Source organism: Squalius cephalus (assembly GCF_949319135.1).
Source record: "Squalius cephalus genome assembly, chromosome: 14".
NCBI lineage: Eukaryota > Metazoa > Chordata > Actinopteri > Cypriniformes > Leuciscidae > Squalius > Squalius cephalus.
The window spans coordinates 9,052,959-9,125,047 of NC_137135.1; positions in this window are offsets into that span (position 1 = coordinate 9,052,959).

Genomic DNA, 72,089 nt, shown 5'->3' on the forward strand with positions numbered 1-72,089 from the left:
TCAACTTCTGCCGCGAGCAACGCCAGTGAAGCGCCGCAGACGGAAGCGTCAGCCAATCAGGATCGCTCTATGCAAATACAGTAGCCAGGCGGCAGCCAATCACGTTCATCCTGTTCAAGAGCAGCAAACTGAGGATAAATTTGAGTTCCTGTCTAATTTCATTGGCTGACGCTGCTATGACCATGGCGTCAGTGCCAAACTTCAGCCACGCCTTCCGTCAAGCGTTGACGCTGACGCCCCGTGTGAAGCCAGCAAACGCGGAAGTTCGCGTCATTTAAGGTGGAACGGATAGCGTCAATAAGAAGCTGCGAATAAGAAGCTGGGGCACGTTCAAGTTCAAAACGGTGCGCAACGTTTTGATACGGTTTCCGGGTTGAACGTCATGTTTCCAGGAAACGGCGTGCACCGGTGTGCAACGGGGTTTGAGATACGTTTTCTCTTGTTTGGTGGGTGTGTCAGAACTGCAGTCCAATCAGCAGCAACATGTAGCCTATATAAAGCATGCGGTATTAAAGTGAACTCGCACAATGGTTTCATGGAAAGTAGTTTACAAATGTGTTCGATGCAACAACTGGGGATATTAGAAGACATGTTTGTCGTAAGTTTTATTGTAAAAATATAGGATATCAACATAATGATGTAGTTGTTATATTATTTTGCATATTTTGCCCGCATGCTTATTTATACCGACTTCATCAGGCTCAGAAAATTCTTCACAAAGAACACAAAGAATGGCCTTCTCAGCTGCCATAGTTGCAACCAAGCGGCAACCTCCCCGTCTCTCTCTTGAAACCAACACGGAAGTGAGTTAAACTGCAATTCGTTGACTGGCCGCTTGAGGCTGTTGTCAGAAGTGAGTCAAATCTGTATCTCCTCCATGTTAAAATGCCAAATTTTACAGCAGAAAAAAACGTGTTTAAAGCCTGGTGTCTGTATGTGGATTTGGTCTATACAGCTCATTTTGCCCTTCATAACAACTGTGAGGGGGGTGAATTATTTTATAACTCGTCCGTTTAGTTGATTAATATTTAAATTTAAGGGTGTGGCGCTACTTGAGTGACAGATGGATTGCCGCTGTCAGTGCTAGCTGTTTGTCTGCTGTTAGCCGTCACTTCACCTCAGCAATGTTAGCTGCTGAACTTGCCATCTCTGCAGTGTTTGTGCTTTTTTTCGGGATTATTATTTCATACAATTTAATACTTGGGTAACGTTACAAAGCCCACGTCTTTGGATTCCGTCGTTATCGTTCGAGAGAAAAACCAGAGCTGTATTTCAGTTGTTTTCCTTTGTGAACATGCACTAATGGATGTCTGGCAATTTTGTGCTTTTTGGGGTTTTCAAATTTAAAACGTCAATAAATGCTCGTTCGTTCTGCTCCCATGGAACAGATGGATTATAATATGCTTATGTAAGTTACCGTCAGATGAAATCATGCAGGCGTCGGCGCTTTCTCCGTCCGTGCAATAAATGCACATGAATGAGCGCGGATTTTCTAGCACATTTACTTGCACTTCAAAGGCAATGTATCTATGGTTTAACGGTTAAACCATAACCCATTTGAGAGACGGCCAACATCAGAATTTAAAATGGACTGAATTAGCTCTCTACGAACTTGAGCGATGCCGCGCTGACGGACCATGAAAGAGTGACTGACATGTATGCACATAAATCACCTTCATACACAAACACTCTCGAAGTAATACACAGTCTCACTTGTAGCCATGTCTTTTAACTATTATAATATTTCGAAGGGCAAAAATAGGAACGTTTAATTGGCTTTACATCATCAGCTAACTCGATCACGTCGAGCTAGGTGATTTCAGATAGCCAGGCTTCAGCTCCACTCACGCCCCGCCTGTTTGTCTATTTTCTGTTATCCGGGAGTGACGCAAAGCCAAGATGGCGACGGCCGGCTCCGCCCACTTTAGGCTTCAAAAATGCTCTTCAGAAACCTACGGGTGACGTCACGGACACTACGTCCATATTTTTTTACAGTCTATGGTTGCAACTCTTGCGTCATCAGAACAGTGTGTTCAACGCATCACCGTTTCTGTTTAACAAACGTTGTGCAACGTTTTGTCGGGGCTGAACGCAGCCCCGGATTCAGCCTCGTAGCGCAGCTTCACCACACAGATTTAACTCTGCACAGCTAAATAAAACAGGCTGGTGGCAGACTAATAATTAATATTTCTGATGTAAAGATTTATGTGAAACGTTCATTGCACAGAAGAAAGCCCAATAGGACCTGCCCTGTACAGTTTAAGAATCTGTAGCCATAGTAGAGGACTATTATTTTGTTGAACAGACCTGGGGCACGTTCAAGTTCAAAACGGTGCGCAACGTTTTGCTACGGTTTCCGGGTTGAACGTCATGTTTCCTGGAAACGGCGTGCACCGGTGTGCAACGGGGTTTGAGATACGTTTTCTCTTGTTTGGTGGGTGTGTCAGAACTGCAGTCCAATCAGCAGCAACATGTATATAAAGCACGCGGTATTAAAGTGAACTCGCACAATGGGTTCAAGGAAAGTAATTTACAAATGTGTTCGATGCAGCAACAACTGAGGGTATTAGAAGACATGTTTGTCGTAAGTTTTATTGTAAAAATATAGGATATCAACATAATGATGTAGTTGTTTATATTTTTTGCTTCATTGCAAGTGTATGACATTTGGTATAGAAATAAACAATGGTAATTAAGTGCTTTTCCTAAAAATGAGAAAGAAAATACAGGGTATTAAAACAGTATGAACTACAAATAAAGTCAGTAGCCTATGTGAGGCTAAATAGATGTGTTTTACTCTGAATTAGGTAAGATGTGTGCTTCCATTTCAGTTTCCACAAATCCCTTCACTCAATTGGGATGTTCTCTTTTGTTCTGGGCGGCAAGTGCAGTAACTGTAACATCGGGCATATTTTGTAGTATTAAACATATTTATACCGACTTCATCAGGCTCAAAAAATTCTTCACAAAGAACACAGGGCTGCGTTCAGCCCCGACAAAACGTTGCACAACGTTTTTTAAACAGAAACGGTGATGCGTTGAACACACTGTTCTGATGACGCAAGAGTTGCAACTATGGCAGCTGAGAAGGCCATTCTTTGTGAAGAATTTTTTGAGCTGTGTTGCTCAAAAAATGTTGCTGCTGATTGGACTGCAGTTCTGACACATACGGAGCCCGGGAAGTCACCTGTGGGGAAAAAAAAAACAATCCGTGGCGACGGTTTTGCAATCCGTCCGCTCAGTTTATAAACCGTACTCACGAATTCTCAAACTGTTCCCTCGGTTTAACTAATCGTGCTCATGGGTTAATAAACCGTACCCACGAGTTTCTAATCCGCGCTTTCAGATTTGTAAACCGTGCCTTCAGTTTTTGCAATCTGTACCCACAAATTCATAAACCGTGCCCACGCTTTCGCAATCCGTTCCCACGGGTTTGTAAACTGTAGGCTACTCACGGATTTGTGGCTCGCCCTCATTTTAGAAGAACACCAGGAGACCGTTGTTAACGAATCATATTTTATAATGTTTTATTGAATATGAAGTGGAACACATCAAATTGTCTTGTGTTTAAAGTGATTCTCAATTGTAGCGGGTATGAATGACGTGCATTAAAATATTTTGTTTATTTGTGATAATATTAGCACTTTATTATTATTGTCTAACCTGTATTATGACTGAAATTTGTCAAATTGCTTTGTTCCTTTATTTGTAAGTTTCGGAAGCGTCTTCTAAATATGTAGCCTAAAATGTAATAAATAATAATAATAATTATTATTAGTAGTAGTAGTATTAGCCTATTATTATTTGAGTTTATAACTATAAATAAGTTCACTTAAGACAGTAATAAGACAGACATTTATCATGAAATAATTTATGAATGCTTTATTTTTAAGCAAAAATTATGCAAAAAATGTAGGCCTATTTTATCCAAAACTGTAAAAGGTTAGTTTATAGCCTATAGGCCTACAAATAAAGCATTGATAAATTATTTTATGAAAAACATATTACTGTATTACTAACAAAAGCAGGTTAATATAGTTTGGTCTTTTTGTTTAGCCTAACTTTACTTACTACATGTTCCCTCATTCTCTCATATACCATTTTAAAGCCATGTACTGGTCAATAAATATTATGTTGTGAATAATCAGCTTTGTTCTTTTATTTCCCCTGAACAACCATTACATTTCTAAAATAATCTGAACATTTCAGTGGCAACATTGAATTACAGTAAGTTACCTGTGCACACACGCAAGTACTTTATTACTATGAACTTTAGCTGTGTGAAATTGTATTGTTTGACTGTGTACTTGTGTTTTTTAATCAGTTATTCTCTGAAAATCTTCCCTCATGCTCTCAAATCTCATTCATGTTACTCAGAAAAATAATGTCACAGGTTTGGTTCACAAATAATGCTATGCTATGCATGCTATGCTTTATCATTTGCATTTGAATATAAGACATTTTAACTCTGAATTATAACTTCAAGTTTAGTCTTTTTCGACAAAAAAAAGGAAAAAGCTATTAGGCTTCAGAAGACTTACAACACAACCCATAGCACATGAGTTGTGAACTCATTGATTATTTTTAGGATCTTTTCTGCGACATTTTTGGAGCTTAACCATTTTTACATAAATTGTTGCATTGAATTGAGCTAGACAAGTGTACATAAGAATGGTTTCATGAATGATTTATGTTTTTTCACAAATTTTTTCTGCTTGTGTTTCATGCAGTGAAATTGAATGGTGACAGGGGTTGCATTATGCCTGAGATATGCTTTTGGGTTCCACAGACAGAAAGTCAAACAGGTCTGGAATGTCACAAGGCTGAGGAAAATATTTAAATTTCACAACTATCACTTTAATAACCTTACTAACAGTACATTTTGTACTTTGCAGGGATCGTGGTAAGCTGAAATACAAGTTTGAACAAGAATAAATATCCTCCTGTAGACCTGAAAATCACTGAAGTGCCTGGACCATCCACCAGAAAAGAGGAAAAACAAACGGAAAACGAATCTGCTTTACCTTTTCACTTTTAACCTCACACCAACTTGGTCCCATAGTGACATTTTTGACCACAAATGAAATTGCTGATCATGTGGATTCTTATTGAAATGACTGGAATTCACCAGTGAACATTCACAGAACAACAGATAATTTTACTGCACCTTAATACTGTTTCCGGGTCGAAGCCTCTACTTCTACTTCCTCTATCTTGTTTCATGAGAATACTCAACAACCATTTATGAACACTGTTGACACATTTAAGCTTTTCAAAAACCATAGTGTACATTACAGTCTCCAGTCTAACGGCATCCCAGACTTCAACATTTTATGATACAAAATAGCTGAATAACTAACTATCTGAGATTTCGGTATAGAGATAAAGGTTAGGATCATAATTTTCAGGAATATTACAGCACAATGAGTGTATATTAGCACTGTTTGTTGTTGGTTTTTGGCATCTGATAGAGCTTTTGGACTTACCATCGGACTGAAACACAAATGTTTTAAAGTTAAGTAAAGATGGACATTTTTAATTAGTCAAAATGTAATTTTTTTACATTGATTTATTTCGTGGAACATATATGTTTATATGCATTTTGTTGAGATGTCTTTTCTTGTTTATCTATTGTATATACATGGTTGATTATTCATGTTGCTTATGTATTATACTATTTTTTTGTGTTTTTTTTGTGTATTCATTGATATTAATCTATAGTTACCTTTTTTTCCCCATGTGCATGGAAGTATATGTATAAAAATGAGTATCAAATATGTAATAAACAATTCTTATTTTGTATTTGGTTCAATTTGTTTATTATAATAGAAGTCAAAGGTAACCACAGTAACAACGTGAAATTAAATATTTAAAAAAAAATGAAATTTGGTTCCTGGAGGCACCCAAAGTGGTTCCACACAGTGCCTAATATAAGAGTTACTCAGGAAACCTGTGTGGTTCCTCAGAGAACCGGCCCTTTTTAAAGGGTGCCTAGAGGATCTACAGACGGTTCCGCCGGTGTGGCGAAGTGAAGAACCCCAAAAGGTTTCTCCAGACACCTTTTATTTTTACAGTGTGGGGTGCAAGCTGTGCGTCAACCAATGGGAGGCAACATCTACACAGTGCCCTAAATGCCACTCCGAAAAGTACAACATCACTGAGGCTGCGGGTCTCTCCAGTGCCCTGGACGCAATTAGAAATATTGTTTAATTTTCAATTCAGTGTTTCAATGAGTTTCAACTTTTGGGGAGAATCCATTTCAGTCACCAGAGGACCAGGATGCTGAGAGGCAGTTTTCTATGCAGTGTCCTGACATTTCATCTCTTTTTGAACGTGCTGTCAATTTCCACCAAGAAGTTCATGCTTAATAGTTTGCCTTAGTGTCCTCTGAATTAACACAAAGTAGTTATTAGTAAAAATGGGGGAAACTGGATCAAGTTCATGTGGAATCAATAAATGTTCTTGATGCATTGTTTCTCGTTTTTATTGTTTGATTATACAGCCAGGACTGGACTTCCGTTTGGGTTCCACCAGTAGGTGATCCTGCCTTTACACATATAGGATATATATATATATATATATATATATATATATATATATAATTTTTTTTTTTTTTTTTTTTTTGCTATGCAAATTCACAGTGCCTCCTTTGAGCTGCATTAGACAGTGTGTAATGTATTAGATGCAGGGTCAGATGCTGCTTCTGTGCCACGTATACTGCAAAGCTGGGTGTTTGTTCATACAGAGTTAATCAGACAGCCTAAAGCCTCTTACGTTGTTGATTTATATTTCAAACAACAATTCGACATTTGCTTGCAATGTTTTTCTTACAAAAAACCTCATCATTCTGCAGGACAATTGTCTATTACAGTATACAACACTATGGAAGCTTGTTTCCGCCACAAAATAAAAAAATAAAAAAGATAATTGCGACTTTTTATCTCACAATTGCGAGTTTACATCTCGCAATTCTGACTTTATTTCTCAGAATTGCGAGATATAAAGTCAGAATTCTGAGATATAAAGTCAGAATTGCGTGAAATAAAGTCAGAATTCTGAGATATAAAGTCAGAATTGCGTGAAATAAAGTCAGAATTCTGAGATATAAAGTCAGAATTGCGAGATATAAAGTCGCAATTGCGTGTTATAAAGTCAGAATTCTTACTTTTTTCCCGCAATTGCGACTTTATATCACGCAATTCTGACTTTATATCTCAGAATTCTGACTTTATATCTCAGAATTCTGACTTTATCTCACGCAATTGCGAGATATAAAGTCAGAATTGCATGATATAAAGTCGCAATTGCGTGTTATAAAGTCAGAATTGTGAGATATAAACTATTCTAAGGTAAAAAAAAAAAAAAAGTCCGTCTTTTTTTTTCCCCTTAGAATTGGACTTTATATCTCACAATTCTGAGAAAAGATGTCAGAATTGCGAGATATAAACTCGCAATTGCGTGATATAAAGTCAGAATTCTGAGATATAAAGTCAGAATTCTGAGATATAAAGTCAGAATTGCGTGATATAAAGTCGCAATTGCGAGAAAAAAAGTCAGAATTCTGACTTTATAACACGCAATTGCGACTTTATATCTCGCAATTCTGACTTTATATCTCAGAATTCTGACTTTATTTCACTCAATTCTGACTTTATATCTCAGAATTCTGACTTTATATCTCGCAATTCTGAGAAATAAAGTCAGAATTGCGAGATGTAAACTCGCAATTGTGAGATAAAAAGTCGCAATTATCTTTTTATTTTTTTATTTTGTGGCGGAAACAAGCTTCCATACAACACAGATAGAAGGGTGTCAATAAATCTGTGGTGATATACAACACGCTTTAAGAAAAGTTTATTTCCATCACACTGTAAAGTGTTTTAAGATATTACATATACCAAAGATTTTACATATAAACTGGGTCAGCATACTGTTAATTACAGTTAGTACCATGGGAAATAGGGGTGCTGAGCGTGACCCCTGCGTGGAGCCCATGAAGAAATATGGTTGGGGATAGAAGTTCACACAAACAAAACCAAAAAACTGTGGTGTTTTGCCTATAGGCATACATATTACGTGTGTTTGTTTTTATTTATGCTGTATTATAAAATGCCCATATTATAACAAAAAAAATATATATATATATATATATATATATATATATATATATATATATATATATATATATATATATATTTGGAATTGCCCTTTAAAACGAAGGCTCAGTTTGTGGTTCACACTTATTTGATTAAAAATAACAAAAACAATAAAACAAAGACAAAGTCACTTATATTAAACACTTTTTTATTTATGTTTATTTTTGTTAAGTTATCTTGCGCCTTTAATTGCCTCCGCTATCGTCCTGTCAATCATCTGTCTCATTCTCGAGGATATGATTACAGTTTCAGTAAAAATGTATTTCACCATCATCGGTACCCACCCTCAGCCGATCGGCGTTACAGTATTTGCAATCACCATCCCGTGTCAAAACGGAGCGTTTAAAAGAAAAGTTCTGACTGCTGCCTGAACATTGGTCAGTGAGCCTCTCCCGCTCGGCGCTGTCAAGCGCAGTTTCACCACACAGATTTAACTCCGCACAGCTAAATAAAACAGGCTGGTGGCAGACTAATAATTCATATTTCTGATGTAAACATTTCTGTGAAACATGTAAAGTTGCACAGAAGAAAGTCCAATAGGACCTTTTCTGTACAGTTTAAGAATCTGTAGCCATAGTAGAGGACTATTATTTTGTTGAACAGACCTGAGCAACAACTTATGACGTCACATGCTCAGATTTGCTTGACCAATCGGCGGAAGGGGGCGTGTCAGGCCGCCCACATGTGGAAAACGAATTTTGAAGTCATTTATTTGTTTTTTGCCTGTGAACTAAAAAGCGAAAAATCAAGCCGAAATCTCGTTTTGTCGTTTTTTTGAAAAAACGAAAAAACGAATAAAGGGGCCGTTTTCTCGTTTCTGCTTATTTCATTTCAAATTGGAAAACAAACTATCAAAAGGCAGAATAATAAAAAAAATTACTTTAAGTAAATATTAATCAAAGGCAATAAACTGATAAATTAAAAAACGATTAGTTTTTTTCGTTTTCTGTTTTTTTAACTGAAAACGGATTTGGAATGTGATTGTAAACTAAGGTTTTTTTAGGCTTTTGCAGATAATCCATTGTGTTCTGCCGTTTGTATGAATTGTTTGGAGAAACGCACTTACTGGTTTGCAAATCTTAAGATGATTCAAGAAATGTACCAAAGCGACTGAAAAAAACTGCTCGGCCATCTTAGTGGCAATAGTCATGAAATGACTAGGCTATTAGGATTTTTTAACTGATCTTTGCATGCAATGCAGATTTATTTTGTATTTAGAATGTGTAGAATGTTCAAATGTAATTATTGTTAAAGTTATTTTATTTACTTCTTAATAATAAAATAAAATAAATAAATAACAGACAAAAAAATCCCCCAAAAATGCATTAAAAAGGAAAAAATATCAGCTTGAAATGATAAGCTTTCTGGACAAATAATGAAGTGTAATAGTAGCCTAATGCTTCGGGTCATTTTGACCCGTGAGGAAAGTAAGATTTGTAATCACATGTGAGGAGAGTATTTAATTATTTAAAGTATTTAAAGGTTTTAATTGTTTAATTTTAAAAGTTACAACTAAAGGAAACGGATCGCTGGAAACGCTTTCTTGAAAGAACTAGGCTACTCTCAATGTGTGCGCTCATTCATTACACTGGATTAAAGAAATACCTCGTGATTAGGATATACTCTCATTCATAACATTGCTTACAAAATATATCATAACTGCCTGCTTTTCTTTCACTGTAACTCATGAAACTCATGCTCTCATATGCCAGTTCTCTCGTTATACTGTCGCCAAAGCTTTCCGCTATCATGGGCTGTTTAAAGTCGATCATCTCAAAAAACACACTCCTCATTTCTCTAACTATTGCCAAAAAAATCTTCATTTTACAGAAAATAACTGATTTTTTGACGTTCATTTTCTTTCATTTTAAATTGTACTCAAAATTCTGTAAAATTACAAATAATATCTGTAAATTAAAAATTCAGATGTTATTTTAGGTATTGTGGCATTAATGACAAATTGTAGTAATTCACATTTCTATACAGAAAATGTAGGCTACTGTATTTTTCATACAGTATTTTTTCTGTTTTCTTAAATTACATACAAATGTATGTAAAATTACAAATATAGTCTGTTATTAAACTGTAAAACAAAAAGTAAAATGATAAAATGGTCGAATGACTGGCAGCCCCCAAAAAAACCTGCAACATTAAAGTAAAACATCCTAAATTAAATAAACTGAAAAACACTTTTATTTTACAGGTATTTCCTGAATTATTATGATCAAATACCTTCATTGTAAAAAACTAATTATTATGATCCTATCATAAGTAAAATATGCTAATTTAAATAAAGTGAAAAAAACCTTAACAGAAATGTGATGTCCCCAGCAGTGTCTGCTTTAGTTGGGCTCACGACCCTTGAGTATTCAGCATTAGTTTTTCTCAGGCTGCTTTAAAACTGTGTTTTTGATACACATTTGTTATGGCAATAAATGCAGGAGAAAATCTAATCAGATGATGTTGGTCACTTATTACAGTCATCATATGGAGTTCTGATTCACTGATATGAATTTATATGAGTATATTGGCTGAGGTTACATAAAAGAGAGATCATTTAATTTTATATAGAGAGTATATTTAATGTTGTATATTAAACAACATATACAACACAAACATGAAAAACATGATAATGAGATTTAAACATAAATCTAAATAAAGAACACATGTATGAAGAAATGGCCAGCGAGCGTTTGAGTGAGCCTCTGTCGCCATCTAGCGGCTGCAAGCGAAATGTAATGTTATTTTATTTTATATGTCTGTTTTCCAGTATAGATGGCAGCAATCTTCCAATAACCATGACACATTTTTCATGTTATAAGTGAAATTGAAAAATGTACTGTAGTTTTTCTTTAAAGTGAATTTCATCTTACATCAAATTGAGGCAAATAAATTAAAAATACCATCATAATTTAGTGAGTGAATCATATTTTACTATCTGGAGAGAACCTGAACATAAGATCGGCCATGCTCTGTAACAAGTAGAAAGAAAGCATATCTTTCACTTAAAAGAAAGCTTATCTTTCGCTTGTAAAAAAAAAAAAAATTATAATATGCATAATACAGTATATGTTAATAGTTAATATAAAACTTAATTAAATTGCGCATTCAAAAGATAACATAACACATTTGCTGTTGCATTGAGTTGACACGATCTAACTATCTAACAGTGAAGAATATGTTTCATTAGAACAAACAAGAACTAACTTATGCATCGTGCATATTTCGTTTTATTCTTAAATGCACAAAGTATATATAAAAAAATTCTCACTGTGCAATGAAGAGAAAACACATAAGATATGCTCTGTTACATTGCACTGCGTAGAAGCAATAGAATTGCATACAAGGCCTTAACATATTCCGTTGTGCATTGCACATAGCACATAACATGTGAGTTGTTGCAGTGCATTGCATACAAAAACTGGATTATTGGCCTGTGCATTGAAGAATAACACATATATGTGCTGCTGCATCGGATACATAATCAAACTTAATCCGTTGTGCAGAATCCAAATAATGTAAAAACTATATGCACTGTTTCATTGCATACAAGAACTGTTTTGTTTCATTAGATTGAATACAAGAACTAACTTATTCCGTTGACCATTGAAGAAAAAACACATAACCTGCTTTTGCGTTGCAATGCGAACCCGTGCATTAAGGAAATAAAAATATATCCCCTTGCAGTGCATATCTAACTTATTCCTTTGTTTATTCAACAATAATAAGCTATGCACTCAATTCATTGCATTGTATACTATGTGTTATCTTTTAAATACACAACTCTGAAATGCACTAACATTCTAATGAGAGTTATTAAACATGCAGGTGCAGCGTTAACATAATGTGTTAAAGGGACCATAAAATAAAGTGAAACCAAAGACTTTTAGTCAAATTTTATTTGCAACGAAGAGAAACCATGTTTGCTGTATTGCATTGTATAAAATATCTAACGTTTATATTGTTGCACTAAAAAGACACACATCAAATTTCGCATTGCATTGCATAAAAAAATAGCTTGTGCAGCGATGAAACATATAGATAGCTGAGATATGTGCATATTGCATTCTATAAAACATCTAATTGTGTGCATTGAAAAGACAGCATTAATATATGCATTCGCATTGCACTGCAACAACTAACTTGTGCAATGAAGATCTATCGTTGTCCAATAAAAGAATAGCATGCACTAGTTGCATTGCAATGCATACACTGTTAACCCTTGCTGTAAAAAAAGGCCAAATTCTGACAATATCATACCATTTTCCATTAAAACAGTAATATACCGTAGAAAACAAAAATAGCATACAGGAATATACTGTGAATTAACAGCGCTCAAAGTCGACACTCAGAGGCTGTTTTCCTATTCACACCCTATATCCTCATTCACTATTCCCTACATTAGTTCACTAATATAGTCCACTTGAATGTAAAGAAGTGAGTGAATTGAGACACTGACCTGATAAGCAGAATCACTGAAGGACAGAGAAACAAGAAGAGAAAAAAAGAGAAACACAAAAACCACAACTGACTTCCAGCGACACTGAGTGTGAAACCAGTTTACAAACCAGTTTACGATTATTTCTTTCATACATGTACAAAAGTTCTTGTTGAGAATTAACAGAGATTTAGTTAATAATAAAGTTTGTTGTAACCATAATGGAGATCAGTATTTGCTTTAGTCGGTCTCTTGTCCCTTGACTTCTTACTATTTATCTCTCTCTGGCTGAGAGTTTATAAAACATTGAGTTTATAAAACACATTTGTTATGGCAAGAAAGAGCCAATAGGAAGATGATCAGGTGTTTTTGGCTATTGTGATACAACCATCCTGGACGTGTCTGATTCTCTGATCATTCCTGAATATATTTTTTGAATTTATGGGTATTTCATATTTAGCATATCTGTGAATCTACAACATGAAATCAATATTTCTGTAATCAGGTCTTCTGAAGAATATCATAATCATATAGTGCATTAAAACATTTTGAACTCCTGCTTGACTCAGACACACACAGACATCAACAATCAGCACATGAATCTCAACAATGGTGATAATCAAAAGTTTTATGTCGCAGTGCATGCTGGATAAATCTCCCAGCATGCACTGCTGCATGAATAAAAAAATAAAAAAATATTGCCACCATTGTTGAGATTCATGTGCTAAATTGTGATATCTCTGTGTTTCTAAAAGACAGTGTTAAAAGACAGTGTTAAAACATCTAAAAGATGTTTTTTTTGGTTTATGCATTATGTGTTAAAAAATTGTAATTTATTGCTGTGAATTTCACAGTGGTGGTAATGTAACACTTTTGATTGAGGATTAAACTCTGAATGAGTGAGAATGAATTTCTTTAGTGAATGAACAGGCAATATGATGATTTTGTCATCATAATCATTATAACCACCAATCATTCATAAACTGTGTGTGTGCACAAGTGTGACTTGCACAAAAACAGCTCAAGCAGCAAAAGAAACATTAATGTTTTAGCATCAGCATCTCAACTAAAGCAAGCACTGATCTATATAATGGTAAATTCAAACCAAACATTTTCAATTAAACATCTCAATAACAACTTCTGTAGATGTATGACAGAAATAAAGTCATACTGGTTAATAATAAGTATAATAATGTATAATGGCTGGAAGTCAGTTGTAGGTCTTGTGTTTCTCTATTTTGTGTTCTTGTGTTCCTCTTTCCTTCAGTGATTCTGAGCAGGTGTTCATCACTAATGCTCAACAATCACTTACATATTCACTTAATTATCTCACTGCAACACTGTCAATGTTACTTTTTACTCTTTGTAGTGTGGATTTTCCTGTAGGGTTGAAAGGGTTAACATTGTAAGATAAAAAGACACACCCACAAAATGTATTTTAACAGTAATAAACTGTTGCCAGTAGTTTACTGTAAAATCCTGTTTTTTGGGTCACCATTGTGCTGAGCCTGTGCTTCAGTCCAGGAGAAGATCTACAAACATTGATGATATGCTGCATATTGCTTTATTTAAAAAGCAGTGACTGTGTAGTTGTGGTCAAGTGGAAATCTCTTTTTTTACAAAAGTTTTTGTTGTGGTTTCAAATGAATCAAGTTCATAGTAATACTTTGCTCAATGCATTATACATTTTAGTTAATACATTTAAGTGACAGTTGGTCAATTTAAGGCAGTCGGTTTCTGCAAGTGAAATTAGTTAACTCGAGTTTTAGTGCATTTTTACAGTAACATACTGTAGATTACAGAAAAGAACTGTACAATTAACAGTAAATTACTGGCAATAGTGTTGCCAGTATTTTACTGTAAAAAAACCTGGTAAGGTCTAACAGTGTAGACATAACATATGCGGTGTTGCATTGCATTGCACACAGGTTCTAACACTGTGCAATAAAGAATTAAATATAGCATTATACTTTGTTGCATTGCAACAAGTGAATGCATCAAGTGAATTGCTTAAATGTTATTCTTTATTGCAAAATGCACTGCAATTCAATGGAAGAGCATCATTGCACAACGTTAGATCGTGTGTACAATGATGAATAACATAAGCACTTGTTGCATTGAACTAACTCATTTAGTAACTCATTTAGATAACATTTGTTCTCTGGCATTGCATTTGTTGCAATAACGTTGCAATGAATACAAGAACTAACTCATTCTGTTGTGCAACAAGGAGATAACATTTGTGCATTGTAATGCACCACTATTGCTTGTTGCAATGCAATGTATAAAATAATTAACTAATACATTGCATTGTGCATTGAAAAGACACAAAAGGTAATGTTGAATTCGCATGGCATTGCATAAAAATACCTTATGCTCTATTGCATTGCATGAAATATCTAACTTTGTACATTGAAAATAAAGCATTAACATTCAAATTGCACTACAACAACTAACTTGTGCAACCAAGAGAGATGTGCTGTTGTTTTGCATTGCACACACGATCTACATGTGCAATGATGCTGTTGCATTGAATTGCAATGTGTTGTGCAATAAAGAATAACTTATAAGCAATGCACTTGATGCATTGCAATGCATACAATAACTAACTCATTCCGTTGTGCAACGAGGAGATAACATTTGTGCATTGCACAACGGAATGAGTTAGTTATAGTATGCATTAAAATGAATCAAGTGCGTATTGCACAATGCATTTTTTTCTATAGCCTACATAGGCATTCACTCTTTAGGAAGTGAAGCCCAGGCATCTATCCATTATTGATCCATTGAACATCTGGCCAAAGAGTCATCGATCCTGAACTATTTGTATATAATTATAGACTCCTTCTGACATTATTCAGCCTTAATATAATGTCCATATAACATTTAACACCCATTGAACATTTTTTTTGTCCAAAGACTCCTCGATTTTTAACTTTCCAGACATGTTCAATGACTTCTTCTGATGTTTAGAGTAGTCCATATATAACCTACTGACCATATTTTTGGAAAAAGAGTCCTCAATCATAAATTTCTGTCTGCATTATCTTGAACTTTCTTATTCATAATACTATATAGCTATTTCATCGGTCCGTATGTGATCTACCGAATATTTTTCTGGCTAAGAACTTCTCGATTTAAAACTTTCTAAACATACTCTGACTACTCCTGATGTAAATTTCTGTCTACAGGGTATATGAACTTGAACTTTCTAATCATATTCATGATGCTATATAGCTATTTCATCAGCCATATAGTAGTCCATATTTGACCTGGAGAACATATTTCTGGCCAAAGAGCCAACAATGGTTAACTTATTGTTTGTTCTCAAAGACTTCTTTTGATGTTTCATCAACCATATATTAGTCCTTATTGGACCATATTGGACCAATTGAACATCTTTCTGGCCAAAGAGCCCTGGAACCATATTTGGCCTTTTGAATATACTTCTGGCCAGAGTCCTCCTCGATCATTAACTTTCTGCACATTCTCATAGACTCCTTCTGATGATTCACCAGCCATATAGTAGTCAAAATTTGACCAATTGAACAGATTTCTGGCTAAAGAGCCGTGGAACATAAATTCTACTTCTGATGTTTCACCTGCCAGTCCGTAGTGCAAATTTGACCTCCTTCTGATGATTTATCAGCCACACAGTAGTCCATATTTGACCAATTGAACATATTTCTGGCCATCATGGGAAACTTACTGTGTGGTTGATGTAACATCAGAAAAAGTCTATGAGTATATATATAGTCTTACCCTGAGGACTCTTTGGCCATAAATATGCTCAAAAGGTCAAAATTGGACTAAAATCTGCATGACATAACATCAGAAGGAGATTATGAGGATGTATAAAAAGTTAAAGTTCCAGGATCATTTGTTAAAAACATGTTCAATAGGTCAAATATGGACTATTGTATGGCTGATGAATCATTGGATGGAGTCTATGAGAACGAATAGTGAGTTACCCATTGATGGCTCTTTGGTCAGAAATATGTTAAACTGGTCAAATATGGACTAATATATGGTTGATGAAACATCAGAAAAAATCTATGAGTATATATATATATAGTCTTACCCTGAGGACTCTTTGTCCATAAATATGCTCAAAAGGTCACAATTGGACTAAAATCTGCATGACTTAACATCAGAAGGAGATTATGAGGATGTATAAAAAGTTAAAATTCCAGGATCATTTGTTAAAAACGTTCAAGTCAAATATGGACTATTGTATGGCTGATGAATGGAGGAGGAGTCTATGAGAACGAATGCAACAATGCAATACACGATATTGCATTGCTGCATTGCATTAAAATATCTAAATTTGTGCAATGAAAAGACACAATTAATATATGCATTCGCATTGTGCAATGAAGAGATAACGTGCATTGCATTGCACACAGGTTCTAACATTGTGCTATAAAGAATAAAATATAAGCAATATAGGCTACTTGTTGTATAATTACTAAAATAGTTTATTCAGTTAAATTAGTGCTTATTTGCAATTCACTTTATTCCTGCTGTGCATCGAACATCTAGTAGCCTACATGAGAAGAAAGCAATCGATTACATGAAAAATGTGCCATGATTTAGTGCAAGATTGCCCATGTATATACCCTACTCAAGATTGCTGCCATCTATTGGAAACCAAACAAAACTAAAGTAATAAGACATTTGAACTAAAGCCGCTAGATGGCTGCAAAGATCCAGAGGCTCATTGGCCATTTCCACACAGGTGGAGCTACAGCTTTTCACGGGGTTCGCTTAGAAATTAGAATATGAGGGAAATAATTAAAATCCCATAAAAAATAAGGCAGATATGCAAATAAAATACATTTGAATACTTTTAATAAGAACATGTGTTAGTGGTGTATGCACAGCAGGAGGATAAAAAAGCACATGTTATGTGTAAGTGCGAATCTCGTGTGCAATGCAATGAGTGGAAATTATTGAGATCGAGTGGAAATAAAATGAAAATAATATGCAATTTCAGCTAAAGCCACTAGATGGAATCAATGGCATTTACTATTTCCATACAAGAATAAATCTTTACACAAGTTTCCCATTTACATTTTTACTTAGACATTAGAAACATAACACTACTAAATATCCTAATTTAAACTTTTCTCCTTTGCAAGAAATGCCAATTAAACATATTTATACATCGTTCATTTCCAAAGCTAAATGATGTGTAACACCAGTAATATGTGGTTGATCGCGCAAACGGCCCATTCTACAAAATAATAATAAAAACCCTCAGAAAACGGAAGAATACAGCATTGAAAGAGCAAGACACAAATAACTGTTGAGGAAGATCAAAGGAGCAAGTATATATGTTTTGTGTTACTTATTAGAGTAGCCTACAGTACATTCTGGAAGGCTGATCCAATAAATCATTCGACATGATTGTCATTTGATAAACTAAAGTTATTCATTTTGGAGAAATCAAAATGTTCCAAACATATTATGTTATGTATATTAACAAAACATTGTGATGTTAAGGGTTACATTGTAAAAAAAAATGAAATAAATGTAAACTGTATTACAACTTGAATGTAATGTAATATCTGAAAAAAAAATGTTTAGTCTCTTCTTCAACTTAGCAAATGTACTTGATCTACAATAACTGGTTTTGTTGAAATGAAATAAATGTTGTAAGATTACTGATTATAACTGAATTCAACCAACCTGAAAAACAAGGTTTTATTGAAGCAGAACTGTCAGTAGATATAACCTGATTTCTCCAGCTACATAACATTCATTTAGTTTGATTTCAGGTTTTTTTCTTATATGATATTACAGACATTAATATCCCCATTTTCCCCATTGATGTAAATATACTCAAGAAATAATTCATTACTCTTAATTCATTTAACTGAGATATACAGATGCAGATATACACACAAATTAATTTAGTTTATTCAGTAATAATTCAGTTAGTTGGGATAACAGTTGCACAATGATAACCACAACATTCAATAACAGAAACAACTCTAAATGTCCCACTGAACATTAAACATTAAAAATGAAATCAGTGCTTATTTGCTAAGCCTTTTATTGCATTCCTGCTGTGCATAGAGCTTCTAACAGGAGAAGAAAGCAATTTCATTCATGATGATGAAAACTGTGCCATGATTTAGTGGAAGGTTGCTGCCATCTATTGGAAACTAAACAAAATTAAAGTAATATGAAATACGTTCCAGATGTATTGCTGTCATCAAATAATAGTATTAGAAAATTGGACGACATTTCCGATCGTTTTTTAATTTGCAATATTTATTTGTACGTTTATTGTATTTCATTTGACTGATCCTATCTTTACCCGGAAATAAATTACACCGTCGTGCGGTCATAGACATTAGATGTCGCCTTGATGTACAAATAAATATTATACAAATTAAAAAACAATCGGAAATGTCGTCCAATTTTCTTATACTATTATTTGATGACAACAATACATTTGGAAAACAAAATACAGCCATTTCTGCTTTTTTTCTTTTAAACAAAAAAACAAGCTGCACCCTTTTTTAAATTTCATCTTTCATTCCGAAATAGAATAATGAATGAACGAAAAAGTACACGGACCGACCGCAATGGGGTTTTTGTACACTTTTATTACATACTGAATTGGTCGATGTTTCTCTGAATTTTCTTTATTATTTTGGCTTGAGAAAGCAAGCATATATTTAAACTTTATGTAATATTATTATGAGGAATTTACTCCGCCTTTAATGCTTCACCAAACTCAGCTCAGACTGGTCTGACTCGCTTATATCTTTTCTCACTGGTCAGACTTACTTTCCCAAAAAATCCATTGACTTGCGTTCTCTGAGCAATGAAGGCCGTAATACTCAATGCTGTCCACTAGAGGGGGCGAAAGGATAATAAGTGTTTTCTACTCTCTTTCCCTGTTTGCATCAGTTTAAATGACAAATAAATGCACGAATTTTATTCATAAATAGGCCATATCTGTGTATGAGAACAAGCTTTACACTTCAAGCTTTACAACCAATTAAAACTTTAATCCTACTTAAAGTTTGACATTCTCTCGTTTCTTTTAAGATATTGTTATTCCACATTAATTTTGTCCATCTGGAACTCTTATTTGTCATGAGCTCTATATTTAAGATGTACTATAAAAATCTATCTATCTATCTTTCTATCATTGCATTGCACAAACGAACTAACGTTGTGCATTGAAGAGTAGCATAGACCATGCACTTTTTGCATTGCATTGCACACCAGATCTAACTCCTTCCCATGTTCAGTAAAGAGATAATATGTTGCATTGCATTGCACAAACGAGCAAACGTTGTGCATTGAAGAATGACATATAGGCTAAATGCATGCATTGTATTGCATTGCACACCCGAACTAACTCCTTCCCATGTTCATTAAAGATCTCTTTAAACTTATGTTATGCAACATCTATCTATCTATCTATCTATCTATCTATCTATCTATCTATCTATCTATCTATCTATCTATCTATCTATCTATCTATCTATCTATCTATCTATCTATCTATCTATCTATCTATCTATCTATCTATCTATCTATCTATCTATCTATCTATCTATCTATCTATCTATCTTTCTGACCATATCTTTCTGTCTGTCTGTCTGTCTGTCTTGTCTGTCTGACTATAACAGACCACCTTTTTTGAACTGGTATTTAAGTGCACAAGTGCATAGCCTATTCTTCAATGCACAACGTTAGATCGTTGAATGCAACAACACACGTTATCTATTTACAGTAATGAACATCGGGTTGAGTTAGTTATGGTGTGCAATGCAATACAATGCAAAAAGTGCAGAGCCTATATGTTATTCTTCAGTGCACAACGTTAGATCGTTTGTGCAATGCAATGCAACATGTTATCTCTTTAATGAACGTGGGAAGGAGTTAGTTCTGTTGTGCAATGCAATGAAACATGTTTTCTCTTTACAAAAAACAGCGAAGCAAATGAACATGTGAAGGAGTTAGTTCTGGTGTGCAATGCAATGCAATGCAAAAAGTGCATAGCCTATAGGTTACTCTTCAATGCACAACGTTAGATCGATTGTGCAATGTAATGCAACATGTTATCTCTTTACTGAACATGGGAAGGAGTTAGATCTGTTGTGCAATGCAATGCAGTGCAAAAAGTGCATACCCTAAATGTTATAATTCAGTGCACAACGTTAGATTGTTTGTGCAATGCAATGCAGGAAGTTTTTGTGCTTTAATGTTTATTAAAAGAGATAACATTTTGCATTGCATTGCACAAACGATCTAACGTTGTGCATTGAAGAATAACATATAGGCTCTGCACTTTTTGCATTGGACACCAGAACTAACTCCTTCAAATGTTTATTAAAGATATTGCATTGCACAAACGATCTAACGTTGTGCATTGAAGAGTTGCAGTGCAATTGTCTATGCACTTTTTGCATTGCATTGCACACCAGATCTAACTCCTTCACATGTTCATTAAAGGGATAACATTGTTGCATTGCTTTGCATAAACGATCTAACGTTGTGCATTGAAGAGTAACATAGGCTATGCACTTTTTGCATTGCATTGCATTGCACACCAGAACTAACTCCTTCCCATGTTCATTAAAAGGATAACAAGTTGCATTGCATTGCATTGCACAAAAGATTTAACGCTGTGCATTGAAGAGTAGCATAGACCATGCACTTTTTGCATTGCATTGCACATCAGATCTAACTCCTTCCCACGTTCAGTAAAGAGATAATATGATGCATTGCATTGCATTGCAGAAACGAGCAAACTTATGTTATACAACATTGCATTGCTTTGCACAAACGATCTAATGTTGTGCATTGGAGTAGTATACTCTATGCACTTCTTGCATTGCATTGCATTGCATTTGCACACCAGAACTCCTTCCCGTGTTCATTAAAGAGATAACATTCTGCATTGCATTGCAAAAACGATCTAACGCTGTGCATTGAAGATATAGGCTAAATGCATGCATTGTATTGCATTGCACACCAGAACTAACTCCTTCAAATGTTTAAAGAGATAACATTTTGCATTGCATTGCAAAAACGATCTAACGTTGTGCATTGAAGAGTAACATAGGACATGCACTTTTTGCATTGCATTGCACATTAGAACTAACTCCTTATTAAAGAGATAACATTCTGTATTCCTTTGCACAATCGATCTAACGTTGTGCAGTGAAGAATAATATAGGCTATGCAATTCTTGCATTGCATTGCACACCAGAACTAACTCATTCCCATTTTCTTTAAAGAGATAAGTTGCAATGTTGTTGCATTGCATTGCACAAACGAACTAACGTTGTGCATTGAAAAGTTGCATAGACCATGCACTTTTTGCATTGCATTGCACACCAGATCTAACTCCTTCCCATGTTCAGTAAAGAGATAATATGTTGCATTGCATTGCACAAACGAGCAAACGTTGTGCATTGAAGAATGACATATAGGCTAAATGCATGCATTGTATTGCATTGCACACCCGAACTAACTCCTTCCCATGTTCATTAAAGATCTCTTTAAACTTATGTTATGCAACATTGCATTGCATTGCACAAACGATCAAACGTTGTGCACTGAAGAATAACATTTATGCACTTTTTGCATTGCATTGCACACCAGAAATAACTCCTTCAAATGTTTATTAAAGAGATAACATTTTGCATTGCATTGCACAATCGATCTAACCTTGTGCATTGGAGTACATAGACCATGCACTTTTTTCATTGCATTGCACACCAGAACTAACTCCTTCCCATGTTCAATAAAGAGATAACATGTTGCATTTCATTGCACAATCAATCTAACGTTGTGCATTGAAGAATAACATATAGGTTATGCACTTTTTGCATTGCATTGCATTGCAATTACTAACTCCTTCCCATGTTCATTAAAGAGATAACATGTTGCATTGCATTGCACAAAAGATCTAACGATTATCTCTTTAATAAACATTGCAACAATGCTATGCAATGCAATGCAATTTATGTTACTCTTCAATGCACAACGTTAGATCGTTTGCGCAATGCAATGCAAAATGTTATCTCTATAATGAACATTTGAAGGAGTTAGTTCTAATGTGCAATTCAATGCAAAAAGTGCATAGCCATATATTTTATTCTTCAATGCACAACGATCTAACGATCGATTGTGCAATGCAATGCAACATGTTATCTCTTTAATGAACATGGGACGGAGTTAGATCTGGTGTGCAATGCAATGCAATGCCAAAAGTGCATACCCTAAATGTTATTCTAGTGCACAACGTTAGATCGTTTCTGCAATGCAGTGCAATCCAATGCATCATGTTATCTCTTTAATGAACATGGGAAGGAGTTAGTTCTGGTGTGCAATGCAATACAATACATGCATTTAGCATATATGTTATTCTTCAATGCACAACACTGATCGTCGACACAAACAATCGTTTGTGCAATGCAATGCATCATGTTATCTCTTTAATGACAACACATTCTCACCCCAAAGCGTCACTTTCAAACAAGCTTCAATATCTGACGCTCAAAGCACCCTTTAGCGTCCATATGTGACGCTTCGGTTATGGGTAGGTTTAGGCGTCATGTAACTGACGCTTTCGAAAGTTCGTCAATATCCGACACACAAAGCACCCTTAGCGTCAATATGAGACGTTTATGGGTAGGTTTAGGTCTGTGGTAGGGTTATGCGTCTCATATGGACGCTAAGTTAATGAACGTGGGAAGGAGTTAGATCTGGTGTGCAATGCAGGGATAGAACTGCATATGTTTTTCTTCAATGATGCACAACGATAGATCGTTTGTGCAATGCAACAACACATGTTATCTCTTTAATGAACATGGGAAGGAGTTAGTTCTGGTGTGCAATGCAAAGTGAAAAGTGCATTATCTATATGTTTATTTTTCATTGCATTCTATCGTTGCTCAACGGAATGAGTTAATTGTGTCCATTGCAAAGCAACAGCTAGTGCAATGATTTTCCTTCACTGCCATATAGATATGCATACAGATATGGAAATCTATATGGTTTATGGCTTACCTTTTGAACTTATTTCTGGTCAAAGTGTCCAAAAAAATTTTCAAACTATATAAAGTTATAGAATCCTTCTGATGATAAATCATTGACTAAAGAGTTTTCAAAAGGATGTTGTCTACCATAAACGTATATACACACCTTCTGATGTGATGCCTTACAGAAGTCCAAATTTGACCCAAGCAATATATTTCTGGCCAAAGATTCCTCGATCTTGGGCTTTCTATACATACTCATAGACTCCTTCTGATGCTTCATAAGCCATATAGATGTCCATATCTGACCTTTTGAACTTATTTGTGGTCAAAGTGACGTCAAAATTTTTCAAAGCATATAAAGTTATAGAATTCTTTTGATGATAAATCTGCTATTCAGAGGTCCCCTTTTGACCTCCTGAACATATTTCTGGCCAAAGATTCCTCGATCTTGGGCTTTCTATACATACTCATAGACTCCTTCTGATGCTTCATAAGCCATATAGATGTCCATATCTGACCTTTTGAACTTATTTGTGGTCAAAGTGACGTCAAAATTTTTCAAAGCATATAAAGTTATAGAATTCTTTTGATGATAAATCTGCTATTCAGAGGTCCCCTTTTGACCTCCTGAACATATTTCTGGCCAAAGAGTCCCTCGATCTTGGGCTTTCTATACATACTCATAGACTCCCTCTGATGCTTCAAAAGCCATATAGATGTCCATATCTGACCTTTTGAACTTATTTCTGGTCAAAGGGTCCTCAAAATTTTTCAAACTATATAAAGTTATATACTCTTTCTGATGATAAATCAGTTATTCAGACGTCCCCCTTTTGACCTCCTGAACATATTACTGGCCAAAGAGTCCTAAAAGATTAATACAATGCATTCAGACTGATATCTTCGGATGTTAAATAATCCTGACAAAAGTCCATATTTGACTTACTGAATTTTTTTCTGACCAAGGAGTTTTCGAAACTTGACCTTTCCATATATACTCGTTGACTCTTTCTGATATTACGTCAACCATAAAGAAGTCCATTTTTGACCCAAGGAATATGTTTCTGGTCAGAGAGACCTCGATATAGGGCTTTCTATATATACTCATAGACTCCTTCTGATGCTTCATAAGCCATATAGATGTCCATATCTGACCTTTTGAACTGATTTGTGGTCAAAGTGACCAAAGGAAAGAGTCAACGAGAAAGAGTCAACGAGAATATATGGAGAGGTCAAGTTTCGAGTTTCAAGTTTTTTCTTGGCCAGAAAAAAATTCAGTATGTCAAATATGGACTTTTGTCAGAATGATATAACATCCGAAGATATCAATCTGAATGTATTGTATTAATCTTTTAGGACTCTTTGACCAGAAATAAGTTCAGTAAGTCAGATATGGACATCTATATGGCTTATGAAGCATCAGAAGGAGTCTATGAGTATGTATAGAAAGCCCAAGATCGAGGACTCTTTGGCCAAAAATATATTCCTTGGGTCAGAAATGGACTTCTTTATGGTTGACGTAATATCAGAAAGAGTCAACCAGTATATTATATGGAAAGGTCAAGTTTCGAAAACTCCATGGCCAGAAAAACATTCAGTATGTCAAATATGGACTTTTGTCAGGAGGATATAACATCCGAAGATATCAGTCTGAATGCATTGTATTAATCTTTTAGGACTCTTTGGCCAGAAATATGTTCAGGAGGTCAAAAGGGGACCTCTGTATAGCTGATTTATCATAAAAAGAATTCTATAACTTTATATAGTTTGAAACATTTTGAAGACACTTTTGACCACAAATAAGTTCAGTAAGTCAGATATGGACATCTATATGGCTTATGAAGCATCAGAAGGAGTTTATGAGTATGAGTAGAAAGCCCAAGATCGAGGACTCTTTGGCCAGAAATATGTTCAGGAGGTCAAAAGGGGAACTTTTTATAGCTGATTTATCATCAGAAAGAGTATATAACTTTACATTTTTTGAAAAGTTTTGAGGACACTTTGACCACAAATAAGTTAAAAAGGTCAGATATGAGGGTCCTAAAATCTTTTGAGGACCCTTTGACCGGAAATAAGTTCAGTAAGTCAGATATGGACATCTATATAGCTTATGAAGCATCAGAAGGAGTCTAGGAGTATGTGTAGAAAGCCCAAGATCGAGGACTCTTGGGCCAGAAATATGTTCAGGAGGTCAAAAGGGGAATTCTGAATGGCTGATTTATCATCAAAAGGATTCTATAACTTTATATAATTTGAAAAATTTTGAGGACACTTTGACCAAAAATAAGTTCAAAAGGTCAGATAGGGACATCTATATCGCTTATGAAGCATCAGAAGGAGTCTATGAGTATATATAGAAAGCCCAAGATCGAGGACTCTTTGGCCAGAAATATATTCCTTGGCTCAAAAATGGACATCTGTATGGTTGACGTAACATCAGAAAGAGTCAACGAGTATATCTGGAAAGGTCAAGTTTCGAGTACTCCTTGGCCAAAAAAAATAAATTCAGTATGTCAAATATGGTCTTTCGTCAGGATGATATAACATACGAAGGTATCAGTCTGAATGTATTTTATAAATCGTTTAGGACTCTTTGGCCAGAAATATGTTCAGGAGGTCAAAAGGGGACCTCTGAATAGCTGATTTATCATCAAAAGGATCCTATAACTTTATATTGTTCGAAAAATGTTGAGGACACTTTGACCACAAATAAGTTCAAAAGGTCAGATATGGACATCTAATATGGCTTATGAAGCATCAGAAATATCTATAGAAAGCCTACGTTTTGAATACTCCTTGGCCAGAAAAAAATTCAGTGTGTCAAATATGGACTTTTGTCAGGATGATATAACATCCGAAGATATCAATCTGAATGTATTGTATTCATCTTTTAGGACTCTTTGGCCAGAAATATGTTCAGTAGGTCAGAAGGGGACGTCCGAATAGCTGATTTATCATCAGAGAGAGTCTATAACTTTATATAGTTTAAAAACATTTGAGGACCCTTTGACCAGAAAAATAAGTTCAGTAAGTCAGATATGGACATCTATCTGGCTTATGAAGCATCAGAAGTAGTCTATGAGTATGTATAGAAAGCCCAAGATCGAGGACTCTTTGGCCAGAAATATGTTCAGGAGGTCAAAAGGGGACCTCTGTATAGCTGATTTATCATCAAAAGGAGTTTATAACTTTATATAGTTTGAAAAATTTTGAGGACTCTTTGATCACAAATAAGTTCAAAAGGTCAGACATGGACTACAGTCTGGCTGATATAACATCATGAGAAGTCTGTATAGTAGAAGAAATATGTATAGGAAGGTTCAAGGTCTCTGGCCAGAAATAGGTTCAAAAGGTAAGCCATAAGCCATATAGATATCCATATCTGTATGCTTATGAAGCATCAGGAGTCAATGAGAAATATGTTACTTTGGTCAAATATGGACTTCTGTATGGCTGACGTAACATCAGGAGTCGAAGAGTATTTATAGAAAGTTAACATCAGTGACTGAATGTATAAGTAGGTTAATGTGCAGTGAAGGAAAATCATTACACTAGCTGTTGCTTTACAATGGACACAATTAACTTATTCCTTTGGGCAACGATATAATGCAATGAAGATTAAAATATAGATAATGCACTTTTCGCATTGCATTGCACACTAGATATAATTCATTCCCATGTTCATTAAAGAGATAACGTTGCATTGCATTGCACAAACGATCTAACTTTGTGCACTGAAGAATAACATTTATGCCCTTTTTGCATTGCATTGCACACCAGAACTAACTCCTTCAAATGTTTATTAAAGAGATACATTTTGCATTGTATTGCACAAACGATCTAACGTTGTGTGCATTGAAGAATAAATGGCTATGCATTTCTTGCATTACATTGAACAACCGAACTAACTCATTCCCATTTTCTTTAAAGAGATAAGTTGCAATGTTGTTGCATTGCACAAACGATCTAACGTTGTGCATTGAAGAGTAACATAGACCATGCCCTTTTTGCATTGCATTGCACACCAGAACTAACTCCTTCAAATGTTTATTAAAGAGATAACGTTTTGCATTGCATTGCAAAAACGATCTAACGCTGTGCACTGCAGAATAATATATAAGCTATGCACTTTTTGCATTGCATTGCACACCAGAACTAACTCCTTCAAATGTTTATCAAAGAGATACAATTTTGCATTTGCATTGCACAATCTAACGTTGTGCACTGAAGAGTAACATAGCCTATAGGTCATGCACTTTTTGCATTGCATTGCACACTAGATCTAATTCATTCCCATGTTCATTAAAGAGATAACATTTGTTGTTGTATTGCATTGCACAAATGAACTATCGTTGTGCATCATTGAAGAAAAACATATAGACTATGCACTTCTATCCCTGCATTGCACACCAGAACTAACTCCTTCACATGTTCATTAAAAAGATAACATTTTGCAACATTGCACAAACGATCTAACTTTGTGCACTAAGAATAACATTCATGCCCTTTTTGCATTGCATTGCACACCAGAACTAACTCCTTCAAATGTTTATTAAAGAGATAACATTTCCCATTGCATTGCACAAACGATCTAACGTTGTGTGCATTGAAGAATAATATAGGCTATGCAATTCTTGCATTACATTGCCCACTAGATCTAACTCCTTCCCATGTTCAGTAAAGAGATAACATGTTGCATTGCATTGCAAAAACGATCTAACGCTGTGCACTGCAGAATAATATGTAAGCTATGCACTTTTTGCATTACATTGCACACCAGAACTAACTCCTTCCCATGTTCATTAAAGAGATAATATTTTGAATTGCATTGCACAAAACGATCGTTTGTCTCAACGATCAATGTTGTGCATTGAAGAATAACGGTTAAATGCATGCATTGTATTGCATTGCACACCAGAACTAACTCCTTCCCATGTTCATTAAATCGCAATGTTGCATAGCATATGTTATCTTTTTAATGAACATGGGAAGGAGTTAGTTCGGCTGTACATGCAACACATGTTCTGGTGTGCAATGCAATACAATGCATGCATTTAGCCTATATGTTACTCTTCATTGCAAACGTTAGATCGTTTGTGCAATACAATGCAAAATGTTATCTCTTTAATAAACATTTGAAGGAGTTAGTTCTGGTGTGCAATGCAATGCAATGCAAAAAGTGCATAAATGTTATTCTTCAGTGCACAACGTTAGATCGTTTGTGCAATACAATGCAATGCAACTTGTCATCCCTTTAATGAACATGGGAAGGAGTTAGTTCTGGTGTGCAATGCAATGTAATGCAAAGCAAAAAGTGCATAGTTATATACATAGTAGCCTATGTTACTCTTCAATGCACAACGTTAGATCGTTTGTGCAAAACAATGAAATGTTGCATAACATATGTTATCTCTTTAATGAACATGGGACGGAGTTAGTTCGGGTGTGCAATGCAATACAATGCATGCATTTAGCCTATATGTTATTCTTCAGTGCACAGCGTTAGATCGTTTGTGCAATACAATGCAATGCAACTTGTTATCCCTTTAATGAACATGGGAAGGAGTTAGTTCTGGTGTGCCATTCAATGCAATGCAATGCAAAAAGTGCATAAATGTTACTCTTCAATGCACAACGTTAGATCGTTTGTGCAAAACAATGAAATGTTGCATAACATATGTTATCTCTTTAATAAACATTTGAAGGAGTTAGTTCTGGTGTGCAATGCAATGCATAAAGGGCATAAATGTTATTATTCAATGCACAACGTAAGATCGATTGTGCAATGCAATGCAAAATGTTATCTCTTTAATAAACATTTGAAGTAGTTAGTTCTAATGTGCAATGCAATGCAAAAAGTGCATGTCCTATGTTACTCTTCAATGCACACAACGTTAGATCGTTTCTGCAATGCAATGCAACATGTTATCTCTTTACTGAACATGGGAAGGAGATAGATGTAGTGTGCAATGCAATGCAATGCAAAAAGTGCATGGTCTATGTTACTCTTCAAAGCACAACGTTAGATCGTTTGTGCAATGCAATGCAACAACATTGAAACTTATCTCTTTAAAGAAAATGGGAATGAGTTAGTTCGGGTGTGCAATGCAATACAATGCATGCATTTAGCCTATATGTTATTCTTCAGTGCACAGCGTTAGATCGTTTGTTGCAATGTAATGCAAAATGTTATCTCTTTAATAAACATTTGAAGGAGTTAGTTCTGGTGTGCAATGCAATGCAAAAAGGGCCTAAATGTTATTCTTCAATGCACAACGTAAGATCGATTGTGCAATGCAATGCAAAATGTTATCTCTTTATTAAACATTTGAAGTAGTTAGTTGTAATGTGCAATGAAATGCAAAAAATGCATGTCCTATGTTACTCTTCAATGCACACAACGTTAGATCGTTTCTGCAATGCAATGCAATGCAACATGTTATCTCTTTACTGAACATGGGAAGGAGTTAGATGTAGCGTGCAATGCAATGCAAAAAGTGCATGGTCTATGTTACTCTTCAATGCACAACGTTAGATCGTTTGTGCAATGCAATGCAACAACATTGCAACTTATCTCTTTAAAGAAAATGGGAATGAGTTAGTTCGGGTGTGCAATGTAATGCAAGAATTGCATAGCCTATATTATTCTTCAATGCACACAACGTTAGATCGTTTGTGCAATGCAATGCAAATTGTTATCTCTTTAATAAACATGTGAAGGAGTTAGTTCTGGTGTGCAATGCAATGCAAAAAGGGCATGACCTAAATATTATTCTTCAGTGCACAAAGTTAGATCGTTTCTGCAATGCAATGCAATGCAACATGTTATCTCTTTAATGAACATGGGAAGGAGTTAGTTCTGGTGTTCAATGCAATGCAATGCAAAAAGTGCATGACCTATATGTTACTCTTCAATGCACAACGTTAGATTGTGCAATGCAATGCAAAATTGTATCTCTTTGATAAACATTTGAAGGAGTTAGTTCTGGTGTGTAATGCAATGCAAAAAGTGCATAGCTTGTATATTATTCTGCAGTGCCCAGCGTTAGATCGTTTTTGCAATGCAATGCAACATGTTATCTCTTTACTGAACATGGGAAGGAGTTAGATCTAGTGTGCAATGCAATGCAAAAAGTGCATGGTCTATGTTACTCTTCAATGCACAACGTTAGATCGTTTGTGCAATGCAATACAACAACATTGCAACTTATCTCTTTAAAGAAAATGAGAATGAGTTAGTTCGGGTGTGCAATGTAATGCAAAAAGTGCATGGTCTATGTTACTCTTCAATGCACACAACGTTAGATCGTTTGTGCAATGCAATGCAAAATGTTATCTCTTTAATAAACATTTGAAGGAGTTAGTTCTGGTGTGCAATGCAATGCAAAAAGGGCATGAATGTTATTCTTCAGTGCACAAAGTTAGATCGTTTGTGCAATGCAATGCAGAATGTTATCTTTTTAATGAACATGTGAAGGAGTTAGTTCTGGTGTGCAATGCAGGGATAGAAGTGCATAGTCTATATGTTTTTCTTCAATGATGCACAACGATAGATCGTTTGTGCAATACAATGCAATGCAACTTGTTATCCCTTTAATGAACATGGGAAGGAGTTAGTTCTGGTGTGCAATGCAATGCAAAGCAAAAAGTGCATAGTTATATACATAGTAGCCTATGTTACTCTTCAATGCACAACGTTAGATCGTTTGTGCAAAACAATGAAATGTTGCATAACATATGTTATCTCTTTAATAAACATTTGAAGTAGTTGGTTCTAATGTGCAATGCAATAAAAAAAGTGCATGTCCTATGTTACTCTTCAATGCACACAACGTTAGATCGTTTCTGCAATGCAATGCAACATGTTATCTCTTTACTGAACATGGGAAGGAGTTAGATGTAGTGTGCAATGCAATGCAATGCAAAAAGTGCATGGTCTATGTTACTCTTCAAAGCACAACGTTAGATCGTTTGTGCAATGCAATGCAACAACATTGCAACTTATCTCTTTAAAGAAAATGGGAATGGGTGTGCAATGCAATACAATGCATGCATGTAGCCTATATGTTATTCTTCAGTGCACAGCGTTAGATCGTTTGTTGCAATGCAATGCAAAATGTTATCTCTTTAATAAACATTTGAAGGAGTTAGTTCTGGTGTGCAATGCAATGCAAAAAGGGCATAAATGTTATTCTTCAATGCACAACGTAAGATCGATTGTGCAATGCAATGCAAAATGTTATCTCTTTAATAAACATTTGAAGTAGTTAGTTGTAATGTGCAATGCAATGCAAAAAGTGCATGGTCTATGTTACTCTTCAATGCACAACGTTAGATCGTTTGTGCAATGCAATGCAACAACATTGCAACTTATCTCTTTAAAGAAAATGGGAATGAGTTAGTTCGGGTGTGCAATGTAATGCAAGAATTGCATAGCCTATATTATTCTTCAATGCACACAACGTTAGATCGTTTGTGCAATGCAATGCAAATTGTTATCTCTTTAATAAACATGTGAAGGAGTTAGTTCTGGTGTGCAATGCAATGCAAAAAGGGCATGACCTATATGTTACTCTTCAATACACAACGTTAGATTGTGTAATGCAATGCAAAATTTTATCTCTTTGATAAACATTTGAAGGAGTTAGTTCTGGTGTGCAATGCAATGCAAAAAGTGCATACCCTAAATATTATTCTTCAGTGCACAAAGTTAGATCGTTTCTGCAATGCAATGCAATGCAAAATGTTATCTCTTTATTGAACATGGGAAGGAGTTAGTTCTGGTGTTCAATGCAATGCAATGCAAAAAGTGCATAGCTTATATATTATTCTGCAGTGCACAGCGTTAGATCGTTTTTGCAATGCAATGCAACATGTTATCTCTTTACTGAACATGGGATGGAGTTAGATCTAGTGTGCAATGCAATGCAATGCAAAAAGTGCATGGTCTATGTTACTCTTCAATGCACACAACGTTAGATCGTTTGTGCAGTGCAACAACATTTCAACTTATCTCGTTAAAGAAAATGCGAATGAGTTAGTTCGGGTGTTCAATGTAATGCAAGAAATGCATAGCCTATATTATTCTTCAATGCACACAACGTTAGATCGTTTGTGCAATGCAATGCAAAACGTTATCTCTTTAATAAATATTTGAAGGAGTTAGTTCTGGTGTGCAATGCAGGGATAGAAGTGCATAGTCTATATGTTTTTCTTCAATGATGCACAGCGATAGATCGTTTGTGCAATGCAATGCAACAACACATGTTATCTCTTTAATGAACATGGGAATGAATTAGATCTAGTGTGCAATGCAATGCGAAAAGTGCATTATCTATATGTTTAATCTTCATTGCATTCTATCGTTGCCCAAAGGAATAAGTTAATTGTGTCCATTGTAATGCAACAGCTAGTGTAATGATTTTCCTTCAATGCACATTAACCTACTTATACATTCAGTCACTGATGTTAACTTTCTATACATACTCTTCGACTCCTGATGTTACGTCAGCCATACAGAAGTCCATATTTGACCAAAGTAACATTGACTCCTGATGCTTCATAAGCATACAGATATGGCTTACCTTTTGAACCTATTTCTGGCCAGAGACCTTGAACCATATATTTCTTCTACTATACAGACTTCTCATGATGTTATATCAGCCAGACTGTAGTCTATGTCTGACCTTTTGAACTTATTTGTGATCAAAGAGTCCTCAAAATTTTTCAAACTATATAAAGTTATAAACTCCTTTTGATGATAAATCAGCTATACAGAGGTCCCCTTTTGACCTCCTGAACATATTTCTGGCCAAAGAGTCCTAAACGATTTATACAATACATTCAGACTGATATATAACATCCTTATGTTAAATCATCCTGACAAAAGTCCATATTTGACATACTGAATTTTTTTTTGGCCAAGGAGTACTCGAAACTTGACCTTTCCATATATACACGTTGACTCTTTCTGATGTTACGGAAACCATACAGAAGTCCATTTTTGACCCAAGGAAAATTTTTCTGGCCAAAGAGTCCTCGATCTTGGGCTATCTATGCATATTCATAGACTGTTTCGAATGCTTCATAAGCGATATAGATGTCCATATCTGACCTTTTGAATTTATTTGTGGTCAAAGTGTCCTCAAAATTTTTCAAACTATATAAAGTTATAGACTCCTTGTGATGATAAATCAGCTATTCAGAGGTCCCCTTTTGACCTCATGAACATATTTCTGGCCAAAGAGTCCTCGATCTTGGGCTGTCTATACATACTCATTGACTCCTCCTGATGCTTCATAAGCCATATAGATGTCCATATCTGACCTTTTGAACTTATTTGTGGTCAAAGTGTCCTCAAAATTTTTCAAACTATATAAAGTTATAGACTCCTTGTGATGATAAATCAGCTATTCAGAGGTCCCCTTTTGACCTCCTGAACATATTTCTGGCCAAAGAGTCCTCGATATTGGGCTTTCTATACATACTCATAGACTCTTTCTGATGCTTCATAAGCCATATAGATGTCCATATCTGACCTTTTGAACTTATTTCTGGTTAAAGGTCCTCAAAATTTTTCAAACTATATAAAGTTATAGACTCCTTTTGATGATAAATCAGCTATTCAGAGGTCCCTTTTTGACCTCCTGAACATATTTCTGGCCAAAGAGTCCTCGATCTTGGGCTTTCTATACATACTCATAGACTCCTTCTGATGCTTCATAAGCAATATAGATGTCCATATCTGACCTTTTGAACTTATTTGTGGTCAAAGTGTCCTCAAAATTTTTCAAACTATATAAAGTTATAGAATCCTTTTTATGATCAGCAAATTCAGAGGTTTTGACCTCCTGAACATATTTCTGGCCAAAGAGTCCTCGATCTTGGGCTGTCTATACATACTCATTGACTCCTTCTGATGCTTCATAAGCCATATAGATGTCCATATCTGACCTTTTGAACTTCTTTCTGGTTAAAGGGTCCTCAAAATTTTTCAAACTATATAAAGTTACAGACTCCTTTTGATGATAAATCAGCTATTCAGAGGTCCCTTTTTGACCTCCTGAACATATTTCTGGCCAAAGAGTCCTCGATCTTGGGCTTTCTATACATACTCATAGACGACTCCTGATGCTTCATAAGCCATATAGATGTCCATATCTGACCTTTTGAACTTATTTGTGGTCATACTCATAGACTCCTTCTGATGCTTCATAAGCCATATAGATGTCCATTTCTGACCTTTTGAACTTATTTGTGGTCAAAGTGTCCTCAAAATTGTTCAACCTATATAAAGTTATAGAATCCTTTTGATGATCAGCAAATTCAGAGGTTTTGACCTCCTGAACATATTTCTGGCCAGAGAGTCCTCGATCTTGGGCTTTCTATACATACTCATAGACTCCTTCTGATGCTTCATAAGCCATATAGATGTCCATATCTGACCTTTTGAACTTATTTGTGGTCAAAGTGTCCTCAAAATTTTTCAAACTATATAAAGTTATAGAATCCTTTTGATGATCAGCAAATTCAGAGGTTTTGACCTCCTGAACATATTTCTGGCCAAAGAGTCCTCGATATTGGGCTTTCTATACATACTCATAGACTCTTTCTGATGCTTCATAAGCCATATAGATGTCCATATCTGACCTTTTGAACTTATTTCTGGTTAAAGGTCCTCAAAATTTTTCAAACTATATAAAGTTATAGACTCCTTTTGATGATAAATCAGCTATTCAGAGGTCCCTTTTTGACCTCCTGAACATATTTCTGGCCAAAGAGTCCTCGATCTTGGGCTTTCTATACATACTCATAGACGACTCCTGATGCTTCATAAGCCATATAGATGTCCATATCTGACCTTTTGAACTTATTTGTGGTCATACTCATAGACTCCTTCTGATGCTTCATAAGCCATATAGATGTCCATTTCTGACCTTTTGAACTTATTTGTGGTCAAAGTGTCCTCAAAATTGTTCAAACTATATAAAGTTATAGAATCCTTTTGATGATCAGCAAATTCAGAGGTTTTGACCTCCTGAACATATTTCTGGCCAAAGAGTCCTCGATCTTGGGCTTTCTATACATACTCACAGACTCCTTCTGATGCTTCATAAGCCATATAGATGTCCATATCTGACCTTTTGAACTTATTTGTGGTCAAAGTGTCCTCAAAATTTTTCAAACTATATAAAGTTATAGAATGCTTTTTATGATAAATCAGCTATTCAGAGGTCCCCTTTTGACTTCCTGAACATATTTCTGGCCAAAGAGTCCTCGATCTTGGGCTTTCTATACATACTCATAGACTCCTTCTGATGCATCATAAGCCATATAAATGTCCATATCTGACCTTTTGAACTTATTTGTGGTCAAAGTGTCCTCAAAATTTTTCAAACTATATAAAGTTATAGAATCCTTTTGATGATCAGCAAATTCAGAGGTTTTGACCTCCTGAATATATTTCTGGCCAAAGAGTCCTCGATCTTGGGCTTTCTACACATACTCATAGACTCCTTCTGATGCTTCATAAGCCATATAGATGTCCATATCTGACCTTTTGAACTTATTTGTGGTCAAAGTGTCCTCAAAATTTTTCAAACTATATAAAGTTATAGAATGCTTTTTTATGATAAATCAGCTATTCAGAGGTCCCCATTTGACCTCCTGAACATATTTCTGCCCAAAGAGTCCTCGATCTTGTGCATTCTTTACATACTCATAGACTCCTTCTGATGCTTCATAAGCCATATAGATGTCCATATCTGACCTTTTGAACTTATTTGTGGTCAAAGTGTCCTCAAAATATTTCAAACTATATAAAGTTATAGACTCCTTTTGATGATAAATCAGCTATTCAGAGGTTTTGACCTACTAAAGATATTTCTGGCCAAAGAGTCCTCGATCTTGGGCTTTCTATACATACTCATAGACTCCTTCTGATGCATCATAAGCCATATAGATGTCCATATCTGACCTTTTGAACTTATTTGTGGTCAAAGTGTCCTCAAAATTTTTCAAACTATATAGAGTTATAGAATCCTTTTGATGATAAATCAGCTATTCAGAGGTTTTGACCTCCTGAACATATTTCTGGCCAAACCGTCCTCGATCTTGGGCTTTCTATACATACTCATAGACTCCTTCTGATGCATCATAAGCCATATAGATAGTCATATCTGACCTTTTGAACTTATTTGTGGTCAAAGTGTCCTCAAAATTTTTAAACTATATAAAGTTATAGAATGCTTTTTATGATAAATCAGCTATTCAGAGGTCCCCTTTTGACCTCCTGAACACATTTCTGGCCAAAGAGTCCTCGATCTTGGGCTTTCTATACATACTCATAGACTCCTTCTGATGCATCATAAGCTTATAGATGTCCATATCTCACCTTTTGAACTTATATGTGGTCAATGTCTCCTCAAAATTTTTCAAACTATATAAAGTTATAGAATTCTTTTGATGATAAATCAGCTATTCAGAGGTTTTGACCTCCTGAACATATTTCTGGCCAAAGAGTCCTCGATCTTGGGCTTTCTATATATACTCATAGACTCCCTCTGATGCTTCATAAGCCATATAGATGTCCATATCTGACCTTTTGAACTTATTTGTGGTCAAAGGGTCCTCACAAGTTTTCAAAGTATATAAAGTTATAGATTCTCTCTGATGATAAATCAGCTATTCAGAGGTCCCCTTTTGACCTACTGAACATATTTTTGGCCAAAGAGTCCTAAAAGATTTATACTGATATCTTCAGACTGATATCTTCGGATTCTATATCCTCCTGACAAAAGTCCATATTTGACATACTGAATTTTTTTCTGGCCAAGGAGTATTCGAAATTTGGGCTTTCTATACATGCTCCTTCTGATGCTTCATAAGCCATATATATGTCCATATCTGACCTTTTGAACTTATTTGTGGTCAAAGTGTCCTCAAAATTTTTCAAACTATATAAAGTTATAGAATTCTTTTGATGATAAATCAGCTATTCAGAGGTCCCCTTTTGACCTCCTGAACATATTTCTGGCCAAAGAGTCCTCAATTTTGGGCTTTCTATACATACTCATAGACTCCTTCTGATGCTTCATAAGCCATATCCATATCTGACCTTTTGAACTTATTTGTGGTCAAAGTGTCCTCAAAATTTTTCAAACTAAGTTATAGAATTCTTTTGATAATAAATCAGCTATTCAGAGGTCCCTTTTGACCTCCTGAACATATTTCTGGCCAAAGAGTCTTCTACCTTGGGCTTTCTATACATACTCATAGACTCCTTCTGATGCTTCATAAGCCATTTAGATGTCCATATCTGACCTTTTGAACTTATTTGTCGTCAAAGTGTCCTCAAAATTTTTCAAACTATATAAAGTTATAGAATCCTTTTGATATATTTGACCCTTTGACCACAAATAAGTTCAAAAGGTCAGATATGGACATCTATATGGCTTATGAAGCATCAGAAGGAGTCTATGAGTATGTATAGAAAGCCTAAGTTTGAGGACTCTTTGGCCAGAAATATGTTCAGTAGGTCAAAAGGGGACGTCTGAATAGCTGATTTATCATCAAAATAATTCTATAACTTTATATAGTTTGAAAATTTTTGAGGACACTTTGACCACAAATAAGTTCAAAAGGTCAGATATGGACATCTATATGGCTTGTGATGCATCAGAAGGAGTCTACGAGTTTGTATAGAAAGCCCAAGATCGAGGACTCTTTGGCCAGAAATATGTTCAGGAGGTGAAAACCACTGAATAGCTGATTTATCATCAAAAGGATTCTATAACTTTATATAGTTTGAACATTTTTGAGGACACTTTGACTACAAATAATTTCAAAAGGTCAGATATGGACATCTATATGGCTTATGATGCATCAAAAGGAGTCTATGAGTATGTATAGAAAACCAAAGATCGAGGACTCTTTGGCCAGAAATATGTTCATTAGGTCAAAAGGGGACCTTTGAATAGCTGATTTATCATCAAAATAATTCTATAACTTTATATAGTTTGAAAATTTTTGAGGACACTTTGACGACAAATAAGTTCAAAAGGTCAGATACGGACATCTATATGGCTTGTGATGCATCAGAAGGAGTCTACGAGTTTGTATAGAAAGCCCAAGATCGAGGACTCTTTGGCCAGAAATATGTTCAGGAGGTGAAAACCACTGAATGGCTGATTTATCATCAAAAGGATTCTATAACTTTATATAGTTTGAACATTTTTGAGGACACTTTGACTACAAATAATTTCAAAAGGTCAGATATGGACATCTATATGGCTTATGATGCATCAAAAGGAGTCTATGAGTATGTATAGAAAACCAAAGATCGAGGACGCTTTGGCCAGAAATATGTTCATTAGGTCAAAAGGGGACCTCTGAATAGCTGATTTATCATAAAAATAATTCTATAACTTTATATAGTTTGAAAAATTTTGAGGAGACTTTGACCACAAATAAGTTCAAAAGGTCAGATATGGACATCTATATGGCTTTTGAAGCATCAGAAAGATTATGTATAGAAAGGCCAAGTTTCGAATACTCCTTGGCCAGAAAAAAATTTAGTATGTCAAATATGGACTTTTGTCAGGAGGATATAGAATCCGATGATATCAGTCTGAAGATATCAGTATTAATCTTTTAGGACTCTTTGGCCAGAAATATGTTCAGTAGGTCAAAAGGGGACCTCAGAATAGCTGATTTATCATCAGAAAGAATCTATAACTTTATATAGTTTGAAAAATTTTGAGAACCCTTTGACCAGAAATAAGTTCAAAAGGTCAGATATGGACATCTATATGGCTTTTGAAGCTTCGGAGGGAGTCTATGAGTATATATAGAAAGCTCAAGATCGAGGACTCTTTGGCCAGAAATATGTTCAGGAGGTCAAAACCTCTGAATTTGCTGATCATCAAAAGGATTAACTTTATATAGTTTGAAAATTTTTGAGGACACTTTGACCACAAATAAGTTCAAAGGGTCAGATATGGGCATCTATATGGCTTATGAAGCATCAGAAGGAGTCTATGAGTATGTATAGAAAGCCCAAGATCGAGGACTCTTTGGCCAGAAATATGTTCAGGAGGTCAAAAAGGGACCTCTGAATAGCTGATTTATCATCAAAAGAATTCTATAACTTTATATAGTTTGAAAAATGTTGAGGACACTTTGACCACAAATAAGTTCAAAAGGTCAGATATGGACATAGATATGGCTTATGAAGCATCAGAAGGAGTATGTATGGAAAGCCCAAGTTTCGAATACTCCTTGGCCAGAAAAAGATTCAGTATGTCAAATATGGACTTTTGTCAGGAGCATATAACATCCGAAGATATCAGTCTGAATGTATTGTATTAATCTTTTAGGACTCTTTGGCCAGAAATATGTTCAGGAGGTCAAAACCTCTGAATAGCTGATTTATCATCAAAAGAATTTTATAACTTTATATAGTTTGAAAAATTTTGAGGACACTTTGACCACAAATAAGTTCAAAAGGTCAGATATGGACATCTATATGGCTCATGAAGCATCAGAAGGAGTCTATGAGTATGTATAGAAAGCCCAAGATCGAGGACTCTTTGGCCAGAAATATGTTCAGGAGGTCAAAACCTCTAAATAGCTGATTTATCATCAAAAGGATTCTATAACTTTATATAGTTTGAAAAATTTTGAGGACACTTTGACCACAAATAAGTTCAAAAGGTCAGATATGGACATATATATGGCTTATGAAGCATCAGAAGGATTATGTATAGAAAGCCCAAGTTTCGAATACTCCTTAGCCAGAAAAAAATTCAGTATGTCAAATATGGACTTTTGTCAGGAGGATATAACATCCGAAGATATCAGTCTGAATGTACAGTATTAATCTTTTAGGACTGTTTGGCCAGACATATGTTCAGTAGGTCAAAAGGGGACCTCTGAATAGCTGATTTATCATCAGAAAGAGTCTTTAACTTTATATAGTTTGAAAAATTTTGAGGACCCTTTGACCACAAATAAGTTCAAAAGGTCAGATATGGACATATATATGGCTTATATGAAGCATCAGAAGGAGTATTGATAGAAAGCCCAAGATTCGAATACTCCTTAGCCAGAAAAAAATTCAGTATGTCAAAATTGGACTTTTGTCAGGAGGATGTAACATCCGAAGATTTCAGTCTGAATGTATTGTATTAATCTTTTAGGACTGTTTGGCCAGAAATATGTTCAGTAGGTCAAAAGGGGACATCTGAATAGCTGATTTATCATCAGAAAGAGTCTATAAAGTTATATAGTTTGAAAAATTTTGAGGACCCTTTGACCAGAAATAAGTTCAAAAGGTCAGATATGGACATCTATATGGCTTATGAAGCATCAGAAGGAGTCTATGAGTATGTATAGAAAGCCCCAGATCGAGGACTCTTTGGCCAGAAATATGTTCAGGAGGTCAAAAGGTGACCTCTGAATAGCTGATTTATCATCGAAAGAATCTATAACTTTATATAGTTTGAAAAATTTTGAGGACACTTTGACCACAAATGTTCAAAAGGTCAGATATGGACATCTATATGGCTTATGAAGCATCAGAAGGAGTCTATGGGTATGTGTAGAAAGCCCAAAATCGAGGACTCTTTGGCCAGAAATATGTCCAGGAGGTCAAAACCTCTGAATTTGCTGATCATCAAAAGGATTCTATAACTTTATATAGTTTGAAAAATTTTGAGGACACTTTGACCACAAATAAGTTCAAAAGGTCAGATATGGACATAGATATGGCTTATGAAGCATCAGAAGGAGTATGTATGGAAAGCCCAAGTTTCGAATACTCCTTGGCCAGAAAAAGATTCAGTATGTCAAATATGGACTTTTGTCAGGAGCATATAACATCCGAAGATATCAGTCTGAATGTATTGTATTAATCTTTTAGGACTCTTTGGCCAGAAATATGTTCAGGAGGTCAAAACCTCTGAATAGCTGATTTATCATCAAAAGAATTCTATAACTTTATATAGTTTGAAAAATTTTGAGGACACTTTGACCACAAATAAGTTCAAAAGGTCAGATATGGACATCTATATGGCTCATGAAGCATCAGAAGGAGTCTATGAGTATGTATAGAAAGCCCAAGATCGAGGACTCTTTGGCCAGAAATATGTTCAGGAGGTCAAAACCTCTAAATAGCTGATTTATCATCAAAAGGATTCTATAACTTTATATAGTTTGAAAAATTTTGAGGACACTTTGACCACAAATAAGTTCAAAAGGTCAGATATGGACATATATATGGCTTATGAAGCATCAGAAGGATTATGTATAGAAAGCCCAAGTTTCGAATACTCCTTAGCCAGAAAAAAATTCAGTATGTCAAATATGGACTTTTGTCAGGAGGATATAACATCCGAAGATATCAGTCTGAATGTACAGTATTAATCTTTTAGGACTGTTTGGCCAGACATATGTTCAGTAGGTCAAAAGGGGACCTCTGAATAGCTGATTTATCATCAGAAAGAGTCTTTAACTTTATATAGTTTGAAAAATTTTGAGGACCCTTTGACCACAAATAAGTTCAAAAGGTCAGATATGGACATATATATGGCTTATATGAAGCATCAGAAGGAGTATTGATAGAAAGCCCAAGATTCGAATACTCCTTAGCCAGAAAAAAATTCAGTATGTCAAAATTGGACTTTTGTCAGGAGGATGTAACATCCGAAGATTTCAGTCTGAATGTATTGTATTAATCTTTTAGGACTGTTTGGCCAGAAATATGTTCAGTAGGTCAAAAGGGGACATCTGAATAGCTGATTTATCATCAGAAAGAGTCTATAAAGTTATATAGTTTGAAAAATTTTGAGGACCCTTTGACCAGAAATAAGTTCAAAAGGTCAGATATGGACATCTATATGGCTTATGAAGCATCAGAAGGAGTCTATGAGTATGTATAGAAAGCCCCAGATCGAGGACTCTTTGGCCAGAAATATGTTCAGGAGGTCAAAAGGTGACCTCTGAATAGCTGATTTATCATCGAAAGAATCTATAACTTTATATAGTTTGAAAAATTTTGAGGACACTTTGACCACAAATGTTCAAAAGGTCAGATATGGACATCTATATGGCTTATGAAGCATCAGAAGGAGTCTATGGGTATGTGTAGAAAGCCCAAAATCGAGGACTCTTTGGCCAGAAATATGTCCAGGAGGTCAAAACCTCTGAATTTGCTGATCATCAAAAGGATTCTATAACTTTATATAGTTTGAAAAATTTTGAGGACACTTTGACCACAGATAAGTTCAAAAGGTCAGATATGGACATCTATATGGCTTATGAAGCATCAGAAGGAGTCTATGAGTATGTATAGAAAGCCCAAGATCGAGGACTCTTTGGCCAGAAATATGTTCAGGAGGTCAAAAGGGGACCTCTGAATAGCTGATTTATCATCGAAAGAATCTATAACTTTATATAGTTTGAAAAATGTTGAGGACACTTTGACCACAAATAAGTTCAAAAGGTCAGATATGGACATATATATGGCTTATGAAGCATCAGAAGGAGTCTATGAGTATGTGTAGAAAGCCCAAGATCAAGGACTCTTTGGCCAGAAATATGTTCAGGAGGTCAAAACCTCTGAATTTGCTGATCATCAAAAGGATTCTATAACTTTATATAGTTTGAAAATTTTTGAGGACACTTTGACCACTAATAAGTTCAAAAGGTCTGATATGACATCTATATGGCTTATGAAGCATCAGAAGGAGTCTATGAGTATGTATAGAAAGCCCAAGATCGAGGACTCTTTGGCCAGAAATATGTTCGTGAGGTCAAAAAGGGACCTCTGAATAGCTGATTTATCATCAAAAGGAGTCTATAACTTTATATAGTTTGAAAATTTTTGAAGACCCTTTAACCTGAAATAAGTTCAAAAGGTCAGATATGGACATCTATATGGCTTATGAAGCATCAGAAGGAGTCTATGAGTATGTATAGAAAGCCCAAGATCGAGGACTCTTTGGCCAGAAATATGTTCAGGAGGTCAAAAGGTGACCTCTGAATAGCTGATTTATCATCGAAAGAATCTATAACTTTATATAGTTTGAAAAATTTTGAGGACACTTTGACCACAAATAAGTTCAAAAGGTCAGATATGGACATCTATATGGCTTATGAAGCATCAGAAGGAGTCTATGAGTATGTGTAGAAAGCCCAAGATCGAGGACTCTTTGGCCAGAAATATGTTCAGGAGGTCAAAACCTCTGAATTTGCTGATCATCAAAAGGATTCTATAACTTTATATAGTTTGAAAAATTTTGAGGACACTTTGACCACAGATAAGTTCAAAAGGTCAGATATGGACATCTATATGGCTTATGAAGCATCAGAAGGAGTCTATGAGTATGTATAGAAAGCCCAAGATCGAGGACTCTTTGGCCAGAAATATGTTCAGGAGGTCAAAAGGTGACCTCTGAATAGCTGATTTATCATCGAAAGAATCTATAACTTTATATAGTTTGAAAAATTTTGAGGACACTTTGACCACAAATAAGTTCAAAAGGTCAGATATGGACATCTATATGGCTTATGAAGCATCAGAAGGAGTCTATGAGTATGTGTAGAAAGCCCAAGATCGAGGACTCTTTGGCCAGAAATATGTTCAGGAGGTCAAAACCTCTGAATTTGCTGATCATCAAAAGGATTCTATAACTTTATATAGTTTGAAAAATTTTGAGGACACTTTGACCACAGATAAGTTCAAAAGGTCAGATATGGACATCTATATGGCTTATGAAGCATCAGAAGGAGTCTATGAGTATGTATAGAAAGCCCAAGATCGAGGACTCTTTGGCCAGAAATATGTTCAGGAGGTCAAAACCTCTGAATTTGCTGATCATCAAAAGGATTCTATAACTTTATATAGTTTGAAAAATTTTGAGGACACTTTGACCACAGATAAGTTCAAAAGGTCAGATATTGACATCTATATGGCTTATGAAGCATCAGAAGGAGTCTATGAGTATGTGTAGAAAGCCCAAGATCGAGGACTCTTTGGCCAGAAATATGTTCAGGAGGTCAAAACCTCTGAATTTGCTGATCATCAAAAGTATTCTATAACTTTATATAGTTTGAAAAATTTTGAGGACACTTTGACCACAAATAAGTTCAAAAGGTCAGATATGGACATCTATATGGCTTATGAAGCATCAGAAGGAGTCTATGAGTATGTATAGAAAGCCCAAGATCGAGGACTCTTTGGCCAGAAATATGTTCAGGACGTCAAAAGGGGACCTCTGAATAGCTGATTTATCATCGAAAGAATCTATAACTTTATATAGTTTGAAAAATTTTGAGGACACTTTGACCACAAATAAGTTCAAAAGGTCAGATATGGACATCTATATGGCTTATGAAGCATCAGAAGGAGTCTATGAGTATGTATAGAAAGCCCAAGATCGAGGACTCTTTGGCCAGAAATATGTTCAGGACGTCAAAAGGGGACCTCTGAATAGCTGATTTATCATCGAAAGAACCTATAACTTTATATAGTTTGAAAAATTTTGAGGACACTTTAACCAGAAATAAGTTCAAAAGGTCAGATATGGACATCTATATGGCTTATGAAGCATCAGAAGAAGTCTATGAGTATGTGTAGAAAGCCCAAGATCGAGGACTCTTTGGCCAGAAATATGTTCAGGAGGTCAAAAAGGGACCTCTGAATAGCTGATTTATCATCAAAAGGAGTCTATAACTTTATATAGTTTGAAAATTTTTGAAGACCCTTTAACCAGAAATAAGTTCAAAAGGTCAGATATGGACATCTATATGGCTTATGAAGCATAAGAAGGAGTCTATGAGTATGTATAGAAAGCCCAAGATCGAGGACTCTTTGGCCAGAAATATGTTCAGGAGTTCAAAAGGGGACCTCTGAATAGCTGATTTATTATAAAAAGCATTCTATAACTTTATATAGTTTGAAAAAATTGGAGGAAACTTTGACCACAAATAAGTTCAAAAGGTCAGATATGGACATCTATATGGCTTATGAAGCATCAGAAGGAGTCTATGAGTATGTATAGAAAGCCCAAGATCGAGGACTCTTTGGCCAGAAATATGTTCAGGAGGTCAAAAAGGGACCTCTAAATAGCTGATTTATCATCAAAAGGAGTCTATAACTTTATATAGTTTGAAAAATTTTGAGGACACTTTAACCAGAAATAAGTTCAAAAGGTCAGATATGGACATCTATATGGCTTATGAAGCATCAGAAGGAGTCTATGAGTATGTATAGAAAGCCCAAGATCGAGGACTCTTTGGCCAGAAATATGTTCAGGGGGTCAAAACCTCTGAATTTGCTGATCATCAAAAGGATTCTATAACTTTATATAGTTTGAAAAATTTTGAGGACACTTTGACCACAGATAAGTTCAAAAGGTCAGATATGGACATCTATATGGCTTATGAAGCATCAGAAGGAGTCTATGAGTATGTGTAGAAAGCCCAAGATCGAGGACTCTTTGGCCAGAAATATGTTCAGGAGGTCAAAACCTCTGAATTTGCTGATCATCAAAAGGATTCTATAACTTTATATAGTTTGAAAAATTTTGAGGACACTTTGACCACAAATAAGTTCAAAAGGTCAGATATGGACATCTATATGGCTTATGAAGCATCAGAAGGAGTCTATGAGTATGTATAGAAAGCCCAAGATCGAGGACTCTTTGGCCAGAAATATGTTCAGGACGTCAAAAGGGGACCTCTGAATAGCTGATTTATCACCGAAAGAACCTATAATTTTATATAGTTTGAAAAATTTATAGGACACTTTAACCAGAAATATGTTCAAAAGGTCAGATATGGACATCTATATGGCTTATGAAGCATCAGAAGAAGTCTATGAGTATGTGTAGAAAGCCCAAGATCGAGGACTCTTTGGCCAGAAATATGTTCAGGAGGTCAAAAAGGGACCTCTGAATAGCTGATTTATCATCAAAAGGAGTCTATAACTTTATATAGTTTGAAAATTTTTGAAGACCCTTTAACCAGAAATAAGTTCAAAAGGTCAGATATGGACATCTATATGGCTTATGAAGCATAAGAAGGAGTCTATGAGTATGTATAGAAAGCCCAAGATCGAGGACTCTTTGGCCAGAAATATGTTCAGGAGTTCAAAAGGGGACCTCTGAATAGCTGATTTATTATAAAAAGCATTCTATAACTTTATATAGTTTGAAAAAATTGGAGGAAACTTTGACCACAAATAAGTTCAAAAGGTCAGATATGGACATCTATATGGCTTATGAAGCATCAGAAGGAGTCTATGAGTATGTATAGAAAGCCCAAGATCGAGGACTCTTTGGCCAGAAATATGTTCAGGAGGTCAAAAAGGGACCTCTAAATAGCTGATTTATCATCAAAAGGAGTCTATAACTTTATATAGTTTGAAAAATTTTGAGGACACTTTAACCAGAAATAAGTTCAAAAGGTCAGATATGGACATCTTATGAAGCATCAGAAGGAGTCTATGAGTATGTATAGAAAGCCCAAGATCGAGGACTGTTTGGCCAGAAATATGTTCAGGAGGTCAAAACCTCTGAATTTGCTGATCATCAAAAGCATTCTATAACTTTATATAGTTTGAAAAATTTATAGGACACTTTGACCACAAATAAGTTCAAAAGGTCAGATATGGACATCTATATGGCTTATGAAGCATCAGAAGGAGTCTATGAGTATGTATAGAAAGCCCAAGATCGAGGACTCTTTGGCCAAAAATATGTTCAGGAGGTCAAAAAGGGACCTCTAAATAGCTGATTTATCATCAAAAGGAGTCTATAACTTTATATAGTTTGAAAAATTTTGAGGACACTTTAACCAGAAATAAGTTCAAAAGGTCAGATATGGACATCTATATGGCTTATGAAGCATCAGAAGGAGTCTATGAGTATGTATAGAAAGCCCAAGATCGAGGACTCTTTGGCCAGAAATATGTTCAGGAGGTCAAAAAGGGACCTCTAAATAGCTGATTTATCATCAAAAGGAGTCTATAACTTTATATAGTTTGAAAAATTTTGAGGACACTTTAACCAGAAATAAGTTCAAAAGGTCAGATATGGACATCTTATGAAGCATCAGAAGGAGTCTATGAGTATGTATAGAAAGCCCAAGATCGAGGACTGTTTGGCCAGAAATATGTTCAGGAGGTCAAAACCTCTGAATTTGCTGATCATCAAAAGCATTCTATAACTTTATATAGTTTGAAAAATTTATAGGACACTTTGACCACAAATAAGTTCAAAAGGTCAGATATGGACATCTATATGGCTTATGAAGCATCAGAAGGAGTCTATGAGTATGTATAGAAAGCCCAAGATCGAGGACTCTTTGGCCAGAAATATGTTCAGGAGGTCAAAAGGTGACCTCTGAATAGCTGATTTATCATCGAAAGAATCTATAACTTTATATAGTTTGAAAAATTTTGAGGACACTTTGACCACAAATAAGTTCAAAAGGTCAGATATGGACATCTATATGGCTTATGAAGCATCAGAAGGAGTCTATGAGTATGTGTAGAAAGCCCAAGATCGAGGACTCTTTGGCCAGAAATATGTTCAGGAGGTCAAAACCTCTGAATTTGCTGATCATCAAAAGGATTCTATAACTTTATATAGTTTGAAAAATTTTGAGGACACTTTGACCACAGATAAGTTCAAAAGGTCAGATATGGACATCTATATGGCTTATGAAGCATCAGAAGGAGTCTATGAGTATGTATAGAAAGCCCAAGATCGAGGACTCTTTGGCCAGAAATATGTTCAGGAGGTCAAAAGGTGACCTCTGAATAGCTGATTTATCATCGAAAGAATCTATAACTTTATATAGTTTGAAAAATTTTGAGGACACTTTGACCACAAATAAGTTCAAAAGGTCAGATATGGACATCTATATGGCTTATGAAGCATCAGAAGGAGTCTATGAGTATGTGTAGAAAGCCCAAGATCGAGGACTCTTTGGCCAGAAATATGTTCAGGAGGTCAAAACCTCTGAATTTGCTGATCATCAAAAGGATTCTATAACTTTATATAGTTTGAAAAATTTTGAGGACACTTTGACCACAGATAAGTTCAAAAGGTCAGATATGGACATCTATATGGCTTATGAAGCATCAGAAGGAGTCTATGAGTATGTATAGAAAGCCCAAGATCGAGGACTCTTTGGCCAGAAATATGTTCAGGAGGTCAAAACCTCTGAATTTGCTGATCATCAAAAGGATTCTATAACTTTATATAGTTTGAAAAATTTTGAGGACACTTTGACCACAGATAAGTTCAAAAGGTCAGATATTGACATCTATATGGCTTATGAAGCATCAGAAGGAGTCTATGAGTATGTGTAGAAAGCCCAAGATCGAGGACTCTTTGGCCAGAAATATGTTCAGGAGGTCAAAACCTCTGAATTTGCTGATCATCAAAAGTATTCTATAACTTTATATAGTTTGAAAAATTTTGAGGACACTTTGACCACAAATAAGTTCAAAAGGTCAGATATGGACATCTATATGGCTTATGAAGCATCAGAAGGAGTCTATGAGTATGTATAGAAAGCCCAAGATCGAGGACTCTTTGGCCAGAAATATGTTCAGGACGTCAAAAGGGGACCTCTGAATAGCTGATTTATCATCGAAAGAATCTATAACTTTATATAGTTTGAAAAATTTTGAGGACACTTTGACCACAAATAAGTTCAAAAGGTCAGATATGGACATCTATATGGCTTATGAAGCATCAGAAGGAGTCTATGAGTATGTATAGAAAGCCCAAGATCGAGGACTCTTTGGCCAGAAATATGTTCAGGACGTCAAAAGGGGACCTCTGAATAGCTGATTTATCATCGAAAGAACCTATAACTTTATATAGTTTGAAAAATTTTGAGGACACTTTAACCAGAAATAAGTTCAAAAGGTCAGATATGGACATCTATATGGCTTATGAAGCATCAGAAGAAGTCTATGAGTATGTGTAGAAAGCCCAAGATCGAGGACTCTTTGGCCAGAAATATGTTCAGGAGGTCAAAAAGGGACCTCTGAATAGCTGATTTATCATCAAAAGGAGTCTATAACTTTATATAGTTTGAAAATTTTTGAAGACCCTTTAACCAGAAATAAGTTCAAAAGGTCAGATATGGACATCTATATGGCTTATGAAGCATAAGAAGGAGTCTATGAGTATGTATAGAAAGCCCAAGATCGAGGACTCTTTGGCCAGAAATATGTTCAGGAGTTCAAAAGGGGACCTCTGAATAGCTGATTTATTATAAAAAGCATTCTATAACTTTATATAGTTTGAAAAAATTGGAGGAAACTTTGACCACAAATAAGTTCAAAAGGTCAGATATGGACATCTATATGGCTTATGAAGCATCAGAAGGAGTCTATGAGTATGTATAGAAAGCCCAAGATCGAGGACTCTTTGGCCAGAAATATGTTCAGGAGGTCAAAAAGGGACCTCTAAATAGCTGATTTATCATCAAAAGGAGTCTATAACTTTATATAGTTTGAAAAATTTTGAGGACACTTTAACCAGAAATAAGTTCAAAAGGTCAGATATGGACATCTATATGGCTTATGAAGCATCAGAAGGAGTCTATGAGTATGTATAGAAAGCCCAAGATCGAGGACTCTTTGGCCAGAAATATGTTCAGGGGGTCAAAACCTCTGAATTTGCTGATCATCAAAAGGATTCTATAACTTTATATAGTTTGAAAAATTTTGAGGACACTTTGACCACAGATAAGTTCAAAAGGTCAGATATGGACATCTATATGGCTTATGAAGCATCAGAAGGAGTCTATGAGTATGTGTAGAAAGCCCAAGATCGAGGACTCTTTGGCCAGAAATATGTTCAGGAGGTCAAAACCTCTGAATTTGCTGATCATCAAAAGGATTCTATAACTTTATATAGTTTGAAAAATTTTGAGGACACTTTGACCACAAATAAGTTCAAAAGGTCAGATATGGACATCTATATGGCTTATGAAGCATCAGAAGGAGTCTATGAGTATGTATAGAAAGCCCAAGATCGAGGACTCTTTGGCCAGAAATATGTTCAGGACGTCAAAAGGGGACCTCTGAATAGCTGATTTATCATCGAAAGAACCTATAATTTTATATAGTTTGAAAAATTTATAGGACACTTTAACCAGAAATATGTTCAAAAGGTCAGATATGGACATCTATATGGCTTATGAAGCATCAGAAGAAGTCTATGAGTATGTGTAGAAAGCCCAAGATCGAGGACTCTTTGGCCAGAAATATGTTCAGGAGGTCAAAAAGGGACCTCTGAATAGCTGATTTATCATCAAAAGGAGTCTATAACTTTATATAGTTTGAAAATTTTTGAAGACCCTTTAACCAGAAATAAGTTCAAAAGGTCAGATATGGACATCTATATGGCTTATGAAGCATAAGAAGGAGTCTATGAGTATGTATAGAAAGCCCAAGATCGAGGACTCTTTGGCCAGAAATATGTTCAGGAGTTCAAAAGGGGACCTCTGAATAGCTGATTTATTATAAAAAGCATTCTATAACTTTATATAGTTTGAAAAAATTGGAGGAAACTTTGACCACAAATAAGTTCAAAAGGTCAGATATGGACATCTATATGGCTTATGAAGCATCAGAAGGAGTCTATGAGTATGTATAGAAAGCCCAAGATCGAGGACTCTTTGGCCAGAAATATGTTCAGGAGGTCAAAAAGGGACCTCTAAATAGCTGATTTATCATCAAAAGGAGTCTATAACTTTATATAGTTTGAAAAATTTTGAGGACACTTTAACCAGAAATAAGTTCAAAAGGTCAGATATGGACATCTTATGAAGCATCAGAAGGAGTCTATGAGTATGTATAGAAAGCCCAAGATCGAGGACTGTTTGGCCAGAAATATGTTCAGGAGGTCAAAACCTCTGAATTTGCTGATCATCAAAAGCATTCTATAACTTTATATAGTTTGAAAAATTTATAGGACACTTTGACCACAAATAAGTTCAAAAGGTCAGATATGGACATCTATATGGCTTATGAAGCATCAGAAGGAGTCTATGAGTATGTATAGAAAGCCCAAGATCGAGGACTCTTTGGCCAGAAATATGTTCAGGAGGTCAAAAAGGGACCTCTAAATAGCTTATTTATCATCAAAAGGAGTCTATAACTTTATATAGTTTGAAAAATTTTGAGGACACTTTGACCACAAATAAGTTCAAAAGGTCAGATATGGACATCTATATGGCTTATGAAGCATCAGAAGGAGTCTATGAGTATGTATAGAAAGCCCAAGATCGAGGACTCTTTGGCCAGAAATATGTTCAGGAGGTCAAAAAGGGACCTCTAAATAGCTGATTTATCATCAAAAGGAGTCTATAACTTTATATAGTTTGAAAAATTTTGAGGACACTTTAACCAGAAATAAGTTCAAAAGGTCAGATATGGACATCTTATGAAGCATCAGAAGGAGTCTATGAGTATGTATAGAAAGCCCAAGATCGAGGACTGTTTGGCCAGAAATATGTTCAGGAGGTCAAAACCTCTGAATTTGCTGATCATCAAAAGCATTCTATAACTTTATATAGTTTGAAAAATTTATAGGACACTTTGACCACAAATAAGTTCAAAAGGTCAGATATGGACATCTATATGGCTTATGAAGCATCAGAAGGAGTCTATGAGTATGTATAGAAAGCCCAAGATCGAGGACTCTTTGGCCAGAAATATGTTCAGGAGGTCAAAAAGGGACCTCTAAATAGCTTATTTATCATCAAAAGGAGTCTATAACTTTATATAGTTTGAAAAATTTTGAGGACACTTTGACCACAAATAAGTTCAAAAGGTCAGATATGGACATCTATATGGCTTATGAAGCATCAGAAGGAGTCTATGAGTATGTATAGAAAGCCCAAGATCGAGGACTCTTTGGCCAGAAATATGTTCAGGAAGTCAAAAGGGGACCTCTGAATAGCTGATTTATCATCAAAAGGAGTCTATAACTTTATATAATTTGAAAAATTTTGAGGACACTTTAACCAGAAATAAGTTCAAAAGGTCAGATATGGACATCTATATGGCTTATGAAGCATCAGAAGGAGTCTATGAGTATGTGTAGAAAGCCCAAGATCGAGGACTCTTTGGCCAGAAATATGTTCAGGAGGTCAAAACCTCTGAATTTGCTGATCATCAAAAGGGTTCTATAACTTTATATAGTTTGAAAAATTTTGAGGACACTTTGACCACAAATAAGTTCAAAAGGTCAGATATGGACATCTATATGGCTTATGAAGCATCAGAAGGAGTCTATGAGTATGTGTAGAAAGCCCAAAATCGAGGACTCTTTGGCCAGAAATATGTCCAGGAGGTCAAATCCTCTGAATTTGCTGATCATCAAAAGGATTCTATAACTTTAAATAGTTTGAAAAATTTTGAGGACACTTTGACCACAAATAAGTTCAAAAGGTCAGATATGGACATCTATATGGCTTATGAAGCATCAGAAGGAGTCTATGAGTATGTATAGAAAGCCCAAGATCGAGGACTCTTTGGCCAAAAATATGTTCAGGAGGTCAAAAAGGGACCTCTAAATAGCTGATTTATCATCAAAAGGAGTCTATAACTTTATATAGTTTGAAAAATTTTGAGGACACTTTAACCAGAAATAAGTTCAAAAGGTCAGATATGGACATCTATATGGCTTATGAAGCATCAGAAGGAGTCTATGAGTATGTATAGAAAGCCCAAGATCGAGGACTGTTTGACCAGAAATATGTTCAGGAGGTCAAAACCTCTGAATTTGCTGATCATCAAAGGATTCTATAACTTTATATAGTTTGAAAAATTTTGAGGACACTTTGACCACAAATAAGTTCAAAAGGTCAGATATGGACATCTATATGGCTTATGAAGCATCAGAAGGAGTCTATGAGTATGTATAGAAAGCCCAAGATCGAGGACTCTTTGGCCAGAAATATGTTCAGGACGTCAAAAGGGGACCTCTGAATAGCTGATTTATCATCGAAAGAACCTATAACTTTATATAGTTTGAAAAATTTTGAGGACACTTTAACCAGAAATAAGTTCAAAAGGTCAGATATGGACATCTATATGGCTTATGAAGCATCAGAAGAAGTCTATGAGTATGTGTAGAAAGCCCAAGATCGAGGACTCTTTGGCCAGAAATATGTTCAGGAGGTCAAAAAGGGACCTCTGAATAGCTGATTTATCATCAAAAGGAGTCTATAACTTTATATAGTTTGAAAATTTTTGAAGACCCTTTAACCAGAAATAAGTTCAAAAGGTCAGATATGGACATCTATATGGCTTATGAAGCATAAGAAGGAGTCTATGAGTATGTATAGAAAGCCCAAGATCGAGGACTCTTTGGCCAGAAATATGTTCAGGAGTTCAAAAAAGGACCTCTGAATAGCTGATTTATTATAAAAAGCATTCTATAACTTTATATAGTTTGAAAAATTTATAGGACACTTTGACCACAAATAAGTTCAAAAGGTCAGATATGGACATCTATATGGCTTATGAAGCATCAGAAGGAGTCTATGAGTATGTATAGAAAGCCCAAGATCGAGGACTCTTTGGCCAGAAATATGTTCAGGAGGTCAAAAAGGGACCTCTAAATAGCTTATTTATCATCAAAAGGAGTCTATAACTTTATATAGTTTGAAAAATTTTGAGGACACTTTGACCACAAATAAGTTCAAAAGGTCAGATATGGACATCTATATGGCTTATGAAGCATCAGAAGGAGTCTATGAGTATGTATAGAAAGCCCAAGATCGAGGACTCTTTGGCCAGAAATATGTTCAGGAAGTCAAAAGGGGACCTCTGAATAGCTGATTTATCATCAAAAGGAGTCTATAACTTTATATAATTTGAAAAATTTTGAGGACACTTTAACCAGAAATAAGTTCAAAAGGTCAGATATGGACATCTATATGGCTTATGAAGCATCAGAAGGAGTCTATGAGTATGTGTAGAAAGCCCAAGATCGAGGACTCTTTGGCCAGAAATTTGTTCAGGAGGTCAAAACCTCTGAATTTGCTGATCATCAAAAGGGTTCTATAACTTTATATAGTTTGAAAAATTTTGAGGACACTTTGACCACAAATAAGTTCAAAAGGTCAGATATGGACATCTATATGGCTTATGAAGCATCAGAAGGAGTCTATGAGTATGTGTAGAAAGCCCAAAATCGAGGACTCTTTGGCCAGAAATATGTCCAGGAGGTCAAAACCTCTGAATTTGCTGATCATCAAAAGGATTCTATAACTTTAAATAGTTTGAAAAATTTTGAGGACACTTTGACCACAAATAAGTTCAAAAGGTCAGATATGGACATCTATATGGCTTATGAAGCATCAGAAGGAGTCTATGAGTATGTATAGAAAGCCCAAGATCGAGGACTCTTTGGCCAAAAATATGTTCAGGAGGTCAAAAAGGGACCTCTAAATAGCTGATTTATCATCAAAAGGAGTCTATAACTTTATATAGTTTGAAAAATTTTGAGGACACTTTAACCAGAAATAAGTTCAAAAGGTCAGATATGGACATCTATATGGCTTATGAAGCATCAGAAGGAGTCTATGAGTATGTATAGAAAGCCCAAGATCGAGGACTGTTTGACCAGAAATATGTTCAGGAGGTCAAAACCTCTGAATTTGCTGATCATCAAAGGATTCTATAACTTTATATAGTTTGAAAAATTTTGAGGACACTTTGACCACAAATAAGTTCAAAAGGTCAGATATGGACATCTATATGGCTTATGAAGCATCAGAAGGAGTCTATGAGTATGTGTAGAAAGCCCAAGATCGAGGACTCTTTGGCCAGAAATATGTTCAGTAGGTCAAAAGGGGACCTCTGAATAGCTGATTTATCATCAAAAGGAGTCTATAACTTTATATAGTTTGAAAAATTTTGAGGACACTTTAACCAGAAATAAGTTCAAAAGGTCAGATATGGACATCTATATGGCTTATGAAGCATCAGAAGAAGTCTATGAGTATGTGTAGAAAGCCCAAGATCGAGGACTCTTTGGCCAGAAATATGTTCAGGAAGTCAAAAAGGGACCTCTGAATAGCTGATTTATCATCAAAAGGAGTCTATAACTTTATATAGTTTGAAAATTTTTGAAGACCCTTTAACCAGAAATAAGTTCAAAAGGTCAGATATGGACATCTATATGGCTTATGAAGCATCAGAAGGAGTCTATGAGTATGTATAGAAAGCCCAAGATCGAGGACTCTTTGGCCAGAAATATGTTCAGGAGGTCAAAAAGGGACCTCTAAATAGCTGATTTATCATCAAAAGGAGTCTATAACTTTATATTGTTTGAAAAATTTTGAGGACACTTTGACCACAAATAAGTTCAAAAGGTCAGATATGGACATCTATATGGCTTATGAAGCATCAGAAGGAGTCTCTGAGTATGTGTAGAAAGCCCAAGATCGAGGACTCTTTGGCCAGAAATATGTTCAGGAGGTCAAAACCTCTGAATTTGCTGATCATCAAAAGGATTCTATAACTTCATATAGTTTGAAAATTTTTGAGGATACTTTGACCACAAATAAGTTCAAAAGGTCAGATATGGACATCTATATGGCTTATGAAGCATCAGAAGGAGTCTATGAGTATGTGTAGAAAGCTCAAGATCGAGGGCTCTTTGGCCAGAAATATGTTCAGGAGGTCAAAACCTCTGAATTTGCTGATCATCAAAAGGATTCTATAACTTTATATAGTTTGAAAAATTTTGAGGACACTTTGACCACAAGTTCAAAAGGTCAGATATGGACATCTATATGGCTTATGAAGCATCAGAAGGAGTCTATGAGTATGTATAGAAAGCCCAAGATCGAGGACTCTTTGGCCAGAAGTTCAAAAGGTCATGAAGTCAAAAAGGGACCTCTGAATAGCTGATTAGTCATCAAAAGGAGTCTATAACTTTATATAGTTTGAAAATTTTTGAAGACTCTTTAACCAGAAATAAGTTGAAAAGGTCAGATATGGACATCTATAGGGCTTATGAAGCATCAGAAGGAGTCTATGAGTATGTATAGAAAGCCCAAGATCGAGGACTCTTAGGCCAGAAATATGTTCAGGAGGTCAAAAGGGGACCTCTGAATAGCTGATATATCATAAAAAGCATTCTATAACTTTATATAGTTTGAAAAAATTGCAGGACACTGACCACAAATAAGTTCAAAATGTCAGATATGGACATCTATATGGCTTATGAAGCATCAGAAGGAGTCTATGAGTATGTATAGAAAGCCCAAGATCGAGGACTATTTGGCCAGAAATATGTTCAGGAAGTCAAAAGGGGACCTCTGAATAGCTGATTTATCATAAAAAGCATTCTATAACTTTATATAGTTTGAAAAAATTGCAGGACACTTTGACCACAAATAAGTTCAAAAGGTCAGATATGGACATCTATATGGCTTATGAAGCATCAGAAGGAGTCTGTGTAGAAAGCCCAAGATCGAGGAATCTTTGGCCAGAAATATGTTACTTTGGTCAAATATGGACTTTTGTATGGCTGGATCAGGAGTCGAAGAGTATGTATAGAAAGTTAAAATCAGCTGACTGAATGTATAAGTAGATTAATTAATGTGCAGTAAAGGAAAATCATTGCTCTGGCTTTTGCTTTACAATGGACACAATGAACTCATTCCGTTGGACAACGATAGAATGCACTAAAGAATAAACATATAGATAATGCATAATGCATAATGTTGTTGCATTGCACAAATGATCTAACGTTGTGCATTGAAGAGTAACATAGACCATGCACTTTTTGCATTGCATTGCATTGCACACTAGATCTAACTCCTTCCCATGTTCAGTAAAGAGAAAACATGTTGCATTGCATTGCATTGCAAAAACGATCTAACGCTGTGCACTGCAGAATAATATATAAGCTATGCACTTTTTGCATTGCATTGCACACCAGAACTAACTCCTTCAAATGGTTATCAAAGAGATAAAATTTTGCATTGCATTGCACAATCTAACGTTGTGCATTGAAGAGTAATATATAGGTCATGCACTTTTTGCATTGCATTGCATTGCACACCAGAACTAACTCCTTCCCATGTTCATTAAAGAGATAACATTTATGTTGTTGCATTGCATTGCACAAACGACCTAACGTTGTCCACTGAACAGTAACATATAGGCTATGCACTTCTTGGATTGCATTGCATTGCACACCAGAACTAACTCCTTCCCATGTTCATTAAAGAGATAACATCTGTTGTTGCATTGCATTGCACAAACGATCTAATGTTGTGCAATGAAGAGTAACATAGGCCATGCACTTTTTGCATTGCATTGCATTGCACACCAGATCAAACTCCTTCCCATGTTCAGTAAATAGATAATGTTTAATAATATACATTAATATAATACATATACATAGCATTGCACAAACGATTTAACGTTGTGCATTGAAGAATAACATACAGGCTAAATGCATGCATTGTATTGCATTGCACACCCGAACTAACTCCTTCACATGTTCATTAAAGAGATAACATATGTTATGCAACATTGCATTGCTTTGCACAAACGATCTAACGATGTGCACTGAAGAATAACATTAATGCACTTTTTGCATTGCATTGCACACCAGAACTAACTCCTTCCCATGTTCATTAAAGAGATAATATTTTGAATTGCATTGCACAAAACGATCGTTTGTCTCAACGATCAATGTTGTGCATTGAAGAATAATGGTTAAATGCATGCATTGTATTGCATTGCACACCAGAACTAACTCCTTCCCATGTTCATTAAATCGCAATGTTGCATAGCATATGTTATCTTTTTAATGAACATGGGAAGGAGTTAGTTCGGCTGTACATGCAACACATGTTCTGGTGTGCAATGCAATACAATGCATGCATTTAGCCTATGTTACTCTTCAATGCAAACGTTAGATCGTTTGTGCAATACAATGCAAAATATTATCTCTTTAATAAACATTTGAAGGAGTTAGTTCTGGTGTGCAATTCAATGCAATGCAATGCAAAAAGTGCATAAATGTTATTCTTCAGTGCACAACGTTAGATCGTTTGTGCAATACAATGCAATGCAACTTGTCATCCCTTTAATGAACATGGGAAGGAGTTAGTTCTGGTGTGCAATGCAATGCAATGCAAAGCAAAAAGTGCATAGTTATATACATAGTAGCCTATGTTACTCTTCAATGCACAACGTTAGATCGTTTGTGCAAAACAATGAAATGTTGCATAACATATGTTATCTCTTTAATGAACATGGGACGGAGTTAGTTCGGGTGTGCAATGCAATACAATGCATGCATTTAGCCTATATGTTATTCTTCAGTGCACAGCGTTAGATCGTTTGTGCAATACAATGCAATGCAACTTGTTATCCCTTTAATGAACATGGGAAGGAGTTAGTTCTGGTGTGCAATTCAATGCAATGCAATGCAAAAAGTGCATAAATGTTACTCTTCAATGCACAACGTTAGATCGTTTGTGCAAAACAATGAAATGTTGCATAACATATGTTATCTCTTTAATAAACATTTGAAGGAGTTAGTTCTGGTGTGCAATGCAATGCATAAAGGGCATAAATGTTATTATTCAATGCACAACGTAAGATCGATTGTGCAATGCAATGCAAAATGTTATCTCTTTAATAAACATTTGAAGTAGTTAGTTCTAATGTGCAATGCAATGCAAAAAGTGCATGTCCTATGTTACTCTTCAATGCACACAACGTTAGATCGTTTCTGCAATGCAATGCAACATGTTATCTCTTTACTGAACATGGGAAGGAGTTAGATGTAGTGTGCAATGCAATACAATGCAAAAAGTGCATGGTCTATGTTACTCTTCAAAGCACAACGTTAGATCGTTTGTGCAATGCAATGCAACAACATTGCAACTTATCTCTTTAAAGAAAATGGGAATGAGTTAGTTCGGGTGTGCAATGCAATACAATGCATGCATTTAGCCTATATGTTATTCTTCAGTGCACAGCGTTAGATCGTTTGTTGCAATGCAATGCAAAATGTTATCTCTTTAATAAACATTTGAAGGAGTTAGTTCTGGTGTGCAATGCAATGCAAAAAGGGCATAAATGTTATTCTTCAATGCACAACGTAAGATCGATTGTGCAATGCAATGCAAAATGTTATCTCTTTATTAAACATTTGAAGTAGTTAGTTGTAATGTGCAATGCAATGCAAAAAATGCATGTCCTATGTTACTCTTCAATGCACACAACGTTAGATCGTTTCTGCAATGCAATGCAATGCAACATGTTATCTCTTTACTGAACATGGGAAGGAGTTAGATGTAGCGTGCAATGCAATGCAAAAAGTGCATGGTCTATGTTACTCTTCAATGCACAACGTTAGATCGTTTGTGCAATGCAATGCAACAACATTGCAACTTATCTCTTTAAAGAAAATGGGAATGAGTTAGTTCGGGTGTGCAATGTAATGCAAGAATTGCATAGCCTATATTATTCTTCAATGCACACAACGTTAGATCGTTTGTGCAATGCAATGCAAATTGTTATCTCTTTAATAAACATGTGAAGGAGTTAGTTCTGGTGTGCAATGCAATGCAAAAAGGGCATGACCTAAATATTATTCTTCAGTGCACAAAGTTAGATCGTTTCTGCAATGCAATGCAATGCAACATGTTATCTCTTTAATGAACATGGGAAGGAGTTAGTTCTGGTGTTCAATGCAATGCAATGCAAAAAGTGCATGACCTATATGTTACTCTTCAATGCACAACGTTAGATTGTGCAATGCAATGCAAAATTGTATCTCTTTGATAAACATTTGAAGGAGTTAGTTCTGGTGTGTAATGCAATGCAAAAAGTGCATAGCTTGTATATTATTCTGCAGTGCCCAGCGTTAGATCGTTTTTGCAATGCAATGCAACATGTTATCTCTTTACTGAACATGGGAAGGAGTTAGATCTAGTGTGCAATGCAATGCAAAAAGTGCATGGTCTATGTTACTCTTCAATGCACAACGTTAGATCGTTTGTGCAATGCAATACAACAACATTGCAACTTATCTCTTTAAAGAAAATGAGAATGAGTTAGTTCGGGTGTGCAATGTAATGCAAAAAGTGCATGGTCTATGTTACTCTTCAATGCACACAACGTTAGATCGTTTGTGCAATGCAATGCAAAATGTTATCTCTTTAATAAACATTTGAAGGAGTTAGTTCTGGTGTGCAATGCAATGCAAAAAGGGCATGAATGTTATTCTTCAGTGCACAAAGTTAGATCGTTTGTGCAATGCAATGCAGAATGTTATCTTTTTAATGAACATGTGAAGGAGTTAGTTCTGGTGTGCAATGCAGGGATAGAAGTGCATAGTCTATATGTTTTTCTTCAATGATGCACAACGATAGATCGTTTGTGCAATACAATGCAATGCAACTTGTTATCCCTTTAATGAACATGGGAAGGAGTTAGTTCTGGTGTGCAATGCAATGCAAAGCAAAAAGTGCATAGTTATATACATAGTAGCCTATGTTACTCTTCAATGCACAACGTTAGATCGTTTGTGCAAAACAATGAAATGTTGCATAACATATGTTATCTCTTTAATAAACATTTGAAGTAGTTGGTTCTAATGTGCAATGCAATGCAAAAAGTGCATGTCCTATGTTACTCTTCAATGCACACAACGTTAGATCGTTTCTGCAATGCAATGCAACATGTTATCTCTTTACTGAACATGGGAAGGAGTTAGATGTAGTGTGCAATGCAATGCAATGCAAAAAGTGCATGGTCTATGTTACTCTTCAAAGCACAACGTTAGATCGTTTGTGCAATGCAATGCAACAACATTGCAACTTATCTCTTTAAAGAAAATGGGAATGGGTGTGCAATGCAATACAATGCATGCATGTAGCCTATATGTTATTCTTCAGTGCACAGCGTTAGATCGTTTGTTGCAATGCAATGCAAAATGTTATCTCTTTAATAAACATTTGAAGGAGTTAGTTCTGGTGTGCAATGCAATGCAAAAAGGGCATAAATGTTATTCTTCAATGCACAACGTAAGATCGATTGTGCAATGCAATGCAAAATGTTATCTCTTTAATAAACATTTGAAGTAGTTAGTTGTAATGTGCAATGCAATGCAAAAAGTGCATGTCCTATGTTACTCTTCAATGCACACAACGTTAGATCGTTTCTGCAATGCAATGCAACATGTTATCTCTTTACTGAACATGGGAAGGAGTTAGATGTAGCGTGCAATGCAATGCAATGCAAAAAGTGCATGGTCTATGTTACTCTTCAATGCACAACGTTAGATCGTTTGTGCAATGCAATGCAACAACATTGCAACTTATCTCTTTAAAGAAAATGGGAATGAGTTAGTTCGGGTGTGCAATGTAATGCAAGAATTGCATAGCCTATATTATTCTTCAATGCACATTGCAATGCAATGCAAATTGTTATCTCTTTAATAAACATGTGAAGGAGTTAGTTCTGGTGTGCAATGCAATGCAAAAAGGGCATGACCTATATGTTACTCTTCAATACACAACGTTAGATTGTGTAATGCAATGCAAAATTTTATCTCTTTGATAAACATTTGAAGGAGTTAGTTCTGGTGTGCAATGCAATGCAAAAAGTGCATACCCTAAATATTATTCTTCAGTGCACAAAGTTAGATCGTTTCTGCAATGCAATGCAATGCAATGCAACATGTTATCTCTTTATTGAACATGGGAAGGAGTTAGTTCTGGTGTTCAATGCAATGCAATGCAAAAAGTGCATAGCTTATATATTATTCTGCAGTGCACAGGCGTTAGATCGTTTTTGCAATGCAATGCAACATGTTATCTCTTTACTGAACATGGGAAGGAGTTAGATCTAGTGTGCAATGCAATGCAATGCAAAAAGTGCATGGTCTATGTTACTCTTCAATGCACACAACGTTAGATCGTTTGTGCAGTGCAACAACATTTCAACTTATCTCGTTAAAGAAAATGCGAATGAGTTAGTTCGGGTGTTCAATGTAATGCAAGAAATGCATAGCCTATATTATTCTTCAATGCACACAACGTTAGATCGTTTGTGCAATGCAATGCAAAACGTTATCTCTTTAATAAATATTTGAAGGAGTTAGTTCTGGTGTGCAATGCAGGGATAGAAGTGCATAGTCTATATGTTTTTCTTCAATGATGCACAGCGATAGATCGTTTGTGCAATGCAATGCAACAACACATGTTATCTCTTTAATGAACATGGGAATGAATTAGATCTAGTGTGCAATGCAATGCGAAAAGTGCATTATCTATATGTTTAATCTTCATTGCATTCTATCGTTGCCCAAAGGAATAAGTTAATTGTGTCCATTGTAATGCAACAGCTAGTGTAATGATTTTCCTTCAATGCACATTAACCTACTTATACATTCAGTCACTGATGTTAACTTTCTATACATACTCTTCGACTCCTGATGTTACGTCAGCCATACAGAAGTCCATATTTGACCAAAGTAACATTGACTCCTGATGCTTCATAATCATACAGATATGGATATCTATATGGCTTATGGCTTACCTTTTGAACCTATTTCTGGCCAGAGACCTTGAACCATATATTTCTTCTACTATACAGACTTCTCATGATGTTATATCAGCCAGACTGTAGTCTATGTCTGACCTTTTGAACTTATTTGTGATCAAAGAGTCCTCAAAATTTTTCAAACTATATAAAGTTATAAACTCCTTTTGATGATAAATCAGCTATACAGAGGTCCCCTTTTGACCTCCTGAACATATTTCTGGCCAAAGAGTCCTAAACGATTTATACAATACATTCAGACTGATATATAACATCCTTATGTTAAATCATCCTGACAAAAGTCCATATTTGACACACTGAATTTTTTTTGGGCCAAGGAGTACTCGAAACTTGACCTTTCCATATATACACGTTGACTCTTTCTGATGTTACGGCAACCATACAGAAGTCCATTTTTGACCAAAGGAAAATTTTTCTGGCCAAAGAGTCCTCGATCTTGGGCTATCTATGCATATTCATAGACTGTTTCGAATGCTTCATAAGCGATATAGATGTCCATATCTGACCTTTTGAATTTATTTGTGGTCAAAGTGTCCTCAACATTTTTCAAACTATATAAAGTTATAGAATCCTTTTGATGATAAATCAGCTATTCAGAGGTCCCCTTTTGACCTCCTGAATATATTTCTGGCCAAAGAGTCCTCGATCTTGGGCTTTCTATACATACTCATAGACTCCTTCTGATGCTTCATAAGCAATATAGATGTCCATATCTGACCTTTTGAACTTATTTGTGGTCAAAGTGTCCTCAAAATTTTTCAAACTATATAAAGTTATAGAATCCTTTTTATGATCAGCAAATTCAGAGCTTTTGACCTCCTGAACATATTTCTGGCCAAAGAGTCCTCGATCTTGGGCTGTCTATACATACTCATTGACTCCTTCTGATGCTTCATAAGCCATATAGATGTCCATATCTGACCTTTTGAACTTCTTTCTGGTTAAAGGGTCCTCAAAATTTTTCAAACTATATAAAGTTACAGACTCCTTTTGATGATAAATCAGCTATTCAGAGGTCCCTTTTTGACCTCCTGAACATATTTCTGGCCAAAGAGTCCTCGATCTTGGGCTTTCTATACATACTCATAGACGACTCCTGATGCTTCATAAGCCATATAGATGTCCATATCTGACCTTTTGAACTTATTTGTGGTCATACTCATAGACTCCTTCTGATGCTTCATAAGCCATATAGATGTCCATTTCTGACCTTTTGAACTTATTTGTGGTCAAAGTGTCCTCAAAATTGTTCAAACTATATAAAGTTATAGAATCCTTTTGATGATCAGCAAATTCAGAGGTTTTGACCTCCTGAACATATTTCTGGCCAAAGAGTCCTCGATCTTGGGCTTTCTATACATACTCATAGACTCCTTCTGATGCTTCATAAGCCATATAGATGTCCATATCTGACCTTTTGAACTTATTTGTGGTCAAAGTGTCCTCAAAAGTTTTCAAACTATATAAAGTTATAGAATCCTTTTGATGATCAGCAAATTCAGAGGTTTTGACCTCCTGAACATATTTCTGGCCAAAGAGTCCTCGATATTGGGCTTTCTATACATACTCATAGACTCTTTCTGATGCTTCATAAGCCATATATATGTCCATATCTGACCTTTTGAACTTATTTCTGGTTAAAGGTCCTCAACATTTTTCAAACTATATAAAGTTATAGACTCCTTTTGATGATAAATCAGCTATTCAGAGGTCCCTTTTTGACCTCCTGAACATATTTCTGGCCAAAGAGTCCTCGATCTTGGGCTTTCTATACATACTCATAGACTCCTTCTGATGCTTCATAAGCCATATAGATGTCCATATCTGACCTTTTGAACTTATTTGTGGTCAAAGTGTCCTCAAAATTTTTCAAACTATATAAAGTTATAGAATGCTTTTTATGATAAATCAGCTATTCAGAGGTCCCCTTTTGACCTCCTGAACATATTTCTGGCCAAAGAGTCCTCGATCTTGGGCTTTCTATACATACTCATAGACTCCTGATGCTTCATAAGCCATATAGATGTCCATATATGACCTTTTGAACTTATTTGTGGTCAAAGTGTCCTCAAAATTTTTCAAACTATATAAAGTTATAGAATCCTTTTGATGATCAGCATATTCAGAGGTTTTGACCTCCTGATCATATTTCTGGCCAAAGAGTCCTCGATATTGGGCTTTCTATACATACTCATAGACTTCTTCTGATGTTTCATAAGCCATATAGATGTCCATATCTGACCTTTTGAACTTCTTTCTGGTTAAAGGGTCCTCAAAATTTTTTAAACCATGTAAAGTTATAGACTCCTTTTGATGATAAATCAGCTATTCAGACGTTCCTTTTTGACCTCCTGAACATATTTCTGGCCAAAGAGTCCTCGATCTTGGGCTTTCTATACATACTCATAGACTCCTTCTGATGCTTCATAAGCCATATAGATGTCCATATCTGACCTTTTGAACTTATTTGTGGTCAAAGTGTCCTCAAAATTTTTCAAACTATATAAAGTTATAGAATCCTTTTAATGATCAGCAAATTCAGAGGTTTTGACCTCCTGAACATATTTCTGGCCAAAGAGTCCTCGATCTTGGTCTTTCTATACATACTCATAGACTCCATCGATGGTTCAAGAGCCATATAGATGTCCATATCTGACATTTTGAACTTATTTGTGGTCAAAGTGTCCTCAAAATTTTTCAAACTATATAAAGTTATAGAATCCTTTTGATGATCAGCATATTCAGAGGTTTTGACCTCCTGATCATATTTCTGGCCAAAGAGTCCTCGATATTGGGCTTTCTATACATACTCATAGACTCCTTCTGATGCTTCATAAGCCATATAGATGTCCATATCTGACCTTTTGAACTTATTTCTGGTTAAAGGGTCCTCAAAATTTTTCAAACTATATAAAGTTATAGACTCCATTTTTTATGATAAATCAGCTATTCAGAGGTCCCTTTTTGACCTCCTGAACATATTTCTGGCCAAAGAGTCCTCGATCTTGGGCTTTCTATACATACTCATAGACTCCTTCTGATGCTTCATAAGCCATATAGATGTCCATATCTGACCTTTTGAACTTATTTGTGGTCAAAGTGTCCTATAAAATTTTCAAACTATATAAAGTTATAGAATTCTTTTGATGATCAGCAAATGCAGAGGTTTTGACCTCCTGAACATATTTTTGGCCAAAGAGTCCTCGATCTTGGGCTTTCTATACATACTCATAGACTCCTTCTGATGCTTCATAAGCCATATAGATGTCCATATCTGACCTTTTGAACTTATTTGTGGTCAAAGTGTCCTCAAAATTTTTCAAACTATATAAATTTATAGAATGCTTTTTATGATAAATCAGCTATTCAGAGGTCCCCTTTTGACCTCCTGAACATATTTCTGGCCAAAGAGTCCTCGATCTTGGGCTTTCTATACATACTCATAGACTCCTGATGCTTCATAAGGCATATAGATGTCCATATATGACCTTTTGAACTTATTTGTGGTCAAAGTGTCCTCAAAATTTTTCAAACTATATAAAGTTATAGAATCCTTTTGATGATCAGCATATTCAGAGGTTTTGACCTCCTGATCATATTTCTGGCCAAAGAGTCCTCGATATTGGGCTTTCTATACATACTCATAGACTCCTTCTGATGCTTCATAAGCCATATAGATGTCCATATCTGACCTTTTGAACTTATTTCTGGTTAAAGGGTCCTCAAAATTTTTCAAACTATATAAAGTTATAGACTCCTTTTATGATAAATCAGCTATTCAGAGGTCCCTTTTTGACCTCTTGAACATATTTCTGGCCAAAGAGTCCTCGATCTTGGGCTTTCTATACATACTCATAGACTCCTTCTGATGCTTCATAAGCCATATAGATGTCCATAGCTGACCTTTTGAACTTATTTGTGGTCAAAGTGTCCTATAAAATTTTCAAACTATTTAAAGTTATAGAATCCTTTTGATGATCAGCAAATGCAGAGGTTTTGACCTCCTGAACATTTTTCTGGCCAAAGAGTCCTCGATCTTGGGCTTTCTACACATACACATAGACTCCTTCTGATGCTTCATAAGCCATATAGATGTCCATATATGACCTTTTGAACTTATTTGTGGTCAAAGTGTCCTCAAAATTTTTCAAACTATATAAAGTTATAGAATGCTTTTTATGATAAATCAGCTATTCAGAGGTCCCCTTTTGACCTCCTGAACATATTTCTGGCCAAAGAGTCCTCGATCTTGGGCTTTCTATACATACTCATTGACTTCTTCTGATGTTTCATAAGCCATATAGATGTCCATATCTGACCTTTTGAACTTCTTTCTGGTTAAAGGGTCCTCAAAATTTTTTAAACCATGTAAAGTTATAGACTCCTTTTGATGATAAATCAGCTATTCAGACGTTCCTTTTTGACCTCCTGAACATATTTCTGGCCAAAGAGTCCTCGATCTTGGGCTTTCTATACATACTCATAGACTCCTTCTGATGCTTCATAAGCCATATAGATGTCCATATCTGACCTTTTGAACTTATTTGTGGTCAAAGTGTCCTCAAAATTTTTCAAACTATATAAAGTTATAGAATCCTTTTAATGATCAGCAAATTCAGAGGTTTTGACCTCCTGAACATATTTCTGGCCAAAGAGTCCTCGATCTTGGTCTTTCTATACATACTCATAGACTCCATCGATGGTTCAAGAGCCATATAGATGTCCATATCTGACATTTTGAACTTATTTGTGGTCAAAGTGTCCTCAAAATTTTTCAAACTATATAAAGTTATAGAATCCTTTTGATGATCAGCATATTCAGAGGTTTTGACCTCCTGATCATATTTCTGGCCAAAGAGTCCTCGATATTGGGCTTTCTATACATACTCATAGACTCCTTCTGATGCTTCATAAGCCATATAGATGTCCATATCTGACCTTTTGAACTTATTTCTGGTTAAAGGGTCCTCAAAATTTTTCAAACTATATAAAGTTATAGACTCCTTTTTATGATAAATCAGCTATTCAGAGGTCCCTTTTTGACCTCTTGAACATATTTCTGGCCAAAGAGTCCTCGATCTTGGGCTTTCTATACATACTTATAGACTCCTTCTGATGCTTCATAAGCCATATAGATGTCCATAGCTGACCTTTTGAACTTATTTGTGGTCAAAGTGTCCTATAAAATTTTCAAACTATTTAAAGTTATAGAATCCTTTTGATGATCAGCAAATGCAGAGGTTTTGACCTCCTGAACATTTTTCTGGCCAAAGAGTCCTCGATCTTGGGCTTTCTACACATACACATAGACTCCTTCTGATGCTTCATAAGCCATATAGATGTCCATATATGACCTTTTGAACTTATTTGTGGTCAAAGTGTCCTCAAAATTTTTCAAACTATATAAAGTTATAGATTCTTTCGATGATAAATCAGCTATTCAGAGGTCCCCTTTTGACCTCCTGAACATATTTCTGGCCAAAGAGTCCTCGATCTTGGGCTTTCTATACATACTCATAGACTCCTTCTGATGCTTCATAAGCCATATATATGTCCATATCTGACCTTTTGAACTTATTTGTGGTCAAAGTGTCCTCAAAATTTTTCAAACTATATAAAGTTATAGAATCCTTTTAATGATCAGCAAATTCAGAGGTTTTGACCTCCTGAACATATTTCTGGCCAAAGAGTCCTCGATCTTGGTCTTTCTATACATACTCATAGACTCCATCGATGGTTCAAGAGCCATATAGATGTCCATATCTGACATTTTGAACTTATTTGTGGTCAAAGTGTCCTCAAAATTTTTCAAACTATATAAAGTTATAGAATCCTTTTGATGATCAGCATATTCAGAGGTTTTGACCTCCTGATCATATTTCTGGCCAAAGAGTCCTCGATATTGGGCTTTCTATACATACTCATAGACTCCTTCTGATGCTTCATAAGCCATATAGATGTCCATATCTGACCTTTTGAACTTATTTCTGGTTAAAGGGTCCTCAAAATTTTTCAAACTATATAAAGTTATAGACTCCTTTTTATGATAAATCAGCTATTCAGAGGTCCCCTTTTGACTTCCTGAACATATTTCTGGCCAAAGAGTCCTCGATCTTGGGCTTTCTATACATACTCATAGACTCCTTCTGATGCTTCATAAGCCATATAGATGTCCATATCTGACCTTTTGAACTTATTTGTGGTCAAAGTGTCCTCCAATTTTTTCAAACTATATAAAGTTATAGAATGCTTTTTATGATAAATCAGCTATTCAGAGGTCCCCTTTTGACCTCCTGAACATATTTCTGGCCAGAGTCCTCGATCTTTGGCTTTCTATACATAATCATAGACTTCTTCTGATGCTTCATAAGCCATATAGATGTCCATATCTGACCTTTTGAACTTATTTCTGGTTAAAGGGTCTTCAAAAATTTTCAAACTATATAAAGTTATAGACTCCTTTTGATGATAAATCAGCTATTCAGAGGTCCCTTTTTGACCTCCTGAACATATTTCTGGCCAAAGAGTCCTCGATCTTGGGCTTTCTATACATACTCATAGACTCCTTCTGATGCTTCATAAGCCACATAGATGTCCATATCTGACCTTTTGAACTTATGTGTGGTCAAAGTGTCCTCAAAATTTTTCAAACTATATAAAGTTATAAAATCCTTTTGATGATCAGCAAATTCAGAGGTTTTGACCTCCTGAACATATTTCTGGCCAAAGAGTCCTTGATCTTGGGCTTTCTACACATACTCATAGACTCCTTCTGATGCTTCATAAGCCATATAGATGTCCATATCTGACCTTTTGACCTTCTTTCTGGTTAAAGGGTCCTCAAAATTTTTCAAACTATATAAAGTTATAGACTCCTTTTGATGATAAATCAGCTATTCAAAGGTCCCTTTTTGACCTCCTGAATATATTTCTGGCCAAAGAGTCCTCGATCTTGGGCTTTCTATACATACTCATAGACTCCTTCTGACGCTTCATAAGCCATATAGATGTCCATATCTGACCTTTTGAACTTATTTGTGGTCATACTCATAGACTCCTTCTGATGCTTCATAAGCCATATAGATGTCCATATCTGACCTTTTGAACTTATTTGTGGTCAAAGTGTCCTATAAAATTTTCAAACTATATAAAGTTATAGAATCCTTTTGATGATCATCAAATTCAGAGGTTTTGACCTCCTGAACATATTTCTGGCCAAAGAGTCCTCGATCTGGGGCTTTCTATACATACTCATAGACTCCTTCTGATGCTTCATAAGCCATATAGATGTCCATATCTGACCTTTTGAACTTATTTGTGGTCAAAGTGTCCTCAAAATTTTTCAAACTATATAGAGTTATAGAATCCTTTTGATGATCAGCAAATTCAAAGGTTTTGACCTCCTGAGCATATTTCTGGCCAAAGAGTCCTTGATCTTGGGCTTTCTATGCATACTCATAGACTCCTTCTGATGCTTCATAAGCCATATAGATGTCCATATCTGACCTTTTGAACTTATTTCTGGTTAAAGGGTCCTCAAAATTTTTCAAACTATTTAAAGATATAGACTCCTTTTGATGATAAATCATCTATTCAGAGGTCCCTTTTTGACCTCCTGAACATATTTCTGGCCAAAGAGTCCTCGATCTTGGGCTTTCTATACATACTCATAGACTCCTTCTGATGCTTCATAAGCCATATAGATGTCCATATCTGACCTTTTGAACTTATTTGTGGTCAAAGTGTCCTATAAAATTTTCAAACTATATAAAGTTATAGAATCCTTTTGATGATCAGCAAATTCAGAGGTTTTGACCTCCTGAACATATTTCTGGCCAAAGAGTCCTCGATCTTGGGCTTTCTACACAGACTCATAGACTCCTTCTGATGCTTCATAAGCCATATAGATGTCCTTATCTGACCTTTTGAACTTATTTGTGGTCAAAGTGTCCTCAAAATTTTTCAAACTATATAAAGTTATAGATTCTTTCGATGATAAATCAGCTATTCAGAGGTCCCCTTTTGACCTCCTGAACATATTTCTGGCCAAAGAGTCCTCGATCTTGGGCTTTCTATACATACTCATAGACTCCTTCTGATGCTTCATAAGCCATATATATGTCCATATATGACCTTTTGAACTTATTTGTGGTCAAAGTGTCCTCAAAATTTTTCAAACTATATAAAGTTATAGAATGCTTTTTATGATAAATCAGCAATTCAAAGGTCCCCTTTTGACCTCCTGAACATATTTCTGGCCAAAGAGTCCTCGATCTTGGGCTTTCTATTCATACTCATTGACTCCTTCTGATGCTTCATAAGCCATATAGATGTCCATATCTGACCTTTTGAACTTCTTTCTGGTTAAAGGGTCCTCAAAATTTTTCAAACCATATAAAGTTATAGACTCCTTTTGATGATAAATCAGCTATTCAGAGGTCCCTTTTTGACCTCCTGAACATATTTCTGGCCAAAGAGTCCTCGATCTTGAGCTTTCTACATACACATAGACTCCTTCTGATGCTTCATAAGCCATATAGATGTCCATATCTGACCTTTTGAACTTATTTGTGGTCAAAGTGTCCTCAAAATTTTTCAAACTATATAAAGTTATAGAATCCTTTTGATGATCAGCAAATTCAGAGGTTTTGACCTCCTGAACATATTTCTGGCCAAAGAGTCCTCGATCTTGGGCTTTCTATACATACTCATAGACTCCATCGATGCTTCATGAGCCATATAGATGTCCATATCTGACCTTTTGAACTTATTTCTGGTTAAAGGGTCCTCAAAATTTTTCAAACTATATAAAGTTATAGACTCCTTTTTATGAT